This window comes from Diplotaxodon limnothrissa, linkage group LG3, assembly GCF_057381915.1.
Source record: "Diplotaxodon limnothrissa isolate DT_005_m linkage group LG3, D_limnothrissa_male_GT1.1, whole genome shotgun sequence".
Classification (NCBI taxonomy): Eukaryota; Metazoa; Chordata; class Actinopteri; order Cichliformes; family Cichlidae; genus Diplotaxodon; species Diplotaxodon limnothrissa.
The window spans coordinates 31297892-31358839 of record NC_140598.1 but is presented as its reverse complement, the minus strand read 5'-3'; the positions used below and the strand labels follow the sequence as shown (position 1 = coordinate 31358839).

At 41.0% G+C, this 60948-nt stretch overlaps 3 protein-coding genes and 1 pseudogene across 3 annotated transcripts; 2 read left to right on the top strand and 2 right to left on the bottom strand.

Annotated features, from left to right (window-relative positions):
* Nucleotides 1–3450: 3450 nt before the first annotated feature.
* Nucleotides 3451–19276, top strand: LOC146635362 (alpha-tectorin-like). The gene is made up of 12 exons (XM_085350098.1): nucleotides 3451–3459; nucleotides 10141–10225; nucleotides 10340–10469; nucleotides 10631–10874; nucleotides 11178–11334; nucleotides 11459–11546; nucleotides 11656–11718; nucleotides 11874–12073; nucleotides 12183–12314; nucleotides 12408–12595; nucleotides 12756–12834; nucleotides 19170–19276. Exons 1-12 carry the CDS (start codon nucleotides 3451–3453, stop codon nucleotides 19274–19276), a joined length of 1482 nt encoding a protein of 493 aa, XP_085206224.1.
* Nucleotides 19277–19889: 613 nt separating this feature from the next.
* On the top strand, nucleotides 19890–32276 carry LOC146635361 (alpha-tectorin-like). The gene is made up of 17 exons (XM_085350530.1): nucleotides 19890–19935; nucleotides 23423–23514; nucleotides 23803–24027; nucleotides 24704–24778; nucleotides 24927–25032; nucleotides 25163–25292; nucleotides 25426–25663; nucleotides 25828–25978; nucleotides 26103–26190; nucleotides 26297–26359; nucleotides 26547–26746; nucleotides 27789–27920; nucleotides 28014–28201; nucleotides 28362–28510; nucleotides 29964–30209; nucleotides 30323–30485; nucleotides 32184–32276. Exons 1-17 carry the CDS (start codon nucleotides 19890–19892, stop codon nucleotides 32274–32276), a joined length of 2385 nt encoding a protein of 794 aa, XP_085206656.1.
* A 5025-nt stretch (nucleotides 32277–37301) lies between these two features.
* Nucleotides 37302–51472, bottom strand: LOC146635359 (PRELI domain-containing protein 1, mitochondrial-like). The gene is made up of 6 exons (XM_085350097.1): nucleotides 51360–51472; nucleotides 48785–48847; nucleotides 45710–45740; nucleotides 40164–40277; nucleotides 38080–38158; nucleotides 37302–37393 (listed from the first exon to the last, which is right to left on the bottom strand). Exons 1-6 carry the CDS (start codon nucleotides 51470–51472, stop codon nucleotides 37302–37304), a joined length of 492 nt encoding a protein of 163 aa, XP_085206223.1.
* On the bottom strand, nucleotides 41573–42884 carry LOC146635360 (uncharacterized; annotated as a pseudogene).
* Nucleotides 51473–60948: the final 9476 nt, after the last annotated feature.

Here is a 60948-nt window from a genome sequence, read left to right as displayed (position 1 = left end):
AATCCCTCTTGTTTTGCATAGAAATATACTGAACAACATACAAAGCATAATATATAAAATAACATTTACCTGAGTTTTTTCTTTGAAAGAACCCTCTAATGTCCATTCTTATATTTCAGTGCATTACTGAAACCGATTTAGTCGGGGAGGGTAAGAACTGAAAATATGAAATAAACACACGTAAGCTAAGACTCTCTAAAAAAAATAGCATTTGTTCGGCTTTTCATTTCGCCATTTGTTGATTCACTTGAAGAGCAAGTAACGTAATATTGGTCAAGTGATCAGTTTGATATCAATCTTTCGTGATGCACCGTCATATTTACATTATTTGTACGGTATGAATGATTTTCTTTGGTACCTGGTCAAACTTAAGCTCTCCTTAGTATGGTTGGCTGGCTCCGTCTCTCCAACAGCGCACTCACTGCTGGCAGCAGCTGCCCCGCCCCCTCGCTCAGTCGCTTAGTGCCTGAGCTCGGATCATACCAATATCAGGGGGGATTCACGCACAGTCGTAAATTCCCACAGTGTGCACTATGTGCTTCGAATATTGTGTGTACTTTTTGTTTTATACAGTTGTCAGCCAGACATCTAACTATGAAAAAATTACACTCCAAAAGACCCCGGGCTTCTGACAAAACAACCCGGGCTTAAGCCCAGTAAGCCACCCCCACGCTCCGCCCCTGCTCCAAAGAGCCACAGAAGTAAAAGCTCATGATAATAATTGAAACAATCTTTGAAAAAATGACTGTGAATTTACTCTATTGCTGTCATAGCCCCTGTAGGAGTTCAGAGTTAAGAGGTCAAGAGTTAATGTTTCCATTGTAACACCTCCAGATTTGACAGAGAAACACTCATTTTTAACACTCGATTTTAACTACTATCATTTTACACCTCAGAGTTACATTAAAATAATGTGACTCTACTTAGAGTAAAATCAACTCTACTTTTGCAAGAAGACTATTAACACCAAAACATTTAACACTTTTGAATTTGCTGTGTAGCTGTAGCAGCAAACAGTGTGTTAAGTGGATGCGTTGTACAGGGAGATGGCCACAGGCAGGAAAGATTTCCTGTGTCGTTCAGTGGTGCTTTTCAGTAATCTCAGTCTCTCACTGAACGTGCTCCTGTGACTGACCAGCATGTCATGGAGTGGGTGGGAGGTGTTATCCAACATTGTCTTTATCTTGGACAACATCCTCCTCTCCGACACCACCTTGAGGGAGTCCAGCTCCATCCCCACAACATTACTGGCCTTACAGATCAGTTTATTAAGTCTGTTGGCATCTGCGACTCTCAGCCTGCTCCCCCAGCATGCAACAGCATAGAGGATCGCACTGGCCACAACAGACTTGTAGAAAATCCTGAGCATTTTCTGGCAGATGTTGAAGGACCTCAAAAAATAGAGACGACTCTGGCCCTTCCTGTAAAGTGCTGTGGTGTTTTTAGCCCAGTCCAGTTTATTGTCAATGTGTACTCCAAGGTATTTATAGTCCTCCACAATGTCAACACTGACCCCCTGGATTGAAACAGGGGTCAAGTGTTTCCTGGTCTTCCTGAAGTCCACGATCAGTTCCTTGGTCTTTGCCACGTTGAGCTGCAGATGATTCTGCTCACACCACGTGACAAAGGAGTCGACCACAGCCCGGTACTCTGTTTCATCATCCCTGCTGATGCATCCAACCACCGCAGAGTCATCAGAAAACTTCTGAAGACGGCAGGTCTCTGTGCAGGGACTGAAGTCTGTGGTGTAGAGGGTGAAGAGGAAGGGGGAGAGGACAGTCCACTGTGGTGCCACTATGCTGTTGATTACCTTGTCAGACACACACTGTGGGAGACGTACATATTGTGGTCTTCCTGTCAGGTAATCAACAATCCAGGACACCAGAGAAGCATCCACCTGCATCGCTGTTAACTTATCACTTATCACACACACACACACACACACACACACTCTTTGTTTGTATGTAGACGTCCGTCGTATGTTATGACCCTATGCATATTCATGTAACCACAATAAAAGGAGTGCTATGGGGAACCTGGCTGGGAGTCTGACGGAGGTCAAGTGGTGGAACGACACTTGGCTCCAGGCAGGTCTCCCTCATGCATGAGTAACAAGAAGAACTTTGCCTACTTCGTGTCTTGCTTGCTGTGTAATTATATTGTCTTCAACGTTCCAGCGAATAGGTTCAAGCTACAAACCTATCATTAATTGGTCCTTTGAGAGCCGGAGCCCTGGAGTCGACATTCACCAAGGGGAGAAGAGACACGCTGAAAGACTGACGTCAGCCAGGAAGTTCCTGTAGTAAAGTCCCGAGACGTGAGAGTTTGTCATCAGGCCAGTGGATGAGCTGTCTGTTTTCTCTCCTTGATGAATGGCGATCGGCGGGATCCGAGGCTATACTACACGCTAAGCAACACCGAGTAAGTTTAGAGTCCAACTCTATAACTGTACGTCTTCGCCGCTCAGTGGGGCGTTGTCCGTGGCCGCTTAGTGGGGATAAATTCGCAGTCTTAGTGGGGCGATGTACAAAGCCGCTCAGTGGGGTTTTTTTGTACAGAAGCATTAAGTCGCAGAGTTGCGCAGTTCGAACTTTTTTGGTTCGCCGTCTTAGTGGGGAGAAATGTAGACCGCTTTGTGGGGTCCGCCGCTTTGTGGGGTATTGAGAAGTTCCGCGGGGTCCAGATTGTGCTGGACAATAGCCCTTTTTTGTGTTGTTGTTGTTGTTGTGTGAGTGTGTAAGGAGCAGAACACGTGGTCTGTGACGTCAGCAGCTGTTGTTGTTATCATGAAATCCTAAGCAACCAAGAGTGTGTCAGAGGGTGACAGACGTTTATGCTGGACTTTGCTCCTGGCAGCACAAAGTATTTAAATAAAAATAAAAGAGAGCGACGGCTCCATGGCTGCGCGGGTTTCACGCGGACCTGAGCCGTGCGGTTAATCGCAGGCTTATAAATGGAAGAGATTCAAATGTTAGAAGTTTTCAGAAAACACATCAGCCTTGAAGAGCGTGTGGAGAAGGCCAGCCCACATCAGCAGCACTTAAGATATGCTCTGGTGAATGGCTTTCCCCCACCCCTTGCTGACACAAAATGTTTATTCTTTAGCTTGTTCGACAACAGCATGTGCTCCAGACCATAGATTTAATTGAGGTGGATAGTTGTTAAAAGTAATCTGCATTAAGCTTAGGGTTGCTCAAATTCAGTACAATGACATATGAGATGAAGTAAAATAGGCAAATATTTAAACTAATGAAGTGCATAGAGGCACTTGACCTGTGTGAAAGACTGTCGTCTTAATATGAGCCATTGTTGAGATATAGAGCACACCTGTGAAAACAACTGTTACGGATTCAAATATTGGGGATGGATACAAGAGGAAAAGCCAAAAGAAAAACACTGGTCCGGCCGGGTTAAGTCAAACAATGATTTTAATGGTCACACGCGTAGGAGATGGACACTGTACGCAGACAGCCTCAGATCTCAAAATGGTGGAGCATTGATCAAACTCTTATAGCCTCTAGTGGCCCCCACCTAATTATAAAAGCCTAAACATTCACATTCTTTCTCTCACACAGCGCCTAAGCTACGGCCTTGGCTCCCTGTTTATCTGCTCCTGCTGAGATGGGGCAGAAAACTGCAGTATGTTCTGTTCTCTTCTAATCAGACAAATAAGGCGATGACTTTCTGCGAACAGTATTTCTTATAACTCAGCAGTATAATGCATCATAAAACAATATCATTCATTCACAATAAATCAGCAGTCTAATGCAATGCAAATCAGTTTAACAAATGCAATAGTTTTCACCTTCTTCTAATTCAGGAGAATAATGCAAACCAAAACTACATAATAATTCACAATCTTTAATTAGGGGTCTAACATGGCATACAATAATATTATAATCCCACACTCCCCCTGTTGAGCTCTTTAGAATAAAGAGCTCACCTACACCCTGCATTCCAGTGTGGCCGGGTTCATTTCTTCTTACCGCTCAGGTCCTTTGTCCCCCTGTTGGGTGAACCATATGTGAGATGGCCTCTGTGTTTGCGCAGTTCAGATGCAAGAAAAACTATTATTACAACAGTAGTAGGTACAGATGACACTCCCCAGTTCTGCCACAGCTTTATTTTGGTGCTACCTTATACCCTCCAGACGTATTCAGACTAGAACCCCTGTCCGAGGAGCTTTTAGCCTCTATTTTATTGCTGCAGCTACCAGTGTCGTCCAGTTGGGTGATCATCTGCTCGTCTTTCTTCAACCTCAGGGGTTAGACAACCCTTCAGTCGTTGCACAGATCAGGGGATTATTCTGCCCCGATTTCAAACAACGATCTGTGTATCCTCCGGTCCTGTGTATCCTCCAGAAAAAGGAACAGGAACGTGTCCCCCTTTTGACCAAGAGCCTCTCGAACCTCGCTGGTCAGGTGTTCCTGGATTTCCGCCAACCCCTTCATGGTTATTGCTGTGTTTATGGGATCCATCCTTTTGAGGTGACTAATCGGAGCCCAAGCGCCATGACACTTGAACCCAGTTGGTGTCTCGGCAGTCACTGTGTCTGTCTCTGCTGCGAAGGATCCTCGTATATCTGTGACCTCGTCTGGTGTCTGTTCCTTTCTCTGTAAGAGACAGAAAACCAAAACACCTCTCTGCCTAGCCCTAATAATCTAATGTTGTTATCTACTGATCTTCTGGCGATTCAGAATTGGTTTAGAATATTCAGAATGTCCCAGGGACTTATTCTAATCATATCCTATGTGTGTGTAAGCGTGTTTGCATTTAGCCCTCTGCACTCAAAGTCAATACCTGCAATATATCAGTCCGGACCATCACGCCGAACGAAGCTTATGACCTTCAAAAGACCAAATGCCAACTCATTATAAGCACATTTGCAAGGCGTGTCTGAAAATTATTAAAACCACTCATTTTAACAAAAGACATCAAAAACAAATTAGCCATTTTTAATTCTAACATTTGCCCCCCGTTTTCATGTGTTTGCTTCCGCCTACTGTCCCACGGTTTCCTCTCCAGTGTGGTACTCAGCTTCTCATGAACACAGGCATTTTATCATCTAAACGCTATTCAGTTCATTTCAATGATTAACGCTTAAACATGGAAATAATGATTTATGCTTCTCACTGATTCTATAAAAAAGTCCGGAAACCTCTATTAGCTTAAGCTTTACCATACCTACATCATTAAAACACAAATGAAGTCATAAAAATGTTCATATAATCCTTGTTTGATGTTAAAACTCAACTTCCCCCCTTTTTTGACACATTCCCATGTGTCAAATCAACAGAGCTAGAAAATTAAAAGAAAAGGTTAGTGACCTCGTATCTTAGAAAGTATGAGACTTTCTCCTATCCAGTGTCGTTGCTCCAGTCCTGTCATCCTGTGTTAGGGAATGAAATCATTTTAATTGTCATGTTAGATCTGTTCAACTCCTGGCTCTGCCCAGAGCCTGCGTCCGCAGAATTGCCAAGAAACAAAACCTGTAATAATATGAACTTCACTTCAATATGAACCTGTTGACTATTTCTGAGACAGCAAAGGAAGATTCTCTCCTCCTCGAGGACAGGCACTGACTCCCACTTATCTCCTGGAGCCAACTGTCCCTTATGGAGACACAACAATGCAGCCACAAGGTTTTGCAGATTGTTAAGTTGATCTGTGTGTAATGCTCGGAATCAGGTATGTAATATTAAATGAATGTTGTTTAATCAACTGCCACTACTTAAAACTTAGCAAAAGATATAACTGAATAAAAGAGCACAAAGAAAAGCATGATATCAGTGTTATGTAAGCGCGTGCGGCCTTCTATGCTCGAAGTCACTCCAGTCCATAGATCAGCCAAACATCGCGTTGACTGTAGCTTTTAACCCTTATTAACTTCAGCACAACTCTATAATGAGCAACAAACTGCAATATGTATAAAAATGATCATGGTTACACCTGCAATGAAAGATTATATGATTATTCTAACACCTGTAAATAGAAGATTAACCTGAGGTTATAACAATCACTGTAAAACAAATGTTAATGTAATGTCAATAGCTTAAAAAAATGTTTAATGCAATGCTTGTTATATGATTCTTATGTAATAATAATGCTGATGCTAAAATAACAGTAAAACACCCCCTTTTATCCCGTTTATAACCTTCACACATAAACGTTTATCCATGCCTCTTTTAATTTCACTTCCCCCTGTTTTCCCCTCACTGACCACAGCAGGGGAATCTATGTTTTGATTCAGCCATGAATGCAGCTCACCTGATTAATCACTGAGCCCCACCGTCACTGGCGTCTGACAGGGTGGCGCTGCATACTCTTCCTTTAATGTCACTATTTTCAATCTGTTAATTAGAGTGCTTAAACATGAAGTAGACTACGTCCACAACAAGTCAATACAGCTGTAAATGTGGCCAATTATCAATCTATTACCAATCAATAATGAAAAATAGCTTTTATTTTATGCATGCTTTTAGTCAACCACTCACCCAGAGGGTTACCAATCCCAGAAAATTTCTTCTCCTCATTTAATGAGTCCGTCCTCCTTCCATGCCCTGGTAACTGGTTCATCCAGAGCTGTATCATCTTGAAACATATATGCAACAAGCCAAACCACACCTTGTTCACACCAACACTTTTCCGCCCTGAAGATGTCCAACGCCATCTTAGTCTGGACCAGGGTTTTAATAGTTTTGCAATTTTCATTAGTTTTATTTTTATTTAGTTTCGACTTCAGATTTTCAATTTCCTGTCAGTTGTAATTAGTTTTTACCAATTGTTTGCTAGTTTAGTTTAGTTTCTATTTTTTCTCCTGAAAATCCTTAGTTTCAGTTTAGTTTTGATTAGTTTCAGTTATAGCTTTAGTTGTGTTTGCAATAACTAAGTGTAATGAAATCCCCGTTCCATCATATCAGTCATGCTCTTCTGCTTATCCTTGGGTATTGAGACTATTAACTCTTGCAGCACCAGGATGGTCGTAATTTTGGTTCAAGTGAATTGATAAACTTTTTGAAGGCAATTGACTCACACAGTTATGTAGATGTCCCCATCCTGTTGTCTCGGGATGCATCACGCTGTCTTGCCTGGGGTTAGCTTCTGTTTTCTGGGGAAGAGGGTTGAGTGTGCTCCCTTACCTTCTCAAGGTAAGCTAGGTTAGCCTTCTGGTGTGAGCTTTTCAAGTGCACTTTAAGATTTGTGGGAGTTTTTTCCCTTTAGAAATGTCCCTTTATCCAAAACACAGTCATATTCAAAGTAATCCCAAATTGGACTCTGGCGCTTTCTCCCGACTTTTCCTGACCTGAGTCTGCGCGTGGACGGAGCAGCAACCAGTGTCGCCAACTCCTCAATAAGGAAAATCGCTATTGGTTGTCCTAAAAGTCGCTAGAAGTCGCTAAATGACGTCATCGCCTAATTTGCATAATTGGTCATGCTAATCTCATTGTAACCTAAGTTGTTGGAGAGAGAAATAACATCGTGGAAGAGACATAAAGTGAGTAAAAAACGTCCTAAATGCATTTAGAGTCTATTTAGAACTATAAATTAAATTTCTTTTAGCAATTATTGTTTTTTTGACACAATTCCAACCCTGCTCCTTTACCTGGGCTTGGACCGGCAAAAGTGACCCGAAATAGGCACTCTTGTGGAGTTACTTTGTGTGTTTATAACTAGTTTTAAACCTTGTGATCCACAAAACAGCATAAGAGTAAAACAGTAAAACAAGAACTGACTGCGTTACAGCATCCGCTGCTTGTTGAGAGTAAAAGTGATACACGCTTTCACGTCTTTTTTTTAGCTAAGGGGTCTGAAAACTCGCTAAATATAGCGACAAAGTTGCTAAGTTGGCAACACTGGCAGCAACACAGATGACACGACTAACGTACTGCCACCTGCTGGCATAATGAGACAGCAAGAAAAAATCTGGAAACTAAACTTCATCTTCACCCTTGACTATCGTATGACACACACACATCAATGAAAACGAAACACATTTTGCTATAAATTCAGTTAATTTTAGTTAGTTTTGTGAACACTCATTACAGTTTTAGTTAGTTTTCCTTTTTTGTTTTTATTTTTATTTCTGTTAACGAAAATGTTTTTTCACTTCTAGTTTTCGTTATTTCGTTAGTTTTTGTTAACGATAATAACCTTGGTCTGGACTGTCAATGGTGACTTTAATGCTGACTGTTCCGACAATCCATTTTATAACATTTCCTGGTCAGATTAGCCAATCTCTGTACACTGGAATAAACATAATCAACATGGTCAATATTTTTCCTGCGTGTTATTTCACCATCTTATCAATTCCAATGCTCCATCCTTATGTGGTTTGCGACATTATGTTTATCCACTCTGTCTCTAAATGTTTGAAGAATTTTTCAAGTTTGGGGTCAAATTTTGAGAATTTGACCATAAGTGAAAGTTATGGTGTTATCACCCCCTTCGGGGCTTACCTTTCCCAGTTTTGATGATATTCCTCCCTATTCTTTGCAAGTACCCCCTTTTGGTGGCGAGAAACTGTTGGTGTGGTCAAGTGGGTGCTGTAAAAACAAAAGCTCAGGACAGATCAGTCACCAGTCATGTACTCACACACAAAATTAGCATATATCGAATTTCATATTGATCCTCTGAGTGTAATGGTACGTTTTAATTTGAATTTCTCAAAGCTAAACACAATATTTTTCTTTATTTTGCTCTTGTTCTTGTGCAGCACCACCCCTCAGCACATGCCCCTGTCGGTTATATCTGTACTTTTCTGAATTATTGACTATTTCAATGAAGGGACCTAAAAGACGGGGACCAGTGTTTATTATTACATATCTCCATTTTGAGTGTGACAAGTCTATCATTCCCCTGTTATTCACAGACCTCAATAGAGGGTTTTTTGGCTTTTTTTTTTTTCCTCTATAAAAGTTAATTGACTCTTTACAGTGGCCTGCTATGGTTAATAATAACACGTTCAGTCATGAGTGAAATCAAACCTTTTCTTCACTTTAGCATTTAACATTCCCAACAATATAATGTGATACATTAATTAAAACAGAGCTACTAAAACACAATTTTCTTAATGCAAACATCAGTAACTCAAAATTAGCAACCAAAGGGTTAAGTCTGCATTTCACACTCATGTGAAGCTACAGCCTCCCCCTTTAGTCTCTGTCATCCTTCTGTTCCTGCAAAAACAAAACGAAGCAAGACAAAACATCCACCCTTCTTTTACAGGCTGGGTGAATTGTTTGTGGACATTTACTAATCCTAAAGTCGGTACCGTTTTTGTCTCAGTATCAAGTCAGTTAAAACTTTTAGTCGTCAGTCCATCACAGTCCAGTCACATGCATACATCCACACACATTCATACCAGATATTGCTGATAATGGAGTCTCACGCGCAACCTATTCGAGCCTCCATCACCAGCAAGATGACGTCATCATTTTAAAGGAAAACAGTTCCTTGTGTTTTTTTTGGACTGGATTGACTCGCTGCAATCCTTTTAGGCTCAGGACTTCTCATGTGATCAATGTCCCATCTTTCTCCCAAGCCCATTATAATCATGGAGAAAAATACTTTGCGACTGTTTTCAGTAAGAATATTTTATAGCGCTTTAAAGTTCAATCTCTCAGGCCTGAGAGATTCACATTCTTTCTCTCACACAGCGCCTAAGCTACGGCCTCCTGCTGAGATGGGGCAGAAAACTCCAGTATATTCTGTTCTCTTCTAATCAGACAAATAAGGCGATGACTTTCTGCGAACAGTATTTCTTATAACTCAGCAGTATAATGCATCATAAAACAATATCATTCATTCACAATAAATCAGCAGTCTAATGTAATGCAAATCAGTTTAACAAATGCAATAGTTATCACCTTCTTCTAATTCAGGAGAATAATGCAAAATATTTCTAACATTTTGAGTTATTTTCCAGTGTTAGAAAATCAGCACTGCTCAGTGTTAGCCATTGTTAATCTTCAAAACTGACTAGGTTACTTTTAAACATATAACACTGTCAAAGTGTTAATTTAACACTCAACAGTGTTGTATTTAACACTCAGAGGTGTGCACCCATATAGACACTCTCCAGTGTTAATTTAACACTGGAGATTTTGCTGTGTAACATGAGTTTTGTGCGGTTCTGCTTAGGACTTGGAAGTTTACATCAGTGGTATCAAGGTGACTACAGTGTACAAGAATACAATACAAGATATCAGTGGATGCAGACACTTAGGTTGGTGAATCTCAGGCTCATTACTTTGACTCTGGGATGTTACAGGGAGTGCTGTGCCTTTCTGCTTGCTCTTGTTGGTTTTTAAACTAAAGTAAACCGTCCATCACTTCTCAGGTATTGCATATGAACCTGACACTGTGGTGAGCGCTGATCCAGAAACCTGCTCCAAACTCACCTGCTCTGAAACTGCAGTCCTTGAAACCATTGGCTGTGGTCCACTGGAGCGTTGTCAAGGAAACAACACGTGAATATAACCCCATTTATATTTAAAAGAAAGATCTGATGCATTAAGGGATTTTTTTTAATGTAATTTAATTAATTTTTTTTATTTTGTGTATTTGGTCTCTTCCTCATCAGCGGCTTATGAGGTTAGTGGTTGATTGTTTTCTTCTTTGCTTCCATCAGCTGTGTAGTGGACACCACCTGTACTGTGACTGGCCCAACTGTCATCAACGTCCACGGCCAACTCAACTTCATCAAGGATCGGTGTGCTTACTCTCTGGTTTCTATTCCGTCAATCCCAAACCTGTACCTCGTGGCAAATTTCAGAGACGGCCGTCGTGAAGATGTGAGCTTTTTGGACAGCGTGATACTGCGTCTAGATGGGCCAGGTGTTCATATTCACCTGGAACAAGGCGGGAGAGTTTGGGTAAGCTGCGTCAGGCAAGCTAAGGGTACATCTTTAACCATATTGCCATGTACATTGTTGCAGCCATTCCTCGATTCTCAATGGTGCTCATGGCAATTAATTAATGGTCATAACAATTCGGTCGATTGTTGGTCAGTGGTGCAAGTTTAGGTTATGCAAAGAAACTGCTGTGTTTCCTCGCATCGTTCTTCTCAGGGCTGTTAGAAGCAGTTCTTTCAGAGCTGTTGCTGTGAAATCAGCCTGTTTGTGTGTTTGACATGTTTCACTCAGTGTTTCCTCCACTTTATCTCTGCTGTGATGCAGCTGGACAACTTCATGTTGACCCTTGAAAGTTTGCCTCAGCTGGTTCATGGTGTGCAGCTCTCTCAGGACCAAACTGGAGTCACTGCCAAGCTGTCGCTCTCCAACCTCAACATTTCTGTCTTCTTTGACGGCTACACCGCACAGATCCTCTTAGAAGGTACAGAAGATAAAGTTTAATTCATGTAACGTAAACTGTAAACTGTGCTGTTATTTATTCTTCTGTGTTTGTCCAGTTTGAATATTGATGCTGATCTGACTCATTCTGTCCTGATCCTGTGCAGGACCTGCTGGTTCATCTGTGGAGGGTCTGTGTGGAAACTCCAGCAGGTCTCTGAGTGACCTGAGGCTCTCTGAGTACAGCTCCACCAGGTAAGACCTCATCACAAGCTCAGAGTCCCTCTGACTGCTGCTGCTGCTGATGTTGCAGATATTCTGTTTGTATGAATGAGCCTGAACTTTGTTGTTTGTCGCCCCCTAGCTGTGAGATGCAGTACAGTGAGCCTGCTGACACCACGATCGACTGCACCAGTGTGACTGAACAGTGAGCAGACTGATCCACAAGGCAGGAAACATCTGTGTTGTACCTTGATCTCTGTGGTACATCACATGTAACTGCAGCACAGATAGAAGATAAACACATCTGATTACAGATTATCATTTTATTATCTTCAACTTCTTCTTCTGTCTGTTGTACAGCTGTAATCTCCTGAAGGAGGCGCCCTTCTCCTCCTGTAACAGTGACATTGACCCAGAGCCCTACATAACCGCCTGCACCAACACTTTGTGTAAATATCCTGCAGTGGACGGACTCAACTGTCAGTTCCTGAAGGCCTACGCCAGAGCCTGCAGTCTACACAACCACGCTCAGGATGGCTGGACATCAAAGACCGGCTGCTGTAAGACCTTAATAAGACATTAATAAGCTCTCCTTTGTTAAAGACCTGAACTGTGGATTTTTAGAGCTCCCACGTTTTCAGGATAATACATCAGTGTGTTCCTCTGTAGCCTCTGAGGCCTTCTGTCAGGACAGGACCTGCAGCGATCACGAGTTCTGTGGTGAGAAGACGGTCGGTGGTGACACCCGCTGCTTCTGTCGGGCCATTTTTGCCTCCAAGTACCAAGAAATCAACTCTTTGGGTACGACAGTTGTGACATCACCATGACAACAGGGCTGAATAATGGAGGAAAGCTTCTAATTGTGATTTTTCTGACTGATATTGTGACGTTCAGGTGATGCAACGGTCTGCATGCAGGACTCTGCTTCAGTCACTCTGGTCGGTTGTCTCCTGGAGGACAAAGACATCAACTACTCTGCCTTACACCTCAACGACCCGACCTGCAGGGGTCAGGTGGACGAGCTCACCCACATGGTGACCTTCAGCTTCAACAGCAGCAACAGATGTGGGACGGTGGTCACGGTGGGTTTCATCTCCTGCTGTTTAAGCTTTGATCTCTGTGAATTCTAAAATTTTTGGTCATCTGAAGTTTATACCAGTCAGTCAACATCTTAAAGAGTATCAGATGTTAAAGATGAAACAATGAAGAACTTGCTTAGTATCTGATTATGTGACCCTGCAGACCAACAACAGCTACGTCATCTATAAGAACACCATCAGGAGCCAGAATTACTCTTCTGACATCATCACTCGCAACCAGTGTTGGTCAAGTTACTTGAAAAAAGTAATCAGTAACTAATTACTGATTACTCCCCCAAAAAACTAATCCCGTTACTTTACTGATTACTTATTTTCAAAAGTAATTAATTACTTAGTTACTTAGTTACTTTTTAAAAACACGATTTACAACCTGAAGAGGTGATAAAGCTTTCAGCCCAATTCTACTTTTTCTGCATAATCCATCATACAAAATGTAATCAAATGGAAAAGTCTCTTTTTTTAACTTGTTTTATCAGTTTTAATCTTTTAACTTTATGCATCAAGCAAAAATTTAATTATATGCAACATTCTCTGACTTGAATAAATTAGTTTAACATTTAAACCTATTTTCTACACATTCTAGCACATAAAATAAAATATTTTTTGTGTTTACACTCACTCTTTCAAATAGATGCAAGTAAAACACAGCAGAAAATAAATAAAGTCAAAGACTAGCGGTCCTGTTGCTCTATTTTCACCTGTAAAGCAGGAGCAGGGTAGGCGGAGGTTTACCCTGGTGCAGGTGAGCCGCAGCGGTCAGTTGAAGAATCCGCGAGTTTCTCTGTGAGTTTCCCATTACGTCGTTGCGCACTCGGTGCTTGCTTGGAAGTTTAGGGGGTTTTTTCGCTGTAAAAAGTTTTCTTCCCACGCACAACGGACACTAATGTTTTTGTCACTTTTTATGGAATCAAACACAAAATAAGGTCAGTACTTCCAAGCTTTAAACGCTGCACGCTCATACTCTCTCCCACAATCGATATATGATCCATTGTTGATCTGCACACAGCTGTTGTCACTAGCGGCGCACTCGCTTACGTCACTGTCGTGAGACATTCTCGCAAAAAAATCACGGTTTTAGTAACGCAGTAACGCAGCGTTCCTACGGGAAAGTAACGGTAATCTAATTACCAATTTTGCAATAGTAATCCCTTACTTTACTCGTTACTTGAAAAAAGTAATCAGATTACAGTAACGCGTTATAAGTAGCGCGTTACTGCCCATCTCTGGTGACCATAGCAAACAGGAAACTAATGTTGTAGGAGATGAGGCAAGCACTGAATTATTTTAAATCTTGTTAGGCAGAATTTAGAAGTTGACCACACATGTACACAATACTATGCACCCCAGATTATTTCAGAGCATTAAAAACAAAACAAAAACTAAGCTTTATGCAAAAAGACTACAAGAATTTCAGAATTTTTTGGGATGAGTTTTTGGGTTCACTTTCTCACAAGAAGAACGCCGGTGAGATTTGATCCAGGAGTTTAAATCTGTACCATGACCGCTTTCGTGCATTTTTCAGGATGTCAGTGGGGCAGTTTGAGGTTTGGTTAGCAGAGTTGGGAAGACATCTGTGGAGGCAGAGAAGTAATTTTAGGGAACTGACTGAGAGGGAACAGGAGCAGCTTCTAGCTGTGTATCTGAGGTAAAATAAAGGCCTTAATACTTGCAGATGATTTTGAGCTTCTAGAAATAAATTGAACACATCATTTTTGAAGTGAGAAATGTATTTGGTGACTCAAAGTCCTCCTAGAAGCAAGTCCTTCCACTCAGTTTCTTAAAAGCCTCCTGACACTTTAAACATTAGAAAAATTTATTTCAGTTGGCTGTTTAATGTTTTTGCCAAGTACTCTTTAAAATACCAGAATAGAGAGGATGGAGGATTTAAGTTTATTAGATTGATCAGTATTGCTGAACTATGAAATATTTCGAGTGCAGTGTGTTTTTTGCATACAGGCATAACAGAATAGCTTTAGTGTTTTGTTTTTTAAACTTGAGAATGAACTTATACAAAATGCAGCAAGATATTCAAAAAACATTTTTAATGATTAAAAAATACACTATATCGGATTCATATCGGTATCGGACATATAAAGTGGTATTGTGCCATCTCTAGTATATACAGAATGTGGCAACTGAAGTATACACAGAGGGAAATTCAGGGAAGTGCAGACAGCCATGTAGAACGAGACCCAGCTGAACTAAATTATCAACAATGGCACAAAGAAAGCACAAGCACACCAACTCAAAATAAACCAAAAATGTCATAATTATCTGTCAAGTTTATTTCTAAAGTACATTTAAAAACTACAGCTGATGATTAAAGTTATGTACATCTAAAAGAAAATTCAAATAACATAAAACAGAGGACACAATCAAAGTTTAGATTTAACAGTTTTTCCAAACAGTTAGAGTTGAAGCATTCGCAGAGACAACCCTGTGTTTCATCCCTGACAACCAAATACAGCACCGAGCTCCTGTCAGAGCTTCACACTGCAGCGATAAAGCTGTGCTGCACGGTGGGGACCTAAACATAATCATCAAATTAATGACAATGATAACACGATCACATGCTTAACTTGTTACAGACAAATATACACAATACACCTTTTACCTGACATCCTGTCAGAAAACACTGGAATTCAGCCTACACCTAAAAATTTCCATGTATGGTGGATCCTAGATGCACTCCAGCTGTCGATGGTGTACTGCCCACAACTCAACAATGGCCTCTGGGAACAGACATAAATAAAAAGTTGTGTAATGTTCAATCTCACATCCTGTCCAACCTTTTGGAATGAGGTCTGTCACACTAGGTGTTTTGGCAAGATGCACTCCAGAAAACATGCCTGTCACCTTTTCATTGACATTTACATTAATTTTAATGTAAATCAAATTAATTTGATTTGCATTAATTAACATTAATTATGTGTAACCACATAATTTCCTCAGGGATTAATAAAGTATTCTGAATGTGTCATTTAGTTCACTAATTAGTAGCATTTACCTTCACGACAGTGGTGATGTCTTTCAATTTGTAGCACAGCAAGTTTTTTGTGTTTATGATTCTGTGAGAATCGCTCCACATGGTTTACCCAAAGTATGTTGATTTCCTCAAAATCAAATGTGAAATGCGCCCTTATATCTGCTCCTCCCAAGCCTTGACATTCTAGATGTCTCATCTCAAAATACCTAAAAATTGTCTTTGTGTCCTTGCATGATGATACTGTAACTAGTTTTGTGTTTTTGCAAATATTTTGTTGACTCCTTTCAAATAAAGGGGGTTTTCCACATACTTCACTCAAGTAAAATTGTTAAAAGTTAAATTGTCTACATTCCCCACTGGTTCCTGGTCCCTAAAAAGGTACCGTCTGAGCAGAAGCAGATGTAGATTAAAGTTGTTGTAATATGATGGCATTAACAGGACTCTAACAGTGTGAATACACAGTCATCCCAAAGATGAGGTGCAGTGAGGGTGACACGAAAACTTTCAGTGCATGCAAAATGACATCATTGCACTGAAAGATCCTCATTTTACACTCGGCTCCACTAAAATCCCATCTCGATGCAGTCTGGCCAGTTTAAAATATGTGTTCTTGCACAAAAGCACAACCAGAATACCATAGTAAAATGTCATGTGATTGAAAAAGTGAGACTGTGATGAAGATGATGTACATACGACAAAAATTAAATTTTTGCAAGAAATGCATTTTGAAAGTACACATAGTGTACTTTCTGTGGTGCAGTTTGTTCGCCCGAGTACATAAGCATACGCTGACAGATGTTCACCATCAGAGAAGCATGTACAAACTTAACGGTTCTTGATTCAGAGCCCAAATGTCAGAGTAAAGGAAGGCTTTCAGAATGTAAAGTGCGTATTGTTGTTAGCTGTAATAAAATCCCAGTGGGAACAAAATGTACACTAAAGTCCTTATTATCCAAACTGTTCCACATCCTGTATCTGTGTCTACACCGAGTCAAAGCAACATGACGTATAATGGGGTTTTTCAGATGAGTGTGTCAAGGACTGATAACAACTACGTAACACTGACACGATAACCTGTAAACATGCTGTGTACTCAAATGCATCTTTTGATATTTCAGAGGGCTGATAAAGGGACTGTGGGAGCTTTTCTATCTGTTACACCCAATAATTCTGACATGAAGCTGATGCTAATGACACTTACTAGAGAATTTTGTCAAACATCAGAAAACCTGCTCACAAAGGATTGGATCAATGGGTCAGTGAGTCCAAAGACTAAGCACAACGATCCTTCTAACATCTTTAAATGTAATGACCAATATTTTACATCCTGATATGTTCCCTCCATTCATCCGCTAAAATTTAAAATTTGGGTTAAAACTTTTCAAACTTCAACATGGCATGTGTAAACATACTAGTTTTCTTAAGTAAGCCTAAATTATTTCTGTTTCAGAATCTTATTGTCAAGAACAACAAAATTGTAATCAAACCCATCCTGAAAAAAATACTTTTTTATTAAGCCACAGCTGTGCAAATGATCTAGTTTAACTTTAAATCCACAAAACTTGTGAAATAAGTTAAAACTGAGGATTATCTTTCAACTTACACAGACACATTGTGCCAAAACCAAAAGAAATCAGTTTAGACTTGAGAAAAAGACTTGCTGAGGCTCAGAAAGCTGGAGCTAAAAATACAACATTAACAAAAATTTTCCAGGTGTCAAGAAGTGGAGTGAGAAGGATCATCGATACATTCAAAGACAGCCAGACAGTACAGAACAAGCCTGGCAGAGACTGGAAGGAATAGATCTCAAAGACTGGACAGAAAACTAGTGAGAGACGTGTCTAAAGACCCCAGAAAAACCAACTCCTAGCGAACCTCGTCCCCACAGTGAAACACGGTGAGGATGCTTCATAGTGGAAGGAAACATGAAGAAAGAAAATGTGACAACCCTGAAGGAAAACATCAAGCAGTCAGCAGCAAAACTGTGCTTGGGTCTTCACTTTGTCTTCCAACATAACCGCAAAACAAAACAGACGTGGCTCCTTCAGGAGGCGATGAAAAACCAGCTCACAATGAGCATTACTGACTGGCCTGCACAAAGTCCTGACCTGAAGCCTGCTGAACATCTGTGGAGGGAACTGAAGACCGAGCTCCATAAAAGATGATCATCAAATCTGGAGGTGCTTGAGAATTTTGCAAAAGAAGAATAGGCTGGGGTTACTCGGTTCAGGCTGTTATCCAACAGAGACCACACACAGCTGACTGTTAGCATCAGTGATGCTAATAATTCTGACCCTGCTAGTTTTGTGTTTTTGCAAAGTAAGAAGTAATGTGAGCATTCAAAATAAAACTAGGATGTTTGAACACGCTGTTTTAAACATTCCTGCTCTGTTTAATGAAATGTTCATTGAGCGACTAATGACCCACAGTGAAGTGATCATATTAGCCAGTGAAAGAGTGACATTATTCCATTTTTACCTATAACAGTTGTGGCCGATCTGTGTTTAATTCTGGGTAACTCACTCTTACTGCTTAATCAGTCTCTCTGTAGCTACTCAGAGTTGTGTTGCTGGCATATGCGACGTGCTTCTGACAAAAATTGATTAGTGTATTAATCTTTTGTTTATCTGTCAGCACAAGGAGTGAACTAAAGGAATTTTTGTTTGATACGATATCTCTGGCCTCAAACGTTCCAGCCTTGGGACTCTCCTCCATCTCTGCCGTCTCTGTATCTTGGTGGCCTTGACGACTTTCTTGCCCGTGTGCACTTGTGTTTGCAGCCACGTGGTGATTAGAAAGCTGAGATTACGAACGGGACCGGGACAAGATGTTGGTCACTAGAAAAATCTCAGCAATCAAAATTCATAAGGAATTATTTCTAATTTTATTCCATTTAAGAAGACATAAATGTTATATGCTGAAAGGTTTCTAAAAACACCTGAAGCTCTCGGGGGCTTATTTCAGGTGTCTCTCTGTAAGAGGCTGATTCATCAGTGGGAGGTTCCCATCAGGTAGCTCCTCCAGCCCTCCTCTCTACCCCACTGGTTCCTGGTCCCTAAAAAGGTACAGTCTGAGCAGAAGCAGATGTAGATTAAAGTTGTTGTAATATGATGGCATTAACAGGACTCTAACAGTGTGAATACACAGTCATCCCAAAGATGAGGTGCAGTGAGGGTGACACGAAAACGTTCAGCACAAGGAGTGAACTAAAGGAATTTTTGTTTGATACGATATCTCTGGCCTCAAACGTTCCAGCCTTGGGACTCTCCTCCATCTCTGCCGTCTCTGTATCTTGGTGGCCTTGACGACTTTCTTGCCCGTGTGCACTTGTGTTTGCAGCCACGTGGTGATTAGAAAGCTGAGATTACGAACGGGACCGGGACAAGATGTTGGTCACTAGAAAAATCTCAGCAATCAAAATTCATAAGGAATTATTTCTAATTTTATTCCATTTAAGAAGACATAAATGTTATATGCTGAAAGGTTTCAAAAAACACCTGAAGCTCTCGGGGGCTTATTTCAGGTGTCTCTCTGTAAGAGGCTGATTCATCAGTGGGAGGTTCCCATCAGGTAGCTCCTCCAGCCCTCCTCTCTACCTGGGTGTGGACAGCAGGAAGGATCCAAATAAAGAGAGACGGACGGCTCACAGAGACACCATCACCAGACAGCCTCCTTAGCAGCAGCCTCCACCCTCCTCATCCTCCAACAGAGCTCCAGAAGGTAAGACGAGCTGCACGAGTAGAACAATAAAGAGTCACTGACGGGCATCTCTGTGGCTTTAACAGGATAAATAACAGACAGACGAAGGAGTGGGCAAAACTCGCACACTGACTTTTAGAACTTTTAAATGCCGAGTCCTCCTTTTAAAGGATAAATTCAGGGTTTTCTTTGTTTTTTTTGCTCATGATACGCATTCCTCCAGTCTTTTATTCATATTGTTATGTTTCTCTTCTTTGAAGTTTGGTGTTTAATGAGAAAATAAACTTAGATTCAGAGAGGAAATGTGCCAAGTGTTGGTGCAAGGAGACAAATTTCACTGACAGCTGAAGGAGCATGGAGATGTTTAACTCGCACAGTGATGATTGTTCAGTTAGTCTGTTTCTGTGACATCATCAGAGTCATAATTTCAAACATTCTGCATGCTGGGATTTTCCTAACCTTACAGATGATGTACAGTAATAACTCCAAGTGTTACCATTTGATGTTTGTGCTACTTTCTGTCCAATCACAGACGTCCAACTGTGTTTTTTTTTCTTTCAGGTCTTTGTCAGGCGATTGGTTCCCTCCAACATGCTGTGCCCACTGCTCTTCCTGTCTGCATTCATTGTACTGGCAGGTAAGCATGCACCGCAGCTACTTTAAAAGTATCCTTACTAGACTTGAGTATTTGGTGATTAGTATTCAGGAACTGATAATCAGAGACTGAGGAACAAAGACCAAATGACCTGAAGTGAGGAGGGACAGTGAAGGCCATTTGAAGTGCTGATAATCTGACAAACATGGACAGATTTTCCTGGGATCCTTGCTTTCATATCTTTATTTTAGAATAAACAATCATACAAACAAACAAGCATTTTTAAAGAGTTCAAGGGATGTAGATCTCTGTCATCTGCCCATCCATCAATCTGATGGTTCATTAATTACATTCAACACGACTCCCTGAACTCTTTCAAACCCCCTGTCTTGTCTTTTAGTTTCTATGTTTTTCTCGTGGAAGGTTTGGCGCGTTTGACAATGCTATGGTCTTTTTTGCATTGAAAACACTGAGCTTTACTAACATTTTGCTCACATTTAACATGTTTGTGTCCTTAAAGGTCCAAACACAGTAAATATAGTTTTGGGTCTATGTGGAAGAAATTATTTCCTGTTTTCTGTTCACATTCAATTTAACTCACTCATCTTAAACTTTTCACGTAATAACTGAACATTTCAAGTCCTGTTTTTTGTTAATATTGAGTTATTTTCGTGGCATTTTGAACTAATAAGACTCAGACAAATTATAACCCCTAGTCCTGATCCTAAACTTGAGTTACTAAATTGAAATTTAAAGACAATAAACCAAAAGTGTAACTTGCAGATAACTGACAGCATTTTTTTCAGTGGCAGAAACAAGCTTCCATATTTACTGGATGCAGGAAGATAAAACTGTACCATGGGGAAAATATGGATCGCTACACACAAAAATAGCAGTGTGTGTGTGAAGAGAAAGGCACTGTAGAGAAATATATAGTACTAAAAGTTTATACTTCAAGCACTTCAGTTAGTAAAACTGAAAAATGTTTAACAAGGTCACCAATACAAATATCTGCTCTCTTTTAGAATAATATATTAATGCTTATAAAACAGAAAAGATGTGTTAAGATATCTGCAGCCAGCCAGGAGAAAATCAGCAAATAAAGTTGAGAATCTTTTTTTTTTTCTTAACTGATACTCAGAGAAATACAAAAACATTAGATGTCATTGAAAAAGTTTAGACCCTCCTTACCCGCCATCAGACGCGTTACTGTAATCTGATTACTTTTTTCAAGTAACGAGTAAAGTAAGGGATTACTATTGCAAAAACGGTAATTAGATTACCGTTACTTTCCCGTATAGGAACGCTGCGTTACTGCCTTACTAAAACCGTGATTTTTTTGCGAGAATGTGTCATGACAGTGACGTAAGCGAGCGCGACGTTGGTGACAACAGCTGTGTGCAGATCAACAATGGATCATATATCGATTGTGGGAGAGAGTATGAGCGTGCAGCGTTTAAAGCGTGGAAGTACTGACCTTACTTTGAGTTTGATTCCATAAAAAGTGACAAAAACATTAGCGTCCGTTGTGCGTGGGAAGAAAACTTCTTTTTACAGCAAAAAAACCCCCCTAAACTTCCAAGCAAGCACCGAGTGCGCTACCACGTAATGGGAAACTCACAGAGAAACTCGCAGATTCTTCAACTGACCGCTGCGGCTCACCTGCACCAGGGTAAACCTCCGCCTACCCCCAGTCCTGCTTTACAGGTGAAAATAGAGCAACAGGACCGCTAGTCTTTGACTTTATTTATTTTCTGCTGTGTTTTACTTGCATCTATTTGAAAGACTGAGTGTAAACACAAAAAAATATTTTATTTTATGTGCTGGAATGTGCAGAAAATAGGTTTAAATGTTAAACTAATTTCTTCAAGTCAGAGAATGGTGCATATAATTTAAGTTTTGCTTGATGCATAAAGTTAAAAGATTAAAACTGATAAAACAAGTTTAAAAAAAGAGACTTTTCCATTTGATTACATTTTGTATGATGGATTATGCAGAAAAAGTAGAATTGGGCTGAAAGATCTATCGCTTTATCACCAATTCAGGTTGTAAATCGTGTTTTAAAAAGTAACTAAGTAACTAAGTAATTAATTACTTTTGAAAATAAGTAATCAGTAAAGTAACGGCATTATTTTTTGGGGAGGTAATCAGTAATTAGTTACTGATTACTTTTTTCAAGTAACTTGACCAACACTGCTCGCCATACAGAGGTCCGAGGGATCTCCCAGAAATGGCCAAGCTCATTTCTGGAGAATAGGTGACTGATTTCATACCTGCTGATCTCTTACCCAGTGCAGGTTAGGTTTGCAGTATTAGTTACCATCATGATATGCCCCAGTCACACTTTCACAGGACAGGAAACCCAGCGTAAATAAGATTGAATCCACACTTTTAAGCTTAAATTTCAAAACTTACATTTAACTACTGATTTTATCTACTGTTCTGTTTTTATCTGTTTTGATTTTATATACTGTTTTGTTTGTTTGTTTGTTTGTTTGTTTGTTTGTTTGTTTGTTTTATTAGTTTCAGGTTGGCCATTCTTGTATTTTGCTCGTTTGTGTTGTTGTGTTTGCACATCTCTGTTGCTTGTGGGGCTCGCACACAAGAATTTCACTCGCATGTGCTGTGCCAGTGTGCCTGCACATGTGATGTGACAATAAAAAGTGATTTGATTTGATTTGTTAATTAGTTAGTTAGTTTATTTGCTTGTTTTAATCAATTTTAAATCATGCTTTTTATTTTTTTTTTGTTTCTAATGTCTCTGTAAAGCACTTTGAATCACCTTGTTGTTGAATTGTGCTATACAAATAAACTTGCCTTGCCTTGCCTTGCCTTGAATCCTGCTTCGTAGTGGACCTCCAGTCTTTGCATTTGGAGTTTTTTCCCTGTCCATATCTGTCTGTTACTGGTTTTTCAGCTTCACCCTGATTATCTGTGAGTCCCTGTCATGTATTTCATACATTTTGTTTTACTTTGTTTTAGCCTCACTGGCACTCTGAATGTTATCAACTCATCATATTCAGATCAAAACAGCTCTCATTCTCTTTTCCAAACACTGCATAGCTGATCTATACAATGCAATATCTGAAGTTACAACATAGTAACATTTCTGTACTTTAGTGTTTAGGCCTGTCGTGAGAGTACATGTTAATGTACTACCGTAACATAGATAAGACTTCATAAGTCCCCATATATCCATCAACCCTATTTCTTTAGCAAAATAATTTGAATAGTTGTTTTACACCAGCTATGAGACTGATCATGACCTATCCGGCTGTCCATCGCTGCATCGAGTATGCTCTGCTATTACAAATGAGAGTGTAAAGTGAGTAAGTAATAAAAACGTTAAGTCTACTATACCCATCCATATAAGTTCCCCAAGTTTAACTTGTAATCTACCCTCCTTTTCCAAGATTTTGGCAACTTGTACGAATACTTTGTTTCTACAAACGCGTGAATGTGAACCTTTGTTTGTCCTAACAGCTAACAAGCTGCAGCTCACACCTCTCACGTGTGTCTGTGTCTTCAGGTGCTCAGCAACAGTCAGTCAGTGAGTCTTCAGTGTTGGACATCAGCTCATGTCCCATCACATATTATGGACAGAAGTACGGGAAGCTCTATGTGAGTAGGATGAAGCCTGATGTTTTAGCAGAGCTTTATGTGTTGTTGCTGTTTAATCTCCACCTGTAGCAGAGATGATGTTTGCAGACTGAGTGAAGAGTTCAGAGATCAGCGTCTTATTAATGTCCTCTGCAGTGATGCTGAGTATGTAACCATCACCTGATGCAGCTTCCTGAAGAAGAGCGAGAGCTCTGACTGAAACCTGAGCACCAACAGTTCAGCTGTACATGACAGAAAAACCCACAAAATATTTTGCTATTTGATTTGTTGTGTCTCTGATTTTTACAGGCGAACTTCACAAGAGAAGAGATTGCGTTCTGTTTTGACAAGTTTTACAACCCTGGGAATAAAGGCGACTGCATCATAGGGAGCTCACCTGACAAAAGGAGAGCAGTTCTTTCTATAGTTCAAGCAGATTCTTTTCTTGAACGTTGGATTAGAAATAAAACACAAACAATTCAGAACAGTTTGAGATGCAGTGTGCAAATAATCATGCCGATCCGCAGTTTAACGGTGAGTCCTGCTCTGTATCACAAAGCCTGAAGGGTGTGCCTAAAATTAATAGTTTCAATCAACACTGAAAACAAACATAAAATGAAAAATGTTTCTTTTTATTTTTTATTTTTTAAAGGGACATTGTAGACTAATTAACATGAGTATGTAAGATGCAGCCGTACAGGCTAGTTTTCACCTGAAGGGTGAAGGAAAACCAAAGATGCAAAGGCATCTAAGCGTAGACAGGAGACAGGACCAACGCATGTGAATGGTAAAAGTAATGCATAATCATAACCAAACAAACTAAACATCAAAAGCAACTATTAAAGATTGAAAACAGAGGCACTTTAAGACAATACAGACCATGAAAACAGAGACTTGCATGGATATCACTTCAGTATATGACAACATGTTGGATTATGATCGTGTTTGTTTAAAAATCACTTTTTCTGCTATTTTTGTTGCTAGCAGAAGGATTGGTCTGATGATTGGTTATATAATCACCTGATTTAAAAACATGTGTGATGACTGTAGTTTTTATAGCATATGGAAACACTCCATTATGAAATTCAAAATGTTTTAGCAATGCAGCTCAACAGGCCCAATGTTAATGTTGTGAACCTGAGCTTTTCTAAACACTTTCAGATGAAACTTCTTCACAGTGACTGAATCTTTCCTGTTAACCTGTTTACAGATGATCTTAAACCTATTCAACTTTGGGACAGAAGCAGCTCTGAGTTTGGAAGCACATGGCACTGGTTTAGTGGCGGTGAGTCTGTGTGTATATGAACAATAACACTTTGACGTAATATGTTAAATACTTTATATTTAATGCCAACATTTGTGTCTGTTTTCAGCTTGATGTCAGTTCTTTCTGCTCTGTGATTATAACATTAGCTGTGTTTGTTTCTGTTTAGCTCCAAACTCGGGTCAGTGATGTCGTAATCGACACATTAGCGGTTAATAACGTTCTTAACAAGTATCATAATTATACCATAGATATCAGTGGATGCAGACACTCAGGTTAGTGAATCTTAAACTCCTACCGTGACTTTGGGATTATGTAATTCTGAAAGATTTGATTGTTACTGTTTTATTTGCACTTACAGTTGGAAAACTGTTGAACTAAAGTGAAGCCTCTATCTCTTCCCAGGTACTGTGTATAAACCTGGTACTGTGGTCAACTCTGACCCACAAATCTGCTCCAATGTCACCTGTTCTGAGACTGCAACCCTCCAGACCTCTGGTTGTGGTCCATTGGAGTATTGTCAAGGCAACGGCATGTAAATATTTTCTCTTCATATTTTGTTACTAAAAGGTTCTACAGTGAAATAACTTAAGAAATAGAGGGTCCCCTGCGGTAACCTTCTTTGGCAGCAACTCATGGTGATGTTTGTGGTTGGTTGCCTTTGTTAGCTGCAGGTTGGCCTCCACCTGCACTGTGACCGGCCCCACTGTCATCGACGTCCACGGCCATATGAACTCCATCCAGGATCGCTGTGCGTACTCTCTGTTCTCGACTCCGTTACTCCCAGATTTCCTTGTTCTGGGGAACTTCAGGGACAGACGTCGTAAAGATGTGAGCTTTTTGGACAGTGTGACGCTGCGTGTGGACGGGCATGACATTCACCTGGAACAAGGTGGGAGAGTTCAGGTAAGCGACCTACAGCCACAGTTCATGTGTCAGAGTGGAGTCTGATCCAAAGTCCTCCCTCATCCTCTGCTGAACTCAGTGGTTGTTGCTGTGAAATCAGCCTGTTTGTGTGTTTGACATGTTTCACTCAGTGTTTCCACCACTTTGTCTCTGCTGTGATGCAGCTGGACGACTCCACACTGACCCTCAGCAGCTCATCTCAGCTGGTTCACGGTGTGCAGCTCTCTAAGGACCAAACTGGAGTCACTGCCGAACTCACCAAACTCAGCATCTCTGTCTTCTTTGATGGCGACACCGCACAGATCGTCTTAAAAGGTACAGAAAATAAAGTTTAACTCATGTAATGTAAACTGTAAACTGTGCTGTTATTTATTCTTCTGTGTTTGTCCAGTTTGAATATTGATGCTGATCTGACTCATTCTGTCCTGATCCTGTGCAGGACCTGCTGGTTCATCTGTGGAGGGTCTGTGTGGAAACTCCAGCAGGTCTCTGAGTGACCTGAGGCTCTCTGAGTACAGCTCCACCAGGTAAGACCGCATCACAAGCTCAGAGTCCCTCTGACTGCTGCTGCTGATGTTGCAGATATTCTGTTTTTATAAAGGAGCCTGAACTTTGTTGTTTGTCGCCCCCTAGCTGTGAGATGCAGTACAGTGAGCCTGCTGACAGCACGATCAACTGCACCAGTGTGACTGAACGGTGAGCAGACTGATCCACAAGGCAGGATCTGTTTACCCTTTGACGTAATAAAAAACATGTGTGTTGATCTGTCTTGTAAATTACATGGTACATCACATGTGACTGTAGCATAGATGGAAGATAAACACAACTGATTACAGATTATTATTTTATTGTCTTCAATTTTGTTTCTCTATCTGTGGTACAGCTGTAATCTCCTGAAGGAGGCGCCCTTCTCCTCCTGTAACACTGACATCGACCCAGAGCCCTACATAACCGCCTGCACCGACACTTTGTGTAAATATCCTGCGGTGAGCGGACTCAACTGTCAGTTCCTGAAGGCCTACGCCAGAGCCTGCAGTCAACACAACCACGCTCTGGATGGCTGGACATCAAAGACCGGCTGCTGTAAGATGTTAATAAGACCTTAATAAGACGTCAGATTGTCACTGATTTCTAGAATCGATTCAATTCTGATTCGATTTGATTTGAATCGGGGAAATTTGGCCTCAGACAGTCAGAAATATTATAATTCAGATCATGCATCGGTACATTTCTATATTTTTATATCCATAAAAAGAAAGCTGACACTTGCGAGACTTTATCAAATATTGAAGATACTTATTATCTAGACGGAGGAATAATCACACGTGGGGCATCGGCTTTCATGGGAACATTCACACCAAAAGGTGACTTTGTTTATTGAACTCTCGCGTATACTCCGCAGCATAACAGGAAGCATCCTTTCAAAATAAAATCACAACAGATGACAATGAGGGCATACCTATTAACTAGCTCAACAAAACTGTTCTTGAAGTAGACTGAGAGAGAGAGAGAGAGAGAGAGAGCTGTGCATGAAGTGTGATTGTATCGTGGTGGAAGCAAAACAGCAAAAGTCAGAGGAAATTCACGTCGATGTTTATCAAATGTGAAGCGTAGTTTGCTGCTTCTTTTGCTGCTGGTTCAGTGAATTTTGGTTGGAGAGAGAAACCTGCAGCTTCGGAATCTAGCGCAAAAAAGCGTGGACCCGCCGAAACATCAGAATCAGCGAGCTGTCGGCTTTCAGCCCCAGTCCGTGCCGTCGGGTGAGAAAGGCAACATCTCACTGATTCTGATCCTGATCCGCGGGTCCGCGCTTTGTGTTTACGTCTTTGTGCAGAATCCGTGTACCTGCTCTCATTTACTGTTTTAGCTGTTTGGTGGTTGTTGAAATTTTGTGAGGTTTAACCTGAGATTCTGGCTTTTTGGGCAAAATAAATTTAGATTAAAAAATCGATTCAGGATTTTAATGAATCGATATCACGTTATCCAAGCTAGAATCGATTTTAATCGATAAATCACTAATCAAAACCCACCCCTATTAATAAGCTCTCCTTTGTTAAAGAACTGAACTGTGGATTTTTAGAGCTCCCATGTTTTCAGGATAATACATCAGTGTGTTCCTCTGTAGCCTCTGAGGCCTTCTGTCAGGACAGGACCTGCAGCGATCACGAGTTCTGTGGTGAGAAGACGGTCAGTGGTGACACTCGCTGCTTTTGTCGGGCCATTTTTGCCTCCAAGTACCAAGAAAACAACTCTTTGGGTACGACAGCTGTGACATCACCATGACAACAGGGCTGAATAATGTAGGAAAGCTTCTAACTGTGATTTTTCTGACTGATATTGTGACGTTCAGGTGATGCAACGGTCTGCAAGGAGAACTCTGCTTCACTAACTCTGGTCGGTTGTCTCCTGGAGGACAAAGACATCAATTACTCTGCTTTACAGCTCAACGACCCGACCTGCAGGGGTCGGGTGGACAAGCTCACCCACATGGTGACCTTCAGCTTCAACAGCAGCAAGAGATGTGGGACGGTGGTCACGGTGGGTTTCATCTCCTGCTGTTTAAGCTTTGATCTCTGTGAATTCTAAAATTTTTGGTCATCTGAAGTTTATACCAGTCAGTCAACATCTTAAACAGTATCAGATGTTAAAGATGAAACAATGAAGAACTTGCTTAGTATCTGATTATGTGACCCTGCAGACCAACAACAGCTACATCATCTATAAGAACACCATCAGGAGCCAGAATTACTCTGACGTCATCACTCGCAAAGACCAAGTCCAGATCGACTTCTCCTGTGTTTACAGTCAGCCAAGCATCCACACTGCAACCTTCAGAATCAGAGACTGGTTTGTAGTGGCTGCTAGGTATTGTTTGAATATTTGTTAAAATGTGGGCATTGCTAACAGTGCAAGTATTTTAAGATGTTGGGATTAGGGCTGCTCGATTATGGCAAAAATGATAATCACGATTATTTTCACTGAAATTGAGATCTCGATTATTTGACGATATTTATTTAACCCTTACGACCTACTATAGAACCAAGTCCGCCAGAGCTTATATTATTTTTTTACATGTTGTAGTGCCATTTGTGGGAGCATTTCAAGTTGCTATACAACTATTATAGCCCATATTTTAATAATATGTATGCATTAAGTCCATAGTAACTACATTAATTGCAAAAAAGTGCAATAAACTACAAAAAAATTGAAAATCATTTTTGTTTTTTTTACATATATTTCTACTTGGAGAAATTTAAGAGGTTTATCCCTCAAAACTTTAAATACAAAAAGTTGCAAAAAATAGTTTACAACAACAGGAAATTTATTTTGAGTGTCTTCATAGTTTTATTTTGGAGATACACCAATTTTTATATACTGCAGGAAAAACGAAAAAACAATCCTATGATGCAAATTTGCAAAGAAAACAGCATGTGCATCAAAATAAACTATTTCCAGCAGTGCAATTCGAGTTCTAAGCATCCCAGAAACTATTCAGAAAAGTCAAACATGACTTATAAAAACACCAGTGTAGGCTTTTAAGGCCTACAAGTAAAAAAAACTACATTTCCGCGAAAATGACGTCATTTCCGGTTTCGGGCAGGAAATGGCGGACATGCGATAGTTCACGCTGACGTCTGTTTCACTGTGGGAAGTGTTACGAACAGCTGATCGGATCGGCAAAGCGTGTTTCTGGAATATTATGTTTTTGTTCCTGCAAGAGCTTTTTATGCAATTTTTGCAAAGCTTTATGTGGAAGGAAACCGTGACCGATGACAAGCTGATGGCATAAGATGTAAGTACAACTCCTCTGGTTTCATATGCAAAAAAAACTTATTGCGCTAGCTTACACGGCTCAGGGTTCTTCAGGGATTTAAAAATAGTTACACAAAACGGAGCGTGCTGCTCTGACCGGATTTAAAGGGTTAACAATGACTTTAAAAAATAATATAAAATAGTGTGCAACACCACTGAAGTTTGTTCTTCTTTTTTTTTTTACCTCTCTTTTCAACCAACGGCAGTCACTCTCCTCTCCAAATAACTTCTGCTTAGCTTTCCGAGCTTCCCTCGTGTCCTCTTAATCAGCGGTCTCCACCCTTTTTTGCGCCACGGACCGGTTTATGCCCGACAATATTTTCACGGACCAGCCTTTAAGGGTAAATGAGGGAGGGGCTAATAATCGGCTCAGTCATTTTTAATGATCGTTGAAAGCCCAGATCGTAATTGTGATTAAAATTCGATTAATTGAGCAGCCCTAGTTGGGATTGTTGTTAACAACAGTGTAAATGTGTGCATTCTGCAGGTCCGTTGCACAGCGCATCACATCTGGAGCTTGGAATTACACTCTGACTATCAAGGCCTACACTGATGCCGGCCGCACACAACTTGTGGAGTGGAACAGTGAATTGCAGTTGAACGAGAAAATCTGGATGGTGTTGAAGACCGATGGCTTGGATGGAAGCATGGTCAGTGTGGTGACCGACTCCTGCTGGGCAACTGACAAGGCATCACCCACCAGCAGTCCAAGACATGATCTGATCATTAACGGGTGAGAGAAACTCAGAGGTGGTGGTTGCTCGCTGCTGCTCAGAGATTAATTCAACTCCTTTTGATCACTATTATGGACTCCTGAACAAAGTTTATTTTCCTGCTTATGATCAGCTGTGCAAACCCTGCTGACCCGACGGTGCAGGTGGAGGAAAACGGACTGGCAACCTCCACTTACTTCTCCTTCAACATGTTCCGGTTCACTGGGGGCTCTAGTGACATCTTCCTTCACTGCCAACTCCACCTGTGTCCCAAACAGGGGAACAACTGCATCCCGGTACGCAAATGTTCATAGAAAGATATACCAAATCTGGCCATCTTTTCTGATTTCATGAGACATTGCTCTGCACATAGACATTTCTCTTCAGTGTGCAAATGTTCAAGCACTGAAGCGCATTATTTACTGTTCCTTATCCATAGTGTCTTTTGCTATTGATGTCCAAATAGCTTCTAGATGTCCACAGAGAATTGGTTTGCATAAAACGAGCTGTCTTTGAATACATTAAATCTCAAATCTGCTCAACAGAACTGAAGTCTGACCTTTCGCTTCGCCATTTCATCAGGTCCAGAACGTCACATTCTTTTTTCTTGGTCAAATAGTGTCTGCACAGCTTTGACTTATGATTGGGGTCAATGTCTTGTTGGTATATGAACCCACGACTAATCAGCTCCGGTCCAGAAGAGACTCCATAATGCACTAAAATGTTGTGGTAGACTTTCTTGTCCATGACACCATAGATTTTTTTTTCCTAATTTGCCCGAGCTGTTAGATATGGGTGCAGTGCATCAAGCATTAACCCTTTAAAGGCGGTCGGAGCAGCAACGCTCCGTTTTGCGTAACTATTTTTAAATCCCTGTAGAACCGGAACCATGTAAGCTAGCACAATAATTTTGTTTTGCATATGAAACCGGAGGGGTTGTACTTACATCTTATGCCATCAGCTTGTGCTAGGTCACGGTTTCCTTCCACATATAGCTTTGCAAAAATTGCATAAAAAGTGCTTGCAGGAACAAAAATGTAATACACTTTGCCAATCCGATCAGCTTTTCGTAACACTTCCTACACTGAAATAGACGTCAGCGCGAACGATCGCATGTCCGCCATTACCTGCCCGAAACCGGAAGTGACGTCATTTTCGCGGAAAATGTAGTTTTTTACTTGTAGGCCTTAAAAGCCTATACTGGTGTTTTTAAAAGTCATGTTTGACTTTATGCTTTTCTGAATAGTTTCTGTGATGCTTAGAACTCAAATTGCGCTGCTTTAAATAGTTTATTTTGATGCACATGCTGTTTTCTTTGCAAATTTGCATTATAGGATTGTTTTTCAATTTTTCTGCAGTATATAAAAATTGGTGTATCTCAAAAATAAAACTATGAAGACACTCAAATTAAATTTCCTGTGGTTGTAAACTATTTTTGCAACTTTTTTGTATTTAAAGTTTTGAGGGATAAACCTCTTAAATTTCTCCAAGTAGAAATATATGTAAAAAAACAAAACAAAAACGATGTTCAATTTTTCTGTAGTTTATTGCACTTTTTTGCAATTTATGTGGTTAATATGGATTTAATGCATAAATATTATTAAAATTTGGGCTATAACAGTTGTATTGATGTATAGCAACTTGAAATGCTCCCAAAAATGGCACTACAGCATGTAAAAATATAAAGTAAGCTTTGGCGGCCTTGGTTCTATGGTAGGTCTTAAAGGGTTAAAAGGTTCTTCAGCTTTTGAAAATGCTGTTTCTGATGCTGTTCATTGTTATCACCGGAATTCATCATTTTTAAAAGATGAATCGACCCATATATAATAGATGCTGATCGACTTTCAGAGACTACTATCATCAGATTCAATAAAAATGTTATAATTGGAGGGTTTTGACACAAAAGATGAAATGTTTGCTGTCAGTGGCTTCAGTCCTAAATGAATGGATCACTCTTGGTTTTGTAAAGCCTGGACTTTGTCTTTAACTTCCAGACGTGTAACACACCTGCTCGGGTACGCAGATCTGCCAGTTTGACATATGAACCTGAAGCTCCAGCCTTCATCAGCGTGTCCTGGACTTATTAGGTAAGGTACAATCGGCTTTTGTGATTTACCATCATATATGTTATGTGGTGATTGCTGAAGAGAACAGTGAAGTTTAAGTAAGAAATTCAGAAAGAGGAAAAATGCCTGAGGAAACCTCACTGGTGGAGGTGGAAAGAGACATTACAGATATGTTAGCAATTTTTACTGGAGTTAAGTTTTCTGCCCACCTAAACTGATGGGTTTGTATTTCCAACTTTGCCTGATAAGCTGTTGAGTGAATAAAATGTCCTAGTTTATACAGTGGTTCAAAAAGGTGTTTCCCCCCTTCCTGATTTGCTATTTCCTTTGTAGATTTGTCACACTTAAATGTTTCAGATCATCAAAAGAATTTAAATTTAAAATTTTAAGAGGAAAAAACCTACATGGCCCTGTGTGAAAAAGTGATCGCTCCCTTAAACCTTATAACTGGTCGGGCCAAACTTAGCAACAACAGCTGAAACGAAGCGTTTACCATAAATGGCAGTCTGTCTTGTACAGTGCTGTGAATGAATTTCGGCCCGCTCATTTTTGCAGAATTGTTGTAATTTAGCCACATTGGAGGATTTTCAAGCCTAAACCACCTTTTTGAGGTCATGCTACAGCATCTCAATCAGATTCAGGTCAGGAATTTGACTTTGGCCACTCCAAAGTTTTCATTTTGTTTTTCTTAAGCCATTGAGGTGGACTTGCTGTTGTGCTTTGGATGATTGTCCTCCTGCAGAACCCAAGTGAGAATATACGGCCATCTGTTCGTGATCTCAGCTTGAGGTCAAGAATCGTTCTTTTGTGACCTCCTGGATGAGTTGCTGATGCACTCTTGCAGTAATTTTGGTAGGCTGGCCTGTGAAAGTTCATCACTGTTCGAGGTTTTGTCCATATGTGGATAATGGCTCTCACCGTGGTTCACTGAAGTCCCAAAACCTTACAAATGGCCTTCTAACCCTTTCCAGACTGAGAGATGTCACCTACTTTGTTTATCAGCCGTTTCTTTGGATCGTGGTATGTTGTTTTGCTTTTTGAGATCTCTTAGCTTGCTTCAGTTTGTTAGAAAATTTCTATTTAATTACAAATACTTTTTCATACAGGGCCATGTTATCTTTGTCTAATATTTAAATTTGTTTGATGATCTGAAACACTTAAGAGTGACAAATACACAAAAAATAGGAAATTAGGAAGGGGGCAAACACTTTTTCACACCACTGTACGTCACCTGACAGTCCAGCATCAGGGCAGAGGTCATCCTCAAACACAGATGATTCCAACAGAAGAACTGGGATATGATTTGTGAAAAGGAGCCAAGGTCTGTGACAGAAAGAACAGCAGTCACAGTTTACTCTGGTTGTCTTCTCAGGTGGTTTCCACGGTGACTTTGATGGACTGACTGACCAACCGAGTGCTGACCTAATGTGACAGTGTTCGCAGAGACAAGAGACATGCTGCTTTTATCCATCTCCTTTATACTTGTACTATTTCTGCTAAAGGATGGAAAAATAAAGCGTGTGGTAACCAGTCTGTGTTTTTCCAGAATTTCATTACTTCTACTTTTTGGCTCTGAAACTGTTCAGCTTGAACTCCAGTCTTTTCAGCTTTAATGAATATTTCCTGCAATACATTCAGAGGCTTTGAAAAGCTGACGGGCTTAGAAAAATGAAAAGATGTGCACTAATATTAGTGTTACAGACACCACCCATTCATTCCACATTTAAACATACAGTTGTGGTCAGATGTTTATACACACTCATCATGAATGTCATGGTAATTTGTTTTTTTTAAATAATTTATTGGAACTGACCTTTTTCGATGGTGGAATGATGGTATAGCATACATCTTTAATTACTTTAAAAAATAAGAGCTGGGTGCTCAAGTTTGAATTTATTTGGAATTTTCTCTAATTCACACAGGGTCGAAAACTATGCATAAAGACTTAAATATATACTTACATCCTCACTAGTATTTGGTTAAATGTCTCAGAAGGTTTGACCTCAACCAAACACTTTTGGTATCCATCAACAAGCTTCTGGCATAATTCAGGCTGGATAATTGACCATTCATCATGGCAGAATTGGTAGAGTTTATTTCAATTGGTTAGTTTCCTCGCAAAGACCTGGCTTAGCTAATGTGAGCTAATGTGCTTTATCCATTTGAATCGAGTTTTCGTTCGTGTTTGGGATCGTTGTCAAGTAAAAAAAAAAGGAGAGTCCTGTATTATTGCATCCACATTGTGTAATGTACCAGTAGCAATAGTGTAAAAGCAGCCCCAGAGCATGACGCTACCACCATGCTTGACGGCCGCTGCAGTGCTACTCCTCCAAACACACCACCTGTCATTTTGGCCAAATAGTTCAACCTTTGTCTAATAATAATAATAATGGATTGTATTTATATAGCGCTTTTCGACACCCTCATAGCGCTTTACAATTCCACTATTCATTCACTCACACACTGGTGGAGGCAAGCTACAGTTGTAGCCACAGCTGCCCTGGGGCAGACTGACAGAAGTGAGACTGCCATATCACGCCATCAGCCCCTCTGGCCAACACCAGTAGGCAGTAGGTAAAGTGTCTTGTCCATCGAACCGGCAACCTTCCGGTTACATAGATGAGCTTCCCAACCCGCCGCCCCGGTCGTCTAGTCTCATCATAAAGATGTTCTGCAGAATGCATTTGGCTTGTCCATATGAGCAGCTACAAATTTCAGTGGAGTTTGAAGGTGTTATTTTTGGAGTAGGAGTTTGTTTCTTGGTCAGCACCCTCTCATTCCGTGGCAATTTAAAACTGACTTTGCTATCGACGTTGATGCTGGTGTTCCAGAAGTTTCCTGTTCATGGCAGGCTTGAGCCTGGGGGATCCCTGAACATCCTGACCAATTTCCTCTCATCTGATAGTGACAGTTTGGCTCTTCTTTCAGTCCTTAGCAATGAGACATCCAAATAACTTGTACTTAGATGAAACTGCTTGAACTGATGATCTTGGAATCTGCAGTTGCTTAGAAATGGCTCCAACAGACCTTCCCAACTCATGTTAATCTACAGTTCTCCTTCTTATATCTTCACTCAGGCTTTCCCATTACAAGCATTGGTCAATCCAGTGAGGGTTGTTTAACAAATTCTTTTTATCCGGGCAATGAGAAACCCACAAGTTTTTTCTCTTTTATTTTCAGGTGCTTACTTTACCATGTAAGAACCATGTAGAACCTTCAGCGTCAAGATGTGTGAATAGATATTATATAGAACACACAGGGAGTGGGCAGAAGTTTTAACACTGATGTCCCTCTTCTAGCCAACATGCAGGACAGTTTATATGGCTAAAATATATTTTTGTAGCAGGCTGTAAATATCTTTATTTCTGTTGTAAAGTTTGACATTTTGCGTCTGTGGGAACTGACTCACTTTTGGTCACTTTTAGAACCAGTCTGAAGTGGATATTAGAGAAACTGCAGTGTTCAGTGCTTTAACATTAGCTTTATTTGTTAGCCCCAGAGGTTGATTTTGCATAATGCAGCTTGGCATGCTGCAATATTAACATACACCAGGTTACTGACAACCCTTTTTCGAGCTACCAAATGGAAAAATGGGAAAGCCAAAACGGATAAGACTACATCTAAAACACAATATCCTCTTTAGCATGAGACAAAACAAAACTCAACTCTGACCTTCCCCTTGGTCTCAATGCGTTGGCCAATTATCCAGAACATAAATCTATTGGAATTTTAAGATCAGAGCCATACCACCAGAAAACAAACATCTACTCAAACTGGCATATGGATACTATGAAACATGCATTTCTACAACAGTCTGATTCTAAACTACCTGAATCTGATGTAAACCCGTTCCTATTGATAGAAAATCTCTTAAGACATTTACTGTGGGAGGTCCCAAAGAAATCCAAGATGACAATAATCATTCAGAGAATTCTACAAAATAAGACAAAAAACTATTTCCATATAAAAATATAAAAACAAAGATAAGAAAAGTCAACATAAACTTAAATTATTAACTTAATATCATGTTTAAATTACATAACTGACAAATTACAAACTGCAAACTTCAAAAAAAATTACTAAAACTTTAATAAGATGATTAAATCAGTCCCAAGGAATCCTGGGAATTATTGTAGTTCATTGCTCTGGTGACTTTGAAAAGTAATCAGTATCAGCTAATGTGTCACCAATCAGAACTGAGGATGAGTGGATGCCCCACCGTTTTAGTGCTGCTCTTCAAACGAGCCATAGAGATTGAAAATGTGACGTCATTCAAGGGTAAAACCGCAAAGGATTCTGGGAATTCGTGGCAAGAGGTACTAGCGCATACAGGCTTTCAATTGAAATCAGTTACACAGCGATAAAAAGAAACACAAAAAATGGAAAGAAGCTGTTGTATTATTAACTGTAATAGCCGGTCACATGACAGCCACGGGAAGCCGACGGGTAAAGCAGATAAAACAGGTTTTTTGTTTTTTTGTATCACTAATTGCCCAGTACGATTACAGCATACAATATTATTGTCACTGCTACATTTCTGTAATCCGTACCAGAAATTATTTCCACTACTAATTAATTACCATTGAGCTTAAAGGTCCTATTAATAAACGGTTAACGAATGTGTATTTATGAAGACAATTTGTGAGACTGGTAAACTTACCTTTGTTTGTACGATGGTCTTTCGTTCTACACGGTGCATTTCAAGGTCCTGCACCCATCTGTCAGTAAACTGTACCTGGGCTTGTTGCAGTGACCTGAAGTTACTAAACTTCATGAATGTATGCACTGGTGGTTTTCTTTGCCTTTTCGTCGAGTCTGTCTTTGTACAGACCGGCATTGTTATCCTTCGTTTTGTACATACCTTTTTTGGGGGGCAAAGAAAAAGCAAGAAGGTATTGGAACCGGAGAATGAACGTTTTGCAGTGCTGCAAATACTTGCATTTGATGCGGTACTTGGATTGTTTTGCCACGAGTTCCCGGCATGCAATGTGCGAAAGTCACGTGGTCTGTCAATCTGTATTGTGGGCTTGTTGTTCCTACTGAGGTTCAGACAAACTGTTTGGGTTTCTGGTTGGGGGTCGGCGTGGCTTGTGGTGGGAGGGGCTTTTGCTTCTCTGATGACTCTCCCTGGTCACTAGCTGTGGATAAATAAAAGTAGAAAATGAGGAACTGTCACACTGATCTGAGCCCTGAAGTGAAAAATAAACTGAATATGAGCATAATGGAGCTGAAAATAGGTTTAAGGTTTAAAACAAGAAAAGAAAATGCACAGTTCTCACACCCGGAGTGTACCGTCGTCTTTTATATGCAATCTAAGGTTTAAGTTCTAATGACCGAAAATCAGGCTGATCTAAACTACATCTACATAAAAAAGTCAAAAGAGAAGACTCATATGACATTTGTTATTCATATTTTAATAAATAAAAAAAAATGTGAATCCTGTGACCAAATCTAAAAATCAATGAAAAATTTGACATCACTCTAAGCCACCACCAAAGGTGTGCAATACAGTAAATGTTGGTCTCAATCTGATACTAGATTGAGACCAACGTTTAATGAAATGCTCTAAAAGTTAAATTAGACAAAGATGATCAGAGAAAATAAAAACCATAGTTTTTAAATGATGATTTCCCTTTTTAAGAAAGAAAAAAACAGCGGTTTTGTGATAGGCTGACGTTTGTTTTCTTGGTTTTAACTGGATTTCTTTTTACAGTTTCAGGACTTTTGTACAAAAACACATAGCTTGTGGTAATTAAGCTTCAGGTTTTGGTGAAGCCCTCAGAGGTGAAATACAAATGTGTGTGTGCATGTATTTGTGACTTACTCTGTAGCTTGGAGAGAGAGTACTCCAGCCCTCTCATGGCTTTAGCTTGGTTACTTTTAAACCTGGCGAGACCGAATTCCTGGCGGAGAAAGACAAAGAATTAGTCAAAGATAAATACCCGCACCATACGCAGTGTTGGGAAGGTTACTTTTAAAATGTATTCCGTTACAGAATACAGAATACATGCCCCAAAATGTATTCTGTAACGTATTCCGTTACGTTACTCAATGACAGTAACGTATTCTGAATACTTTGGATTACTTAATATATTATCGTGCTTTTTACAACAACGTGAATGTACTATTGCTGTGTGATTTATTACTATTACTGAAGGTCCGCGACTCCGAACTGTAGTAAAGGGACCTCTGACTAATACGGCGGGGTCCCTGTCGGCTCGTAGCCGAACAATAGCTTTACTTTGTTGTGTGGGTCAACTTTTCTTGCGAGAGACAGAGAGAGGCGTTGAAAGACTGCTCCAACGGAACTTATTGTTTTCGGAGGAAAACACGAACACGGTGTACAGTCGAGTCTTAATAGCTTACTTACAACTGGGCTCGTCAGGCACTCTTCTTGGCTGCAGTGGTTATTATTATATTTACATGCTTCCAGCTCCCGTTTTTGCTCGATGACAACTCGTACCTTTCCACTCGCCTTTTTCTCCCTCCTCGCGCTCACAGACACATAACGTGTATGGCAGTCCATTCTCCCTGCAACACGGACTACACTGCCCATGATGCTACATTCTTTAGAGCTATGCTTGTAGCATTCTGCCTGTTAGCTTAGCACAACAACAACAACAACAACGAAAAGGCGCTCTCTCACCCAGGAAACACACAGTCGCAGAAAGAGAGAGAGAGCGTCGCCCTGTAACCATGGCAACCGTAACGCTGCCGCCTGGAACGAAAGAACGTAGCTGTCAAACAAAACCCAAACAGTCCTGACCCGCGACAAAATGAAACAGGAAAGTACCGCAGTGTAATCCATTTATTTCAACAAAGTAACTGTATTCTGAATACCACCTTTTTAAACGGTAACTGTAACGGAATACAGTTACTCATATTTTGTATTCTAAATACGTAACGGCGGTACATGTATTCCGTTACTCCCAAACACTGACCATACGTTAGCTGTATATAGATACTGACGAAGTGTCACATAGTTGGTTTTGGTATCTTGGCTTGGCTTGAGAGCCAGGAGGTATTACTTCACAATTTTCTGAGTGTTTGCAGACAAGTCAGCATCTTCCATGCAAACTATGGGCGACAATGGACAATCTGATAAGAGACCAAACCAATCGCAGACAGAATTTTGGTGCAGCACCCTCTTTGCAACGAATTTCCCCAGCAACAACTCGCTAACTAGTCATGACAGTTATAAAGAAAGACAATAAATTGAATGAATTATGAAACGCTTATTTTTTTCTATTAGATCTGAAAATGTTGTGTAATACTACAACCTGAAACTACAAACAGATTTCGTTGGCCTGTACAGAAGAAAAAGGGAAAAAAATGTAACAACAGCTGTGAAATGGAATAGTCCAAATCACCAAAAGTAAACTGGACCTGGGCTTGTTGCAGGGATCTGAAGTTAATAAACATGAAGTGCATACACTCACACTTAGGATCATACAATAATAAATATGTCCGTGATGAAAGTTGGGCAGCACGCTAATGTCCTTACTCCACTCTGTATGCTCGTATGGGTCTGACCCTTTCAATCCTTTGATTTTTTCCTTGTCCTTTTTTTTTGCCTTTTCGTCAAGTCTGTCTTTGTACGGACCTGCCGTGTTGTCCGTCGTTTTGTACATAACTGTTTTTGGGGTAAATAAAATGCAAGTAGGGATTAAAACCACAGAATTAATGATTACCGGTGCTGGAAATACTAGCGCTTGATGCAGTGTTTTGATTTTGTTGCCACGGGTACCCACAAAGCAATGCACGAAGGTCACGTGGTCTGTCAATCTCTATCAGAAATACACTAAGAGAAGCTGGTGTGTTCTTTATACTTTAAGTGATAGTAGGTTGAGTTTGGGTTTTGGTGGCCAATTTTCCTTAGGACTGAAACATTTGTATGTTTGTGTATACCTGTATGGGTCGACCCAGTCCATATACAGCTGTGGAGATCCAGGCCTCCCTCCTCAATTTGGTCCAAGATGGCCGACCATGGTTCTCTTCAAACAGACACCGCTCCACAACAGTCTTAGAGGCAGAGACGGTAGAAAATGTACAAAAAAGCCCGTTTTTACTCCAAACACAAACTATGTTCAAGCACAGGAAAAAGTATTATATTCAACTTAGTTAAATACTGAAAATGTTAAAACCAACCAGACTGTAAGAGGCCTTGTAGTTTTCCAGTCAAAAAGCATTTATACCTGTGTCCAGTGCAGTTCTTTAAATCTGCAAATTCATCCATTTTCTTGTCCTTTCTGAGATGAGCAAAAGTGGAGAGAATGGCCTCATTTAGGAAACTATCTCCAGCCTTTCCAGCAAGGCATTCCCAGTCCAGTCCTGTTTCTGTCCCAGGTCTCCTCACAGCTGGACATGCCCAAAACCCCTGACCTAGTCCATCAAAGTCTAGATGTGCAGGAGATCTCCTATTCAGGTGCTCAAACCATGTCAGCTGGTTCCTCTATTACAGTGGTTCCCAAACTTTTTTTTGCTGCCTTTGTTTTACAACACGCACACACACGCACAAACACATCCTCCAACCACACACGCCCATATTTTGCTCCATTGCGGTTTCTTTCACACCTCAAACATTTAGTAAACAACTAAGCAAATACAAGTAACTTGCAATAAATTACAGGCAGTAAGAAAGTAAACTATTACGCTACGTCCACAACTACACGGGTATTTTTGAAAACGCAGCTGTTTCGTTCACACATAAACAGCATTTCGAATCACCGAAAACTGAGATTTTTTTAAAACTCCTTTTTTTCCGTTTACGTGTGGATGAGTGTCAGAGATTTACAGTTAACAAACAGTCAGGTGAATAAACAACAATGAGACACTTGTGTAGGTTAACGTGCTGCACGGGTGAAAAACTCAGAGCAAATCACACCGAACTGAAGTATTTGTTTATTTTTATAGGTTACATCGTCAATATGCAAATATAATCACATTTCCTGTTACGCAGGTCCTGATGTCTGTCTGCATGCAAGCTGTGTGTGTGTGTGTCACAGAGTATGTGTGTTGCAGGTCAATTTCTAAGAATAATATAATGCAAGTCAACTTCTGCGGATATGTATTTCTGTACTGATCTCTTGTCAGCGTCACAGGGTCAGCTTCCTGTTTCAACAGAAAGCTGTGTCTGGTGAAATATGTATAACATAACATTTGAAGCATAATCAAATAAAACAATAAAAATTCCTTAACATTCCCTCCTGTTGTTAAAATATTTCACCACTTAATCATACTTTATTATCAGCCAACAATCACTTGCTTTCAACACTTTCAATTGTAGCATCATTCAGTATGTGTGAGTGTGTGTATTCCTATACTAAATCTTCTTCGTCCGGTTCATCTTCTTGTGGCAGTCCAACATAGGTGATTACTGTGGCCTGTACCATTTTGTCAATCATCGATCTGATACAGGGTAGAATGCATGTAGAGAACATGCAAAGCAATAAAAGAAGAACTCCTATCAAGACAAGTCCTTTGATCATGAGGGTCCTCCAGCTGCCGCTCAGCAGCCAGGTCAGCCAGTTCTCTGTGTTCATGACATAGTCTTGTTGCTGTGCATTACTAAGTTGTCGTAACTTCTCCAGGGCGGTGGTCATGGTCAAAGAATGCACGTTATCTGGAATATAGGTGCAGCAAGTGGTGTTGAATAAGACACAGAGGCCCCCTCTCTCAGCGAGAATCATGTCCAGGGCGACTCTGTGTTGCATGACCACTATTCTGATCGCGTCGATTTCCTCATTCTGAGCCTTGTTTATCCATATTGAGCTGTTCAGGAAAAGTCCAAATCGGTAGTCAAGAGTCTCGATTCTTAGCATGGTTTTTCCATTCCCGATCCATGGGAAAAGTGAGTGCAGGACTTTCTGTCCGGTGGTCCACAACTTGAACTCCGCTGGCACATCACTGCCCCAGATTGGATCATGAGGTTGCACATCATCAGTGCTCCTCTTGCGTCTTGGTTGGTCCTTGTCTTTCCTGCGGCATCCGGAAAGTCTGGGAGCAGTTTTGGTTCATCCCCAGCTTTCTGTTTCCGTATGCGAAGGTGAAACACATTGGATGTTGTATTCCTGGTTCCCTCCTGACGTTGAAAGATTTTCCCTTGTCATTGGTCGCATTCAGGTTTACCCAGTATCGGTCATCACAGCTGTAGTTCCAGTCTGAGACCTCTGGTGCACAAAATACTACCTCATTAGGTTTATAGTTGATCAGTGTTCCATTACACCGTCGCAGGTCAGTTTTTGTGACTTGTCTTTTTAACTCCAACTTGAAGGCGAAGATGTCTTCGGGGGAACATGTTCCGCTGTTGGCTTTGTAGAATATACATAGGGCTTCGGAAAGGCTGGGTGATTTTCCATACAGGGTGGCTTGCATTGCTGTTGTTGGGAGGTGTGAACAGACGTAGCAGCCAGTGTGGTTGTCTTCTGTATGTACTCGGTTGTAGACGTACCGGTACCAGGCATTGTTCAGTCAGGGGTGGTTGTGGTCTTTATCCATATCCTTCAGGTGTAAGTTGTCATATGACCATTTCTTCTGCAGGTGGTGCTGTGGGTCCTTGTCTCTCCAGGTGAGTATCAGTAGGCTCACTAGGAGCGCAATGCCAGCCACTATGAGGACAAGGTTCTTCATGATGACCAGGCACACCCGGGCTCCAAGTGAGTAGACCACTGGCGAGAAGAGAAAAGGGCGGGATATACCCAAACAGCCCTTTCCTCCACCAGGAGAACACCTAGGAGTCGGGGGAACCGGCGTCTATGCTTGTGTTGTCACTCACTTTTTTGCAGTGGCTTTGGTGGATCCAATCAACTGGTTGCAACCTGCAAGAAACTGGAGAGATATCGCTCGGCAGTTTATTGTTAGCACAATCTCTTTATTCTCAAATAACTTAGTCATCCACTCTGCTAGGGTGGTTTCTCTTATAGACTTATTAATAGGCTCACTAGTGAGAGGCAGCGGAAATAGCCTCCCGTGAACGATTTCAAAGGGTGTGAGCTTTTTGCGAACCCTGGGTTAGTTGCATCCACATCTTCACCAGGCCCAAACACTCAGGCCATTGTCTTCCTGTTTCCTCCATACATTTTCTCAATCTCTGTTTTATTGTGCCGTTAGTTCTTTCCACTAATCCTGCGCTTTGTGGATGATATGCGCAGTGATGTTTGATGCTGAAACCCAGAGCTTCAGAGACTTTACTAATTACATCATTAACAAAATGTGTTCCATTGTCTGATCTTATCAGAGAAGGAATGCCGTATGTAGGAATGAAATGGTTGCATAAACATTTTGCTACTGAGATTGCATCTGCTCTTTTCACTGGATAAATTTCTGGCCATTTGGAGAACACATCCACAATTACTAGAGCGTATTTTGATGCTTGACATTCGTTCAGTTCAATAAAATCCATGTGGATTGTGTGAAATGGGTGCGGTGGTGTTGGGGAAAAGCCTCTTTTAGGCTTGAGGTTTCCCTGTGCATTATGTTTCTGGCAAATCATGCATGTTCTGATAAACTCTTGTGCTGAAGCTTCAAAATTTTGAGTATAGAAGTGTTTGGGGAGGATACTCATCATTCCACCCCTTGACAAATGCTTTAAGCTATTTGTCACTAATGCTGCTGTCTTGTGTAGCAATTTTGTAGCCGTGCTCCACACTTTAACCATTTCTTTTGCTCCGCTATAGGAGCGGCTTCCTATTCATCTCTAAGTACATCAAGTGGTATTAGCTGTGAAGTTTCAGACATTAAAGTTCATATTGGTTGCTGTGCGGCCTTCTTTGCGGCTTGGTCTGCGAAGTTATTGCCTTTAGTAATTTCTGAATTATCTTTTTTGGTGTGCAACGCATATTGACTGTCAGTGTGAATATTTATATCTTGACCTTTGCGCAGCATGCACGTATGATAGCCGCTAGTTCTGCACTCTGTGCTGAAAAAGAGGAAGCTAAAGGTTTCGCTTCTAAAACAGTAGGCTGCAGTGTACTAAAAATGTCTGGTCGGGGTTTCATTTTTTCAGTTAGCTTCAGCATACAGCTGTGTTCGGCACCATCTACTTCCACAGGAAGGAGAGTGCTTGTCACAGTCAGGCAAAGCTAAAACTGCTTGTTTGCAGGGCAAGTTTTAAGTCAATAAATGCTTTGTCTGCCTCTGGTGTCCATTCTATTTCATCTTTCAGAGCTAAGTGTTTGCCATAGATCAAGTTTTGCAAAGGTTGGGCAGTGCATATTCAGGTATCCAACATCTGCAAAAGTTGCAGAGACCTAAATAACTCATCATTTGTTGTTTGGTGACAGGCTTAGGGGGGGTTTTGTACAGCTACTTTTCTGCTGTCTAACAGCTGTCTGCCTTGTCCTGTCAGTCTGTGGCCAAGGTACGTTACTTCTTGGCTCCACAAGTGCAATTTATGCTGTGAGACTTTATGGCCTTGCTCCGCTAGATGTTGCAAAACTGTCAGTGTGTTTGCTACGCAATTAGTCTGTGTGTAGCCTGTAATCAAAATATCATCAACGTATAGCAGGAATTTACCTGGGGCAGGAAGCGTGCAAAATGACATGGGTTTTCTTAGAGCTTCTGCATAAAGAGTGGGGCTATTCTGGAATCCCTGAGGCAACCTTGTATAGGTATACTTCTGGTTGGCAACAGCGAATCCAAATAGCTTTTGTGAGTCAAAGTGTAGGGGTATGGAAAAGAAAGCATCGGATAGGTCTATTACAGAAAACCACTGTTCCTTTGGTGTTACTTGATTTAAAATTGTGTGTGGATTTGCCACCACAGGTGGGGTTTGTTCTGTTATGTCATTTATCGCTCTAAAGTCATGTACTAGTCGATATTTCCCCGTGTCTACTTTTTTCACTGGGAAAATTGGAGTGTTACAGGTTGTTTCAGTTGTTTTTACTAAAATGCCTGCTTTTTCCATATCTGCAATTACTGGTCTGATCCCTTTTTCTGCTTTTGTGCTTAAGGGATATTGTGGATTAACTGGCCTGTAAGTTGTGGTAGTTTTTACTACAACTGGATCTGCTAGATCTGACAACAGAGGGTTTGTGTTCAGAGCCCAGAAGTAATTGTTCTATGTTATACACGTCCGTGTTTCCATTGCTCTTTGCCTCTTCGTCTTTTTTTTTTTTTTGTTCATTACGTTTTCACTTGAGGCATTCCTAGATACCGTCTAGTTTTTCAAAGAATTCACACATTTCACACATCTTACATATTCCAACTTTGAAGTTAAAGTTTTCTTATTTTTATCTCTCTATATATATATATTTAAACTTTGAATTGCTCACAGTTTACAGCTCTAAAACTGGGCATTTGTAAATCATGTACGTGAATTCGCATATGTTGCTTTTGCAGTGTTTCAGACCCCTTAAGCAGTCAGTTTTCTTTCCCAAATTTGCTAACCTATGGGTTTCTTCCGACCGCTGCACCTGGAGAATTGGTCCAGGTCTGTTTTGCTCCTGAAGAAACACAACTAAGACATTTTCATTATTATCCTGAGTACTTAAACTACCCGTTTCCCTCTCTCTGGTCAGAAATACCAACTCATGTTATGTGTATAAGTGTAAGCAGGTCTTCATTACTTGTCGTATGCATGTTAATGTTCAGTGAGTGTAAGCTGCTTCCTTCATTGCCTCTGTATGTTATTATCAGGTTTAATTCATGCATCTTTACACTGATGTCTTAATTCAAAATCATCTCACTTCTGATTCTTTCCAAAAATAATTTCACATGTAACAATTTGTGTATGTGTGTTTTCTATTCATTGATAGACAGCTCCCTGTGCTGTCCTCTATGCAACTTCTGCTTTAAAACAAATAAATAAAAATGTTTAACTTGCTCATTAGCTTAGTAGTGTCCACATATTTAAATCAGCTTTTCAATCTTGTAGCTTTAGCTATTATCTACAGGGTTGGGCTTATTAGTTGTCATTATAAATGTGCTCTACATCTCAGTAATATTTATCTAGGATAAATGACAGATTTTCAAGCAGGTTAAGTGCCTCTATGCACCTAATTGGTTTAGATATTGCCTTTATTTTCTTCATCTCATATGTCATTATACTGAGTTTGAGCAATCCTTAAGCTTGATGCAGACTACTTCATAACAATTATCCATCTCACATCATACTGACTAGGATACTTCTTGTCATTAATATTATATTTTTATTAATATTATCATCTTTTTCTTTCTATATAATGACAACAGTATATTACAACATTTTATCAGTGTAAATCACTATACTACTACTGAGCCAATTTAATAGTTTAGGATCATCTTACTCAGCAAACAGATAATTTAGAATTCATCCAATCCGTACAAATTTGCTTTTTCTCCGCCTACTTTTTAGACTGGTCTTCTGTTTGCCTCATCTCAGATCCAACCTTCAGTCACATTCATTCTCTCTGTTGCATGTTGAACCAAGTAATTTATTATTATTATTATTTTTATATTTTATTTTGTATCCATCAAGGGCTCTGGGTGGGCTGCAGTCCCACCCGTCATCCAGGCTGGAGACATTTACCTTTACACACACTTTCCTTGGCTGAACAATGAGACAGCCTTAATCTACCTTATGCATCTCTCTTTTTATAGAAAAGGTTTTCATGTGAATGATTTCCTTTTATTTATTTTATACAATCTGGGAATGATCGTCATGCCAACTATATTTCATTATTTAGTTCTGTTTGTAAGGTTCCTCTTAAAATAGTTACTGCAGAGGGACTGCAAACCATTTGGTTTCGTTTTGTAGAAGATTTGTTTACAAGGTATTTTATTGAGTTAAATATACAGACAGACCCGTGAAGCTGTCACTGGCACGAAGAATGAGATAAGTTATCAACAACAGGCTTCTACTTTCAGCTATTCTTGAAAGCGGTTGTCGATTTTACGTGATGACGCACAACTTTAATTTCCCATTCAGCCAGTACGTGAGCTATCAACGGTAAACAATTCAGTGGAGTAGTTCAGCCACCTTAATGTGCTGTTAAATCAACTTACTCCACCAACAAAACAGTAAAAACAGTTTATGCGCGCAATTTCTATCCTATGTTAGTTGACACTTTCCGTACACTTATTTACTTTCCAGTAAATTTAGACTTCCAGCCTTTTTTTAACTGCGAAACGAGTGTCTATTACACTGCCAGTTTCGACTTACAAGCGAGTCTTAAAACTGCCAGTCCCCGTAGGACGAGTTTTCTTGGAACAGTGTCACCCTAAACACCGATAATTTTACGCAAGGTGTGTCAAATGTGGAATAATCACCTGGCTTCGCTGTTGCCGGTCTGTCGGGCGTCCCCCTTCAAGTCCCACAGCCGTGGGCCTGTATAACGTCGGCCAGGACCCGAATTTTAGCGTCCCTGGACTTTCAACCCTACCTGGAGGGCGCTCTGCAGAGACTTCGACGCAGGTTTGTCACGGCGTCGGGACTTGAGGAAGGATACCACTGTGAAATGGAGCATAATATTATTATTAATACCAGTCCATTAACGACTTCGAAGGACCAATTAAATGTCAGAGATTTACAGTTAACAAACAGTCAGGTGAATAAACAACAATGAGACACTTGTGTAGGTTAACGTGCTGCACGGGTGAAAAGCTCAGAGCAAATCACACCGAACTGAAGTATTCATTTATTTTTATAGGTTACATCGTCAATATGCAAATATAATCACATTTCCTGTTACGCAGGTCCTGATGTCTGTCTGCATGCAAGCTGTGTGTGTGTGTGTCACAGAGTATGTGTGTTGCAGGTCAATTTCTAAGAATAATATAATGCAAGTCAACTTCTGCGGATATGTATTTCTGTACTGATCTCTTGTCAGCGTCACAGGGTCAGCTTCCTGTTTCAACAGAAAGCTGTGTCTGGTGAAATATGTATAACATAACATTTGAAGCATAATCAAATAAAACAATAAAAATTCCTTAACAATGAGGAATACAGAGTTCGTCACGCAACGTCAAAGGTATGTGCCTTTTTTCACGTCACGCTGTGCGCACGTTATTGTTTACATGAGATGAATTGCAGAATGGCAGATAGAGACAAAATACTGTTAATCTTACTGTCTACAGGTTTTACACACTAACATATACAAACGCAGTTACTGTCCCTCCATTTAGAAAGGCAGAGGCGTCACGGTGTGATTATTTTACTGTATGTGTAATAATATTCAACATTGCTATCAATGCATTTTTCAAAAAATGCCTCTCTGTGCAAAATGGGTTTAAAAACATAAACAACTGTGGGATACTGTTTGTCCGTGATTGGGAGAGCACAGTGCTGCTCCCGTCCTTAATTGGAAAACCAATCCTGCACGGGAGACCTACCTTGGCACTTGTGCAGGTGAAACCAAAGGGCAAATATGCTTCACCAGATTTTCTAGTCTTTGGCTTAGAATGAAGTTGGTTTGGAAACATATTCAGCGATGCTTCATCTCCTGCTTTGCATTTCTGTGGGCGCCCTGTGCTAGCAGTGTCCAAGAGTTTTGTTTTTTCTCTCCCCCCCCCCCCCCTTTTCATACCGCGCCCCCCCCCCCCTCTGCATTGGCTCTGTCTTGGTGATGAGCGTGTGGGCCTGAGGGTCCACGATAGAATCTTCCAGGACGTAGACCCAATGGCGTGTCCAGCGGGGTGGCCTGGGGGGGCACAGGCCACCCCCCAAACCAGACTGGCCACCCCTGGTGCCACCCCAAAGGCAAAACAATAAAATTCAATCAAATATCAAATGTCCGATTATGTTTTCACGGTGACGCTCAGATATCCGAGTGTAAGTGAATGCAGCATCGCTTCTGCGCTATGCGCATCACGTTAGCAAAGGTAGGAGAGCCAAGCACGAAAGACGGCACTGCAGGAAACAATTTTTCGGTGAAAGAAAATGAGGACAGAATAAATGTCCCGGTAAGTAATATCAAGTTTGTTGAGTTTAGTAAACTTCGGTGAAATTAGAATACCAAGGAAAAAAATAACACTTAAAGAATTATTGCAGCTGTGGAATATTTCAGACAGTATGCTACTGAGGGCAGCTAACATAAGAGTTATGAGTTATAAGATAATCTAAGTCGTAACATTGCTGTATGGAGCTGCAGATTTGGTTGCAGGTTAACATAGCTGGACTGGCCATCGGGCATACCGGGCATATCCCCAGTGACTTATTTTTTATTTTTTTTTGTAATGGCATGAACAATGAGAGGTGGTGGATTGGCCAGATGCAGGTCGATGTGTAGAAATAACTCCGTTGTTTGGTGGTGGCTATGACGGGGCTTCCACAGAGGCAGCAGGTGGATGAGGGAAGGGGAGGCAGGAGGAGAGACCCGAAGCAGCCGCCAGTCCGAGTGTCAGGTGAACTGAACTTCAGGTAAGAAGTTATGACCTGCAGTCTATCTGGGTCAGATATAAACCAAGTTTAGGTGGAGTTTATTTTCATGTTGCTGACTTTTTACTGTCAGTTGCAATAACTCATACTGCGTTCTAGCCAGTTTGACGGAGTTTTTATACAGCTGGGTGGGTGCTATGATGTTACTGATAGTGAACTTTATTTTATTCATAAGGTTAGTAGAGTTGCCAAGGGCTCCTTAAAAAAATGGGATGGTCCCTCATTCAGAGAAAATATTACGCGTTTCGTATTGAGCTGAGAAGAGACGCAGTTTGTCCCGGACTTTAGCTAGAATGGAAAAAAGACACAAAGCTGGATTTATTCTGTCTTTATGCTGCACAGCTGCCTCTTCTCTCATTCTCTCCCCCTCCCTCTCCTGTTGCTACTTCAATCATGAAACTGATCAATGATCAGCTGATCGTCTCTCTTGTTTGTTTATCGCCCACTTTGCGCCAGAAAGAGGAAACCAGCAGATATTGCGCTAAACAACAGCAGCACGTTTAAGCTTGATCAGCTGTTGTTAGAATGTATTTAATATTAATTTCTAGTATCAGCTGATGTTTGCTGGAGCCACAGCTGTAAAGCTGCTGGTCATGATGTCTGTTTAGATATGTGGTGAGAGGGAAACATGAAGATGAAACCAGGAGATGTCCTTACTGAATCATCAGAGCTGAACAGGTGATGGAGAAACAGGTTTACCTTTTAGGTGACATGAATGAGTTGAAGTTATGAACTGTTTCTGAGAGACAAATAACACCAGGATCCTTTTTTATGTAGCTGACAGCTGGTAACTGTGCAGGGGCGGGTCTAGCAAAGTTTTGCCAGGGGGCCAGGTAGGGCATTAACAGGGAAAGGTGGGCACAAAGAAATACTTTTCTTTCTTATTCTCATTTAAAATACCTAGTTTTTATTAAATAATTATCTAAATCTTACAACAAAAGTTTTTATCTGACGTAAAATGTATAGAAATCATACATATACCAACAAGACTGTACATCACTGTCACAACAGCATTTGTTTTCATTCAAAGTCTTTATGGCTTTACTACCTGGTGGGTCGGTCTGTAGTAAAAATGCCCAATTTTTTTGTCCCAGTCCAGCCCTGCAGGTTAATACTGGCAGTGTCACCATGCCAGCTGACTGTATTTTATCATCAGCCAGTGTTGTTCTTTATCAATATTACCAAAGTTTACCATAAGGCAGCATAGAAAGTATTTACTTGCTTTCAGGTTTTATTCAAATGTTAGTCTTTTCATTTGTTTCCCCACTTTTTTCCTGTTTCAAAATCAAACACCAGTTTGTGAGAAGATTATCTTCTTTTTTTAACAGGCAGATAAAGTTTTGCATTGGCATTGGCTAATTTGTCAATTGTTTGTTACAAATGTTCGTATTTTAATTTTCAAAAATGTTTTTGCCCAAAACATATGTGCACTATATGTCAGTAAAAATACTATGCAAATATTGATGTCCTTGAATGCTGAGTAAACACTGACAAAGCACTGATTGTATCTCTTGTACTTTATCAACACAGTATCTAAAAACTTTGCACCGTAGTGGTTAAAATCTCATTCTAATAAGAGTTAAAAGTGCATTTGGTTATTAGGTTTATAGGATTATTGAATTATGGTTAAGGGTTGGTAGAATTTTTTTTTTAAACATTATCTGCCAATTAAATCTGCCACCCTTCTCCAAATCTGTGCCCCTACCTGGCCCCCCCAACAAAAATTTTCTAGACACGCCACTGCGTAGACCGCCCGAGCCATGTGCATGGGGAAGACCCGCTCCGCCCAGCCCGGCAGGCGGTTGGTCTTCGTCAGCAGTCGCCTGGACAGCAGGTGGTTGGGTTGGGTTGAGTTCCTCTTCATGTTTAAGTTTGTAGAATAAAATTTATGTTCCCGTTGCTATGAACACTCACTGACTTTGATCACGGCAAGCAAGAGAGGATAGGACAGTCGTGCCAAAGTCCCCATTAACAGGACATAGACAGCTGATTGTGCCTGCATTAGTGCCTGAAAATCCGGGTAGCTTTAAATTCTAACAGTGTGTTTAAATGACTTTAGTTTTCATACCACAAAAAGTTTTCAGACGCTAGTTTTCAGACACCAAATGAAAACCGTTGGGGTGAGCACGTTTTTAAATATGCAATTGTTAACAGTAGAATCTAAAGTTGCCACTTTAGTGAAAAAATGACTTTGCGTTGGCTGGGAATTGAACCCGGCTCAATTGCTTGGAAGGCAGCTATGCTAACCTCTATACCACCAATGCTCACATTAGGAGAGTGGAAAGTAGAGCGACTTATCCTGTGATTAACACAATACTAGTACTTCTATGCAATGCTTTTCATCATAGCATTTGTTTACTGTAAAAACTGTTAGCTGCGACCGTTATTAGGTGTTGCTACAGCTCCGAGGCCAGCATTGCTAATCCCTTTGTTTTATAACCGCACTTCACCAGCGGGCTCAAGCTAGTTAGCTGTTTAACGCGGTCGCCGGTCGCCGCTTCGTCATAGTCTTCTTTTTTTTTAATCTAAATGCTGAAGTCAGCGTCCGAGGCTCTAAACACCCTCTACCGTAAACGTCGCAGTCTGTTGTAGCTGCTGAGGAAGCTAACAGCTTCGGCTAGCCAAGTAACGGACGTACCTAAAGCGCGTGTTTCTCAAAGCCCGGCGGACTGTAAGGGAGCCGGCATGGATAAAACACAGCAGCGGGGCAGTTTGGGGGTTTCTTTGTAGCAGCTGCTTATTTGAGACAGAAACAAAGAAGAAAAAAAGTGGACCCAGGCGGTCATACGTGCACTTACCGCCTTTTTCCACCAGATGGCAGACTAGACAAGCAGAAATCAGGTCGCGCTGCTTGGTAAACGGTTCACGACTAAATCCACATGATCTGCAGACCGCATGAAGTTTGGAGGTCTGTGGCAACTCTGCAAAAATTTGGTGCCCTTTGTGCACTCACTCTATCAATTTACATGATTTACATATTTTAGTCTAGGCAACCCAAAATGTGACGTTCACATATGTGGACGCCAGGTTCTAGGAGGTTAAAGAAGTCCAGACGCTTTTCCTTCCAAGCTCCTTAGATCACAATACAGTTTCTCTCAATCTTTTAAAGTGTAAATCTGTCTGTACTTGCTGGTACCACTTCTGTCTGTTGCACTTATTTACTCTAGGATGGGTGTCAGCTAACAGAAAAGGAGTAAATACTTTTTTCCATTGTTACAAAATAAAATAATAAATAAATAACTATACTGTACAGGCAAAAATATACTACAGACACTTTTCAGTTGTGAATTGAAGCAGGCCTGGTCAGATTTAGAGCAAATCTAAGTTTCAGGTGATATATCCACTTAGACTATGGTTTAAAGATCTAATGTTTAAGAGAATAAAGTTGTTATGATGAGATTGAGCAGTGATTGATCACCTGGACTTGCTTGATACCCTGCACTTGCCACAGAATTCCTATCACATAAGCTGGCCCTGAAGACCTGCACTTCATGTTGTTGATGAAAAAAAGACAGTTGAAAAATGCAAGAAATGTTTAAGAAATTCTAAGATTTTTTTTTTCTTGGGCAGCACGGTGGCATGGTGGTTAACACCTTTGCCGCACAGCAAGAAGGTCCTGAGTTCAATTCCAACATCAGGCCGGGGTCTTTCTGTGTGGAGTTTGCATGTTCTCCCCGTGTTTGCGTGGGTTCTTTCTGGGTTCCGGCTTCCTCCCACCGTCCAAAGACATGCAGCTTGTGGGGATAGGGTAATTGGATAATCCAAATTCAGAGTATGTGGCAGGGACTAAACACGATAACAGACTTTAGAGGGAAAACCAGCACACCGCAGACCACGGCCTCTCTGTGTGAGGATCTAAACGTATTCTACGCTAGATTCGACACAGCGAACACCATGAGACCGGACAGTGTGCGCACTGCGGATGACGTCAGTGCGCACACTGTGTCTGAGGAGGATGTGCGGAAGTGCTTCAGGAAGGTGAACGCACGCAAAGCTACTGGTCCGGACGGGATTCCCGGCCGCGTCCTCAGGTCATGCGCGGCTCAGCTGGCTGGAGTGTTCACGCACATCTTCAACCTTTCCCTCTCTCTGTCTGTAGTCCCAGCCTGCTTCAAAATGGCCACCATCGTCCCTGTACCCAAATCCTCCACCATCTCCTCATTGAACGACTGGCGACCTGTAGCCCTGACCCCCATCGTAAGCAAATGCTTCGAGAAGCTGGTCAGGGACTTCATCTGCTCTGCACTACCCGACTCACTGGACCCTCTACAGTTTGCATACCACCACAACAGGTCCACTGATGATGCCATAGCCCTGACACTACACACTGCCCTGTCACACCTGGAGAAGAGAGACACGTATGTGAGGATGCTGTTTGTAGATTACAGCTCAGCATTCAATACCATCGTTCCCTCGAAGCTGGACAGGAAACTGCAGGATCTAGGACTGAGCAGCTCCCTCTGCAGCTGGATCCTTAGCTTCCTGTCTGACAGACGCCAGGTGGTCAGACTGGGCAGCATCACCTCATCCCCCATCACACTGAACACTGGTGCTCCACAGGGGTGTGTACTGAGCCCTCTCCTGTACTCACTCTACACCTACGACTGCACAGCCACTAACAGCTCCAACATCATTGTGAAGTTTGCGGACGACACTACAGTGGTGGGTCTTATCACCAACGGTGATGAGACGGCTTACAGGGAGGAGGTCAGCGCCCTGACCCACTGGTGTCAAGACAACCATCTCACCCTCAACGTCGCAAAGACAAAGGAGTTGATAGTGGACTTCCGGAGGTGCAGAGAAGTACACACCCCCATCACCATCAACGGCGCTGCTGTGGAGAGAGTGAGCAGCTTCCGGTTCCTTGGAGTACATCTGGCTGAGGATCTTACGTGGTCAGTACACACAAACAAAACAGTGAAGAAGGCGCAGCAGCGCCTCTTCTTTCTCAGGAGACTGAAAAGATTCGGCATGAGCCCCCGCATCCTCAGGACCTTCTATCGCTGTGCCATTGAGAGCATCCTCACTGGATGCATCACCACCTGGTATGGCAACAGCACCGCCTACAACTGCAAAGCTCTCCAGCGAGTAGTGCGGTGCTCTGAACGGATAATTGGAGGTGAGCTTCCCTCCCTCCAAGACATCTACAGGAAGCGCTGCCTGAGGAAAGCGGGGAGGATCATCAAGGACTCCAGTCACCCCAGCCATAAACTGTTCAGACTGCTTCCATCAGGAAGGAGGTTCTGCAGCATCCGGTCCCGTACCAGCAGACTGAGAGACAGCTTCTTCCATCAGGCCATCAGACTGCTGAACACGTCATAGACACCTCAGCTTCACTACTGGAACTTCAACATTATGCACTCCACACTGTATATAAATGCCACTTGTTCTGCACATATTCAACTCTGTATATTTTATATATTTTATTATTATTATTATTATTATTATTATTATTTTTTTTTTTTTTATTTTTTTTTTTTTACTATTTAATTTGTAAAAATGTGTATACACACACACACACACACACACACACACACACACACACACACACGTAGGAAAATATTTAGTATACACATCCAGAAATGCATACACTATTATATATTGTACATATATTTATTAGTTTCAGGTTGGCCATTCTTGTATTTTGCTCGTTTGTGTTGTTGTGTTTGCACATCTCCGTTGCTTGTGGGGCTCGCACACAAGAATTTCACTCGCATGTGCTGTGCCAGTGTGCCTGCACATGTGATGTGACAATAAAAGTGATTTGATTTGATTTGATTTGATTTGAAATTACCACTAGGTGTGAATGTGCGAGTGAATGTGAGTGTGAATGGTTGTCTGTCCCTGTGTGTTGGCCCTGCGACAGACTGGCAACCTGTCCAGGGTGTACCCCGCCTTGCGCCCTATGACAGCTGGGATAGGCTCCAGCGCCCCCCACGACCCTGAAAAGGATAAGCGGAAGCGAATTGATGGATGGATTTTTTTTTTCTTTCGCAATCACTGTTTAAACAGAACTACCAAAAGAGCTGTACAGGAAAGGAGTGTCTCCTGTCTGGTAAAATACCATGAATTCAGTCCAGGTTAAATGACTCAATAATATGGGCTGCACCCCATAAAGTAAAGCAAACTTATCTTGTAGTTATGTTCTAAAATTAACCCGCAATAGGTGAAATCTGTGAAGTAGCCAACTTTATTTTTATACAATTATTATAGATGTTTTAAGGCTGTAAAAACCCGTCACTACACACTTTATACACTTTTCTCAGACAGGCATGAACATTTACACACTTTTCTCTCTTGTTTAAACACTCTCAAAGTTCAAACCTTTGTAGAAAAATAAGTCCAGTATTATAGAATGAAACCAAAGACACCCGCAGGTAACTTTGACGGTGCAAAATGTTTCATCGCCATTGTTGTGTTTGTTGGCGAGAAAACTTACAAACACACAGTACAGCACTTCAAAGCCACACTGGTAGCGATCAAAGATTTATTTAAACTTGACAAGCTGGACACATTCTGTAATGTACAGGAGACACGGCACGAGATTGATTGACAATGGTCACCCTGTACACCTCTGACTTCTGCTACAACTCTGAATTATGCCACATTCAGAAGTTTGCAGATGACACAGCCATCATGGGGCGTATCTGGGATGATCAGGAAGAGGAGTACAGAAGTCTTTGTCGCATGGAGTCACACAAACCACCTGCAACTCAACACCTCAAAGACTAAGGAACTGGTTGTGGACTTCGGGAGGTCCAGAGAAGGTTCCCTGCCGGTTCAGATAGAGGGGGAGGAGGTGGAGGTGGTCAACAAGTACAAGTACCTCGGGCTGTGGGTGGACAACAAACTGGACTGGTCATGCAACACAGAGCACCTGTATAAAAAAGCCCAAAGCCGACTGTACTTCCTCAGGAGGCTGAGGTCTTTTAACATCTGCAGGAAGCTCCTGAGGATGTTTTACCAGTCGGTGGTTGCTGGAGTACTTTTCTATGCTGTGGTGTGCTGGGGGAGCAGCACAGCAAAGAAGGACTCATCAAGGCTGGAGAAACTGATCAGGAAGGCTAGCTCTGTGGTCGGCATGAAGCTGGACACTCTGGTGACAGTGGCAGAGAAAAGGACACTAAAAAAACTGCTGGACATTATGGACAATGCTGGGCATCCTCTGCACACGGCCATAAACAACCAGAGGAGTCTGTTCAGTGACAGGTTGCTTCTCCCAAAGACAAGAACTAACAGACTTAAAAACTCCTTTGTCCCACACGCCATCAGACTGTTTAACTCCTCTCTGGAGGGGAGAGGGAGGGGAAACAGGAGGACAAAGGAGGGGGGAAGAACTAAGCTGTAGTGCCTCTTCACTTCACTGTGCAATACTTTTAGTGCAATACTCTTGTTAATAGTCAACGGTGCAATAGACTCCATACTTTAAATGTGCAATTCACTTGTATTTTTATTTGTATTCCTATTTATTCTATTTATCCCCTTCATATATTTTATTTATATATGTCTCTGTATTTATATATGTGTGTGTGTGTATGTGTATATATAATATTCTGCTCACGCTCTGTAACTTCTGTCGGTTCTGTGCTTTTGGAAACCGAATTTCCCAGAGGAACCCACCCGAGTGATTAATAAAGTCTTATCTTATCTTATCTCTCTCTTATCTGGTCTACAGCCAATCAGGATGCAGAACACAATGTGCTGAAAAAAAAAAGAAGAAGAAAAAGAAAAAACTACGGAGCCCTGCAAGGGACATGGGAGAACAAAAATGAAGATGAACTTTTGCGAGATTTCGCAAAAGTAACTCGGGATCTCGCAAACGTTTTGCGAGATCTCGCAAAATAGGCTGCATCCTTCAGAGGCTGCCAGCTTGAAGCTGACGACCCAGGTGACGAAGGCTGGCCCAATTCAAAGGCTGCTCCAAATGTGTCCTTTGTGGGCCAGCCTTTTCAGGCGAGAATGTAGCTGTGTACACTTCAAATATCTGCTTGTTTTATTAAGACATCACATATTTGCAAAGGTGCTCCAACGTTTTTGGAGATGTCTGTTACCCACCAGTTTGAAGTTTTGCGAGATCTCGCAAAAGTTCATCTTCATTTCTTTTCTCCCATGTCCCCTGCGGGGCTCAGTAAAAAAACAAAGCATGCAAAATTTCATGCGAAACAGCAAGGCAGCGAAAGGTGAAACGTGTTATAGTGAGGGACCACTGTATTGAAAAATTAATTACAGGCAAGGCAAGGCAAATTTATTTGTATAGCACAATTCAACAACAAGGTGATTCAAAGTGCTTTACAGAGACATTAGAAACAAAAACAGATAAAAGGCATGATTTAAAATTGATTAAAACAAGCAAGCAAACAAACTAACTAATTAACAAACAAACTGCCACCAGAAGTTCTTAGGTGGCTGCCTCAAAACTGTTTTGCATGCTCCTGTGTCGCATACTGTTGTTGGAGCGACAGTTGAGGCTCATCAGCGTCGTGTTTCTGGCACAGGTTGTGTTGTTCACACCTGTTCGCGCGATCCGAACCCTTATCGTAAGGGGAGCTACCAGTCCCTCTGCGGACGAGCTACTTTCTATTTTAAATTCCCTGGATTTAAAATACTCTCTAGACCCAGTCTAGACCCAGCTGGGGAGCTACCCAGAGCTCTAAACCCACAAAAGGGGAGCTACCAGTCCTTCTGCGGACGAGCTACTTTCTATTTTAAATTCCCTGAATTTAAAATACTCACTAGACCCGGGGCCCGTTCTTCGTACGTCGCTCACTACATCCAAGATCAAATGACACATCCAAGACCAAACCATCGCGCTAACCGTGAGCTCGCTAATCCGGTTCCCCGAACACACCTGCTGTTGACGATTAGTACAGCTGGCTGAAGTAATGTGCGATCACTGGGTGTCATAAAAGGGGATACGTATCGATAGCAGAAACAGTGATCGGCAACCCTCTGATTGGTCGGCGAAAATGTCGAAGGAGCGCGCTCGGTATTTTTCGGCAGCAGAGCAAGAACTCTTGAGTGAGGGATTTCAGGAGTTTCAGAGTTTAATCAGAACGCAAGGGAACACTGCAAAGGCTGCAAAAGCAAGGAGAGAGGGCTGGCAGAAAGTTGCTGACAAATTAAACTCGTAAGTAATCTAATAATAACAATAATAATGGAGTGGATTGATATAGCGCTTTTCAAGTCACCCAAAGCGCTTTACAATGCCACTATTCAGTCACTCTCACATTCACACACTGGTGGAGGCAGCTACGGTTGTAGCCACAGCTGCCCTGGGGCAGACTGACAGAAGCCAGGCTGCCATATTGTGCCATCGGCCCCTCTGGCCAACACCAGTAGGCGGTAGGGTAGATGTATTATATTACACTATATTATCCAATATTATATTACATTATATTATATTATGTTACATTATATCCTCTTTCACATTAGAGCCACAACAGGACCCACTAGAACATGGGAACAAGTAAAAGTGAAGTATGAGAATATTCTACAGAATGGTAATATTTATCACTTATATTGCTTTTAGTCTCTTGGAAAGAGACCCTGAAATAATCTGTTTGTTTGTTCATAACAGCAACCAAGAAAAGGGCAGAGCAAAAAAAAGACAGGTGGTGGTCCTGCACCCCCTCGTCAACAAGTTGGTTAAGTAAATAATACCCTCACGGGAATATCGATATCTCTCTATGAGCACACTGTCGCGCTGAGCTAAAGGATCCTGTCTATCCCGCAATATACGCTGGATTCTGAAGACTCTCCTTATCAATCTTGCACCTTCCGCAATGGGTTGGTCGCGTATACGGACAGGACATGGCTGCGACAGACTTCCCAAATCCACCTTCGCTTTTATAGCCGTGGTCTCTCATCTTGATTACACGAAGTAATTTACAATTACTACTCTGAAATATGGATAACATCTGTAATAATCACATACATGTAATAGAATGTTAATAGTACATTTCCCTTTTTTGGGGAATGACCTGTATGTATCTGTGTGACATCAATACAAGGATCAAGTGCTGCATTATCTTTAGTTACATTGATGTTATTTATTTATGGTGAAACAGTGGTGGAATATCGCTGTTGCTTTCGTATAAATGAAGCGGACATACCTGCGTGGCCGCGATCTAATCCTGTTTACATAAAGTAAACCTGCTCCCGAGCAGGTTTACGCTTATGGCTCTGTTGCTATGACAGCAAGTCCCGGATGAGCTTCGGGGAACCGAACGATCCAAGATCACGCGAAATCGTCAACAATCTAATCCAGCTAACCTACTTAGCGAGGTACGAAGAACGGGCCCCCAGTCTAGACCCAGCTGGGGAGCTACCCAGAGCTCTACAAACAAACAAACAAAACAGTATATAAAATCTAAACAGATAAAATCAGAACAGTCAAAGTGCTTTACAGAGACAGAAACAAAAACAAATAAAAAGCATGATTTAAAATTGATTAAAACAAGCAAACAAACAAACTAACTAATTAACAAACAAACAAACAAACAAACAAACAAAACAGTATATAAAATCAAAACAGATAAAATCAGAACAGTAGATAAAATCAGTAGTTAACGTAAGTTTTGAAATTTAAGCTTAAAAGTGTGGATTTGGTGCTTTATTCAAATGCAGCTGAGAATAGGTGAGTCTTCAACCTGGATTTAAATAAACTGAGTGTTTCAGCTGATCTGAGGCTTTCTGGGAGTTTGTTCCAGATATAAGGAGCACAAAAGCTGAATGTAGCTTCTCCGTGTCTGGTTCTGACTCTGGGAACTGATAAAAGACCTGATCCAGATGACCTGAGGGATCTGGAAGGTTCATACTGGGTCAGGAGGTCACTGATGTATTTTGGTCCTAAACCATTCAGAGCTTTATAGGCCAGCATCAGAACTTTAAAGTCTATCCTCTGACGGACAGGCAGCCAGTGTAAAGACCTCAGAGCTGGACTGATGTGGTCCACTTTTTTGGTCTTAGTGAGGACTCGAGCAGCAGAGTTCTGAATGAGCTGTAGTTGTCTGACTGATTTTTTAGGTAGACCTGTAAAGATGCTGTTACAGTAATCAAGCCTACTAAAGATGAATGCATGGACTAGTTTTTCCAGGTCCTGTTGAGACATCAGATCTTTTATCCTTGAAATATTCTTGAGGTGATAGTAAGCTGACTTGGTTATTGTCTTAATGTGTTTTTCTAAGTTTAGGTCTGCATCCATCACTACACCCAAATTTCTCGCCTGGTTTGTGGTTTTTAGATGTATAGATTGAAGTTCTCTGGTGACCTGTAATCGTTTTTCTTTAGCGCCAAAGACTATTACCTCAGTTTTGTTTTTGTTTAGCTGGAGAAAATTGT

Excerpts from the sequence above, each read along its gene's own strand:
- LOC146635362 (XM_085350098.1), top strand. Across the intron at positions 11,335-11,458 it reads CGCACAGATCCTCTTAGAAG|GACCTGCTGGTTCATCTGTG; the intron begins GTACAGAAGATA and ends GATCCTGTGCAG. Across the intron at positions 12,835-19,169 it reads CATCATCACTCGCAACCAGT|GTAGCTCCTCCAGCCCTCCT; the intron begins GTTGGTCAAGTT and ends GGTTCCCATCAG.
- LOC146635361 (XM_085350530.1), top strand. The coding sequence starts at position 19,890 with ATGCTGTGCCCACTGCTCTTCCTGTCTGCATTCATTGTACTGGCAG. Across the intron at positions 24,779-24,926 it reads ATGGCACTGGTTTAGTGGCG|CTCCAAACTCGGGTCAGTGA; the intron begins GTGAGTCTGTGT and ends GTTTCTGTTTAG. Across the intron at positions 28,511-29,963 it reads ACCTTCAGAATCAGAGACTG|GTCCGTTGCACAGCGCATCA; the intron begins GTTTGTAGTGGC and ends TGCATTCTGCAG.
- LOC146635359 (XM_085350097.1), bottom strand. The coding sequence starts at position 51,472 with ATGAAGAGGAACTCAACCCAACCCAACCACCTGCTGTCCAGGCGACTG. Across the intron at positions 48,848-51,359 it reads CCCATGCACATGGCTCGGGC|GGTCTACGTCCTGGAAGATT; the intron begins GGTCTACGCAGT and ends GACACGCCATTG. Across the intron at positions 40,278-45,709 it reads ATAATGAAAATGTCTTAGTT|ACTGTTGTGGAGCGGTGTCT; the intron begins GTGTTTCTTCAG and ends TCTGCCTCTAAG.